This window comes from Cupressus sempervirens, chromosome 9, assembly GCF_028749045.1.
Source record: "Cupressus sempervirens isolate cs-2001-9-10 chromosome 9, ASM2874904v1, whole genome shotgun sequence".
Lineage (NCBI taxonomy): Eukaryota > Viridiplantae > Streptophyta > Pinopsida > Cupressales > Cupressaceae > Cupressus > Cupressus sempervirens.
This window is the reverse complement of record NC_143126.1, coordinates 360,765,179-360,837,267: the sequence shown is the minus strand read 5'-3', so window position 1 is coordinate 360,837,267 and position 72,089 is coordinate 360,765,179.

Below are 72,089 nucleotides of genomic sequence, written 5' to 3'. Positions count from 1 at the left end.
AGCACTAAGCTATACCAAGTATGATGACATCAAAGAATGTGGTACTTCACATCAGATGTGGAAAACATTATCAAACATCTATGGAGGAGATGATAATGTCAAGAGAGCCAAAAGAGAAAGACTAAGAGGAAGGTTTGAATACATGAAAATGGAAGAAGGAGAGAATATTTCTCAATATGGTGCAAGAATGAAAGAAGTGGTAATTGCCATAAGAAGCCTAGAAGGATAGTTATCAGAAGAAATAATATATAGCAAATACTTGAGAACTTTGCTTCCTATCTATGCTATTAGACTATCAGCCATCCAAGAGCTAAGGTGTGTACCAAGCAACACATTTTCATTTGAAGGAATAATTGGAAGACTCACTACCTTTGAGCTATCCAACTTTGACAAATACAAGCCAGAAAACTTTGAATCTGCATTCAAAGCCAAGATGACAATAAAAGACAATAAGGAGGTGCAAATAAAGAAAAAGAGTGGAAAAGGAAAGTATGTATCTAGTGATAGAAGCACTAATGGAGATGATGTAGACCAATTGGAGGCATTACTAGCAAGAAGATTTCACAGAGGAAGAAGCAAATTCAAAGGTAAGCTACCAATCATTTGTTTCAATAATGAAGTTGGTCACATTGCAGCTAGATGCACACAAAAGAAAAATTACAAGGATGGAGGCAACCTCAAGAACAAGAAAGAGGACAACAAGGACTACAAAGGTAAAGGCAAAAGATGCTACATGGTTAAAGAAGACTTTGATGAGAATGATGATGAAGTAGTTTATGCGGCTATGAAAGATGAATCATATGAAGATGAAGCAACTTACCTAGTAACTCACATGAACAAGAATAACAAATAGATCATAGATAGCAGATGCTCTCATCACATAACTAGAGATAAAAGTAAGTTCATTACCTTTATTCAATATGAAGGAAATAGTGTTAGATTTGGTAACAATGCACCATGTCAAATCAAAGGGAAAGGTAGTATCAAGCTTACTAAAAAGATATCATGTGATAATGCATACTATGTTGAAGGCCTGAATTATAACTTGTTAAGTGTCTCATAGTTAGGCAACATAGGATGTAAGGTTGAATTTGAAAATGGAGTTGCCAAGATCTATGATTCTCAAAGAAGTCTAATAGGAAAAGGTGACCAGACTAGGAGTAATTTGTTCTACTTAGACATGGAAGATGCTTCTTGTCTCATTTTTCAAACTGATGATGTATGGTTATGGCACAAGAGGCTATGTTATGTAAATTTTGACAATCTGATAAGCATCAACAAAATGAAGAAAGTCAAAGGTCTACCAAAGTTGAAGAAGCTTGATAACACCATGTGCAAACAATTCCAACTAGGGAAGATGACCAAGTCAACTTTCAAAAGAAAGGCTTATACTTCTAATGAAGTATTAGAGCTAGTCCATACTGACTTCTGTGGTCCTATTGAAGTGCAAAGCTACAAAGGTGATAGGTACATAATGCTATTTGTGGATGACTATTCAAGGATGATGACAGTCATGTTCCTAAAAAAAAAAATTAGATGCGTTCCAAATGTTTAAATGGTACTTGGCCAAAGTTGAGAAAGAGACTAGGAAGGGCCTAAAATATCTCAAATTTGATAGAGGAGGTGAATTCACATCAAGAGAATTTGAAGAATTCTGCAATGAAAGAAGAATCAAAAGGTAGACATCAGCACCCAGGACTCCACCTTAGAATGGTATAGCAAAAAGGAGGAATAGATCAGTTATTGACTATGCCAAAACCTTAATGATGGAGAAAAATGTTGCACTCAAGTACTGGAGAGAAGTTGTAAGTACTACAGTCTACACACTCAACAAAGTTCAAGTCAAGAAAGGTACAAATGCAACACCTTTTGAATTATGGTATGGGCATTCTCCTAATGTAAAACATTTCAAAATATTTAGATGAAAATGCTATATATATAAAGAGTCTAGAAATGGAAAGTTTGATGCAAAGAGTGAGGAAGGCACATTTCTTGGTTATTCTACTAGAAGCAAAGCTTATAAGTACTTGAATGTTAACACTAACAAAGTAGTAGAAAGCACAAATGTGAAATTTTATGAGCTTGCAGAAGTTCAAAGTGTTGAGAACACCAAGAAAGTAGAAGAATAAAAGACCTTTGTATACTTTAATGAAGGTATACCTAATAATGGTGAAGTTGCAACTCAAAATGATAATCAGCAACAAAATCTAGTATCTGTGGAGTCACAAACAGTGAATGTCGAGCAACAGACACATTCAGAAGTCGAGCTGTAGAATACAAAGAATGTTCATTTAGATTCTGAGAACTATCAACATGAAGGAAATGAAGAAATATCTGATGAAAATGCACATGAAGATTTAGATTCTGAAAGAGACAACATGCAAACAAGGAAAGAACCAGTATTGGCAAAGTATGTAAGAAGATATCATCCTGCAGATCAAGTTATTGGAAACAAAGAGGTAGGACCAATGATAAGGAATAGACTCAAAAGTGAGACATGTCTACTCAGAAAAATGGAACCAAAAATAGTAAGTGAAGCCATAAAGGATGATGATTGGTACAATGCTATGAAAGAAGAAATAGAACAAATTGAAAAGAACAAGACATGGACCTTAGTCTCAAGACTAGCTAATAGGAATGCAATTGGAACCAAGTGGGTGTTTAGAAACAAGTTAGATGAGAATGGTGAAATCACAAGGAATAAGGCAAGACTAGTTTGTAAAGGGTATGCACAAGAAGAAGGACTAGACTATGGAGAAACTTTTTCTCTAGTTGCCAGAATGGAAGGAGTAAGGACCTTACTACCATATGCAGCCTTCAAAGGATTTAAATTCTATCAAATGGATGTTAAGTCTGCATTTCTAAATGGTATACTTGAAGAGGAAGTCTACATAGAGCAACCAGAAGGATTTGTTGATGAAAATAACAAAAATAAGCTATGCAAATTGCATAAGGCTCTATATGGATTAAAGCAAGCCCCTAGAGCTTGGTATGAGAGACTCCACAAGTATCTAGTGCGAATAGAATTTGAAAGAACTGATGATAATAGCAACATGTACATCAAATAAAAATAAGGTAAGGATATCCTTGTATCTAAAATCTTTATGGATGACATAATTTTTGGAAGAAAGGAAGCACTTTGCAAAAGTTTTGCTTACAAAATGAAACATGAGTTTGAGATGTCTATGTTTGGAGAAATCAAGTTTTTTGTTGGATTGCAAGTACATCAACTAAAACATGGTATATTCATGACACAATCAAAGTACATCAAAGAGATACTCAAGACATTTCGATTGGAAGATTCCAAACCTTTCAGCACACCAATGGAAACAAGACATAAGCTATCCAAAATGGTGAATCAGCTGGAGTCAATCAAATAATGTATAGATCCATGATTGGAAAACTAAAATATGTTGTATAGTAGACCTAACATAGCATTAGTAGTTGGAATAGTGGCTAGATTCTTTGCTAATCCTAGAGAAAATCATCTCATGGCAGTAAAAAGAATAATGAGGTATCTCAAAGGAACTGATGATTTTGGCCTATACTACAAAAAGAATGAGAAGTTTGAGCTCAATGCATACACAAATATAGATTGGGGAGGCAACATTGATGATAGGAAAAGCACAAGTGGAGGAGCATTATTCTTAGGTAAAAGGCTAGTTACTTGGACTAGTAGGAAAAAAATATGCACATCTCAGTCCACTACAGAAGCAGAATAAGTGGCAGCAACAATCAATTGCACAAACATTGTGTGGCTCAAACATCTATTGAAAGGAATGAAAGAAGAGATAACCAAACCTATGATACTATATTGTGATAATACAAGTGCTATAAACATATCCAAGAATCCAGTAATGCATGCAAAAACCAAGCATATTGCAATCAAGTATCACTATGTCAGAGAATTGGTGGAAGACAAACAAGTGAAGATGGAGTACATTCACACAAAGGAACAAATTGCAGATATCTTCACCAAGCCATTGCCCAAGGATACTTATGAATATCTTAGAGGCAAGTTGGGGGTAAAGACCCTAACTCAAGCAGTCTAAAGCAACAAAGATGCTTCCCTGCATCAATAGGAGTAGATCATTGAAATATTAGAAGAATGGTGTAAACGATGACAACAAGAATAGAAATTTCAGATTAGTCACAAGCATGGTGATAGAGGAAAAAGACATAAGATGCAAAGATTACACCAAGCATACTGAAGATGCTACACCTTTGGCATTTATGTCAAAGAGGGAAATTTATGAGAAACTGATAAATAAAATGTAAGAGGGAGATGTATGAGAATGTATGAGATCAGTAGTAGACCAAAAAAAAAGAGAGAGATGAAAGAGGGAGATTCAGAAGAGATAAGAAATTGATCAGCAAGTAGCAATGTAGGATGAAGAATATATAGTAAGGACGTAGTAGTCAAGAGGGAGAAGTAGAACAAAGGATTTAGTTTGTATTAGCAAAAGAGGGAGACATTATACAAAAAGGAAGATATGAAATGAACATGTAATGACAACAAGTTTTCTGTTTGGTATATAATTTTGGTGGTAACTAAGTTGATTAGCTCAATTAATTGATCAGTTTGGTTTGCCATCAATGCCAAAGAGGGAGATTGTTGGAAATGATTGAAAAGATCATGAATGAAGAATAATAGAACTGGTAAATAATTTTTTCAATCATTTTTTTCATTGATGTCAAAATTGCTACTTGTAGGAATGAAAATTGCTTAAGTGATCCAAATATTGTCAATTGGTTGATTGACAAGGAGGAGGAAATCAATAAGATGTAACTAGAGCACTTAGAGAAAGGTTGAAGTTATGATGTTGTAATGAAGTATAAGGATCAGCTAAGCCATTGATGAAATAGTGTATTGATGACATACTCTAAGACATAGGGAATGGACACACTAAGACACATCAAAGATGTATGGTTTAACTAAGTCATTTGTAGAACCTGACTAAGCTCATTTGTGAGTACCGAGCAAGCTAGTTAAAGCTGAGGAAGTTCAAATTTGACGTGTACCGAGCAATCCTTCAGGTGTCGAGTAACATAGAAGGTGTCGAGCAATCCTTCAAGTTCTGAGTAACACAGAAGGTTCCAAGTAATTCTTTAGATGCCAAGTAACACAGAAGGTGTTGAGCATTAGTAAATGTAGTAGAAGTCGAGTAACACAGAAGATGTCGAGCATCAATAAACCAATGATGTCGAGTTGCTGCATTATTGATAAGATAAAAAGATTTGCTAGATCAGTAATGATAAGTTTGTTACATTGAATTTTTTCAATTAGTTGGATGATAATGATGATGAGTAGATGTCACATAATTTCATGTAAACCATGCAAACTAGTTTTGAGCGAATACTGATGGACTTATCATGAAGTTTCTGGAAGAAAAAAATTGGAGGGAAAACAATATTGTTCTCTCAGATCAAATCAAATTGATGAGTGGGAAGATTTGAGTGGTAAATGAAGAACATAACTTCTTTATAAGGAGTTATAGGTCAGAGATCAAGAGAGTGTGAGGCATTTGGTCATAACTATGGTCATGTAAAGAAGCCAAGAGAAGGCTAGTATGAAGTGTCAAAAGGAGGACATAGTGAGGAGTAAGTACAAAGGATTAAGACTCCGAGTTGATCAAGTGACCATAGAGTGCATTGGCATAATGAGTGGAAGAACTCAAGGAGATAGATCTTGAAGGGTGGACAAGCTATCAGCACTGCAAGGAAGAAAAGCCAAATAAAGAAAAGAATTGAAGAGTGATCTAAATTCTGCAAGATTAGAGTTGAAATCTTTATCATGTCAAAACCTTTCTAATACTTTCTTACCATTGTATTAGACATTGAAATTCTACATTACTAGGTTAGCTTAATAGCTAGGTGGATAAGCCTCAAGAAAAGGATAGAAGATCCCCAGGAGAAGGATAAGAGATCCTTAGGAGAAGGATAGGAGATCCTTAGAGAGGGATAAAAGATTATTTTTAGTAGGTGACTGTAAATCCCATGGACTATGGTTGGCCTAATAATTGTATGTAAATCCTTTAATAGGGTGGCATTCTAAGTTGAATGTTCTTAAGTCCTCTAATAGGCCACACTCCTAACAAGGTGTAGAAATCCTTTAACAAGGTCAAATCTGACAGTGTGTAAAGCCTTTAACAGGTCAGGCCTTTAATAAGGCAAACCATCATATGTGGTTGAAATCTATTGCATAGTAATTTTGTGGGTATCATCACCACCCCAGTTTTACCTTCTTATTCCTAGAGGGTTTCTAGGTCACCAAATTCTTTTGTGTTATGTGGTGATGCATATTTACTTTTCATGATTGTTTAATGTTTAATTGCATGCATGATAATTTCAATTATATGCCATTAAGGATTTGACAAGAAAGTAAAAAGGCTAGAAATAAAAATTTGTATTGGACATTATTGGACCTTGAATAACAAATTCACCCCCCCCCCCTAGTTATTCTAAAAGAATTCTAACATGAGGTTACAGGTTGCCAATTGGTCAAATCTTGACTCTAAATTAGCTAAAATATAATAACAAGAGATCATCAAATCAATCAATCATTCACTCATAATCAACTACAATCTCATAACAAACTATTTTGAGGTTATAGATTGTTGAATCAGTCAACCCTTCACTTAGAATCAACATTAATCTTGTAACAAGCCATTCTTTGGTTCCAAATTATCAAATTGGTCAATATTTCAATTAGAATAAGCCACAATCTCATAACAAGCCATTACGAGGTTCCAAATCATCAAATTGGTCAACCCTTGACTCTAAATTAGCTAGAATCTCATAACAATCCATTCTGAGGTTACAGATCATCAACTCGGTCAACCATTCAATTCAAATCAACATCAATCTCATCACATGACATTCTGAGGTTTTAGATCACCAACTCAGTCAACCTGATGCATGATGCTTGAAGATGAAGATGGATGTATATCTTTCTTTTGGCATCAAAGTGTGGGACACACTTTTCTATCTACCATGGGAGTTTGATGCAGGAGCATCTTGCATGGGAAAATTAAATTATTAGAAAAAATATATATATATTGTGGAGGAGAGAGAAAGTGATGAAAATAGAAATAAAATAATAAAAAATAGAAAAATAGGAAAAAATGAGAAAAGAAGAATAAAAAAAAAAGGAATTTCTATTTTTGAGGTGCATGGGTGGCATAAATAGGAAAATAGTTCTCATTCCATTAATCGATGTGTGTAGGTGGCATTTTAGAAGTTTGTGGAAAGTTCCTTAAATCATGCATTTAATATTTGCTGTGATCCATAAAGAAAATTTAATTTTGTAATTGGGCCACATAGTAGTACTTAGTTGTATGTAGATGGAAATACTAGAAGGTTGTAGATATTGTAGAAGGTTGTGGAAATTCTAGAATGTTGTGGATAACTCATGCCTTCGGTGGTAAGTGCCTATTTAAGGAAGGCTTATGTCCATTTTTAATCAAGCTCTTCAAGTGTAAGCTCTTGTAGTGTAGCTCTTCTAGTATAAGTTCGAGAAATAGAAGTTCTTGAATTGTAAGCTCTTCAAATGTAATCTCTTCTAATGAATTTTCAAGTATTAATGGATGCTTTATGAAGCATTTTGTCATCTCTTTATCTCCATATTGTTGCATTTTTGGTTGTGAGTTGGTATTGGTGGTGGTTGGCTCTTCATTAGTGGTATCAGAGCGTACCTTTGTCAGTGGTAGTAGAGCCTACCTACATCACAACCCTTCACTCAAAATTAGCTACAATCTCATAACAAGTCATTCTAAAGTTACAAATCACTAGATTGGTCAACTCTTCACTCAAAATTAGCATAATAAGCTAAAATGAGATTGTAGATCATCTAATTCATCGTCTATTTAATCAAAGTTAGTCATAATATCATAAAAAGTTAGTTTGAGGTTATAAATCATCGAATCAGTCAACCATTCAATCACACTCAACTACAATCTTATAAGAAACTATTCAGAGGTTATAGATCATTGAATCGATCAACCCTCACTCAAAATTATCTTCCAATGTCATAACAATACATTTCAAGGTTTCACTAGAAAGATAATTCATCCCTCTATCAAGAAATATAAGGTTCATCCCTTAAAACATGCATTAAATAGTTGTACAAATAGCTTCAATATGAATATTTAATAATTCATTCATTGAATTAGTCAACCATTCACTCAAACTAAGCTATAATCTTATAACATGCCACTCTGATGTTACAGATCATCAAATTGGTCAACTCTTCACTTAGAATCAACTACAATGTCATAACAAGCCATTTTGAGGTTAGAGATCATCGAAATGGTCAACCCTTCTCTCAAAATTAGCTACAATCTCATAACATGCCATTTTGATGTTATAAATCGTTGAACCAGTCAACCCTTCACTCAAAAATAGCAACAATCTCATAACAAGTCATTCTGAGGTTAGAAATCACTAAATCAGTCAACCATTCAATTAAAAATGAGCCACAATATCATAACAAGCTAGTCTAAGATTACAAATTGCTAAATCAACCAACACTTCACAATCTCATAATAAGATATTATGAAATTGTAGATCATTAAATTGATCAACCATTCAATTAGGGTTAGCCAAAATCTCATAGCAAGTTATTCTAAAGTTACAAATCACCAAATTGGTCAACCCTTCACTCATAATCAACTACAATCTCATAACAAGCCATTATAAGTTTATGGATCACTGAATCAGTCAAACATTCACTCAAAATTAGCTATAATCTCATAAAAAGGCATTTTGACACTATAAATCATTGAATTGGTCAACTCTTTGCTCAGAATCAACTACAATTTTATAACAAGCCATTTTGAGGTTATAGATCATAGAATAAGTCAATTCTTTACTCTAAATGAACCATAATCTCATAATAAGCCATGATGAGGTTACAGATCATTGAATCATTAAACTATTAAATTAGAAATAACTATAATCTTATAACAACCCATTTTAAGGTTATAGATCACTGAATTAGTCAAACCTTCATTTAGAATCAACTATAATCTCCTAACAAGCTATTATGAGATTATAAATCATCAGATCAATCAAAATCACCCATAATTTCATAAGCCATTCTAAGGTTGTAGACCATTGAATCAGTCAACCCTTTACATAAAATTAGCTATAATCTTATATCAAGCCAATATGAGCTTACAAATCATGAAATTAGTCAACCATTCAATCAGAATCAACCATAATCTCATAATGAGTCATTTTGAGGATGCAAATTGGCAAATTAGTTAGCCCTTCACTCATAATCTACTAAAATCTCATAACAATCCATTTTGAGGTTGTAGATCACTGAATCGATCAACCCCTCACACAAAATAAGCTATAATCTCATAATAAGCTATTTTTAGATTGTAAATCACTTAATCGATCAACCATTCAATCAGAGTCATCCATATCTCATACCATGTCATTCTAATGTTACATATCACCAAATCAATCAACCATTCACTAAGACTAAACTACAATATTATAACAAGCCATTCTAAGGTTACAAGTCATCAATTGGTCAACCCTTCACTCAAAATTAGTTAAAATGTTATTACAAGCCATTTTGAGGTTACAAGTTACCAAATCAATCAGACCTTGACTCTAAATCAACTTCAATCTCATAAAAAGTCATTCTAAGGTCGTAAATCATTGAATCGGTCAACTATTCAATCAGAATCAGCTACAATCTTATAACAAACCATTCTAAGGCTACATATTATTGAATAAGTCAACCCTACACTCAGAACTAACTAGATTTTTATAACAAGCCATTCCAAGGATAGAAAGAAAACATAGCCTTATATTTTACCATTCCATATAGACTTATAAATAGAGACTCAATTTTTTTGAACCAAACCTTGTTTCTTAAATATAACTATCACAAAAACATACCCACATTATAGGGCCCATTTTCCTATGACTCCATTGAAGAGGGTTAAAAACTAGTTTTCCCAAAAGTTGTTGCAACTTTTACAATATTTTTTTTCAAAAGGAACCAAACTAATTGCATTAGAAAGATAATTTATCCTTCTTTCCTAAAATATAAGGTCCATCCCTTAAAACATGTGTTGAATAATGATACATATAGCTTCAATATGTCTATTTAACAAGCCATTCACTAAATCAATCAACCATTCACTCAAACTAATCTATAATCTTATAACAAGCCATCCCTAAGGTTACATATCATCAAACTGGTCAACCCTTCACTATGAATTAGTTGCAATGTCATAACAAGCCATTCTAAGGTTACAAATCATCAAATAAGTCTAGAATCTCATGACAAGGCATTATAAGGTTATAGATCACTGAATTGATCAACCCTTCACAGTAGCTACAATCTCATAACTTATCATTCTAAAGCTATAAATAGTTGAATAAGTTAACCTTCACTCAAAAAATCTTTAATCTCATAACAAGTCATTTTAAGGTTACAGATCACCGAATTGGTTAATCATTCGATCAAAATGAGTCACAATCTCATATATAAGCCATTCTAAGATTATCGATTGTCAAATTGATCAAATCTTTACTCAAAATTAACTACAATATCATAGTAAGCTATTCTAAGATTATAGATCATTGAATTGATCAAATATAGCCAAAATTTCACAGCAAATCATTTTGAGGTTACATATCACTATATTTGTCAATGCTTCACTCAGAATAAGCTGCAATCTCATTACAAGCTACTCTAAGTTTACAGATCACCAAATCAGTCAACACTTCACTCATAATCAAATATATTTGAATAACAAGAAATTTTGAGGTTACAAATCATTGAATAATTCAATCACTCAATCAAAATCAACTATAATCTTATAACAACCCATTCTAAGGTTACAAATCACTAAAATAATCTAAACTAAAATCAAAATAAGCTATAATATCATAACAAGTCATTCTAAGGTTACAAATCACCAAATCCATCAACCTTTCAATCAAAATTGGCCACAATTTCATAACAAGCCATTTTGAGGTTGTAGATCATTGAATAGGTTAACCCTTTACATAAAATCAACCACAATCTTATAATGAGCCATCTTGTGGTTGTAGATTGCCAAATCAGCCAACCCTTCACTTAGATTTAACTAAAATCTCATAACAATCCATTCTAAGCTTGTAGATCACTAAAGTGGTCAACTCTTTACTCAGGATAAGTTTTAATCTCACAATAAGATATTTTTAGGTTGTAAATCACCAAATTGATCAACCATTCAATCAAAGTCATCCATATCTCATAACAAGTGTAAACTAAATTAGGAATTCAGATTACAATACCTTGTGTAGAACTTGCAATATTGTGACTTAATTGAGAGCAATTAAAATGCAATAGTAGATGTTTCTTGCAAGCCAAAAAGTAATCCGTTCATTTCAAAAATGCCTTGGGGGTCTCTAAAAATGCAAAATACTAGAACATAGAAAAAACTGAAAAAATAAATTTCGGCACTTTCCCATTTTTTCTTATTAAAGTCCTCAACAACTTTCTAGACTATGTTTTGATCATTCCTTCCTTCTTGAGAGGAAATGTGCCCCATTTCATGTTTGCATCAAATGTGGAAAATGAAGCTAGATTTATTCACGTGTAAGCCACTTTCCTTGTTGAACAAATTATCCTCCTTTTGCCGCACAATACAAATAAATTTTTTAGTTCCTCAAATTCTTCATGAAAACCTCCATAATTTGACAACTTTGAAGTGGATTAATAAATACTGTATTCAACTCTACATGACTAATTTCTTCAGTAACATCTACATTATCTAGTAAAGGAAGGAAATATGGCTTTAATAGTTCTACATTGAAGACTAGGTGAACACCCAAAAATGGAGGCACATTGAGTTCAAATGCATTTTCATCAACTTTATTTATAATCTTATAGGGACTATAGTGAAGAGGACAAAACTTCTTATGAGAGCCTTGCAATTCTTCCTTCTAGAAATGCAACCATACCTTATCCCCAACCTAAAAATTATAAGGAGTTTGATGGTCATCATTCCTCTATTTATACTTCTTAGTGGTCTACTCCAAAATTTCATGAACATACTACCACAAATGATGAATTTTGTCAATTAACTTCATTGCTTTGTCCTTCTCCTTATCCAAGCATGGTACTAGGTTAGGTTTCATAACTAGAATAGAAATATTTATTTGTGGTAAGGGCTAATATATGAGACAAACTTCAAATGGGATATGGCTAATTGAACTATTTATTGCCCTATTGTAGCTATGTTGTACATAGGGAAGGCTCTCATCCCATGTATGAGGATGTTTGGAGTGATACATACTCTGTTGAAAACAAGATTGTTTGTATAGAATCTAGAATAACCATTATATTGGAAATGATGTCAAACTTGCAACTTTCTGGTGAGACAATTGCTTGTTGGGTCTGAATGCTATCATTTGTTTGATTGATGAAGAGGATTTGATAAGGTATGATAACAAGAGTACCTATAGGAAAGGTTGAGTTATTTGGTGTATAAAAGGAGTACTAAGACCAAGTAAGAGATGGACATTATGATTTATTGTTTATCTACTTAAAGCTGAAGTTGATGGATACACTAGCTAAGTGTAGAAGAACAAAGAAATCAAAATGATTCTACTAAGCTTGACCGAGTGATCAATAGGAGCTGAGCAATGTTAGTTTAAACTGAGCAAAAAATTAGTTAGTGCTAAGCAAAGTCTTCAAAGATACAATGTATGTCAAGTGAATTTAGTATGTGCCAAGTCAATTCTAGTGTGTGTTGAGTGATAATAAAAGTTATTATGTGCCGAGTAAATTCTAGTGTGTGCCAAGTGACAGTAAAAAGATAGTATGAGCCAAGTGAATTTGAGTGGATGTCGAGCAACACAATGTGTACCAAGCATTAGGGTTTAGTTGTTGCTGAGTGACATCAATTGGATTTTAATCATTGATTCACTAAATCTGAGTTGACAAAGTTGATTTCTCAAATTCTATGAAGCATGTGGAAGATAAGCTCGATGAGCTAGTGGTACATAATTCAAGATAAACCATTTTGAGGAAAATTCGAAGAGGATTGTAAAAGAAGTTTCTAGAGGGAATAGAATGGAAAAGAGGGAGGATTTGATGAATCTGACCTAACCCTAAAATGGATGATTGTAGTTGAGTAGAAAAAGACCTAAATTATCTTTATAAGGGGATTACAAGGCATGGAGCAATAGTTGTTATGTGTGAGAAACCAAAGAAGAAAAGGAGGCTAGGGTGTTGTTTCATATGGTGGCTAAATAAGACAGTTTGCAATTGGCATGCAAAATAAGAAGGCCTAAGAGGATGAATGCTTGAAAAAGTGAAAAAGCTATCAAAAGTGAAGTTTGGAAGCCAAGAAGAATGGAGGATTGAAATAAAGATTTGTAATCTACAAGTGAGTTGTGATTTGTTATCAGATTAAGTCCTACTATTACTTTCTAACCATTGTATCAGTTTAGAATACATCCTTTGGATTAAGTTTGACCTAATAGTCATTTGTAAATCCTTTAACTGGGTGACATTATAATGTAATGTTATAAATTTCTCTAATAAGGTTCACTCCTAATAGGGTGATTGTAATCCTTTAACTAGGTCACACTTAACAATGTGTATTGTAACCTTTAATAGGGTTGACCTTTCATAGGGCATCACTTCATAAGAGTAAGATTTAGTAGCATGTTACTGGTGGTTTTTCCCAAATTGGGTTTCCACATATAATCCTTGTGTCAAAATGTTTGAATGATTTTGTAGTGTTAAATGTTTACATTTTTGTAAAGTGATTCTGACCTAGGAGAATGACCTACTAAGTTATGGAATTTTTAGATGCATGTAAGATACATGATAAGGATGTGTGTGTGTGTGTGTGTGTGTGTGTGTGTGTGTGTGTGTGTGCGTGTGTGCGTGCATGCATGCATGAGTTTTGTTAAGTGCTAAAAGGTTTTATTAAGACATTTGGACCTTGGATAACTAATCCACCCCCCTTCTTAGTTATATTCAAATAGTTGGTATCAGAGCATTAGTTTCTTGTGAGGAATAGTTTGAAGGTACTATAAGCTAAAGATCAAAATTCCCAAAAGAGAGATACCTAAGCTTAACAAGGTGAACTTTCCTGCATGGAAAAGTTTGATGAAGCTACATCTATGAGGACTTGGAGACTAGGCATAATCTACCATTTCTATTGAGCATGTTGACTGTGCTAGAGTCCCTACTGCTATAGATTTGAAAAATAAGAAAGAGCACAATCAAACAATATTGGAGATTGCATCTGCCCTAAGCTACACTAAGTTTGATGACATAAAAGGATGTGAATCTACTAAAAATATGTGAGATTCCATAGAAAATATCTCTAGAGGAGACAAAAATGTGCTGAGAGCCAAATCTAAAAGTCTCAAAGGTAAGTTTGATGATATGAGAGTGCAAGAAGGTTAGAATATAGTTCAATATTGTGCCAAAGTAAAATAAATTGTAAATGCTATCAAAGGAGCAACTAGTAAGATTGAAGATGAGACTATAATTAGCAAAGTATTGAGAATATTGTTGCATATCTATGTTATTAGAGTGTCTTCCATATAAGAGCTAAGCTGCACACCTGGTGATGATCTAACCTTTGAAGGATTGATCAATAGAATCACTAACTTTGAACTCTCTAATTTTGATAATTTTAGAAATAAAAATATTGAATCTACTTTGAAAGCTAAATTGTCACTAAAAGAGCCTAAGGAAAAGACAAAGAAAAAGAGAAAACATGTTTCTAGTGATAGTGATACAGATGAAGATGATGTTGAAGAGCTTGAAGCATTACTGGCTAGGAGATTTCATAGAGGCAAAGGAAAATACAAATGTAAATTACCTATCATATGTTTTAATTGTAATGAAGTTGGTCATATTGCTACAAGGTGTCCTGAGAAGAAGAACAATAGATGTGGAGACAAATTTAGAAGCAAAAGAGATGAGAACAATAAAGATTATAAAGAAAAAGGAAAGAAATCCTGCTACATTGTTGAAGAGGAATCTAATGAAGATTTTGATGATCATGACGATGAAGTTTTTTATGCTGCAATGAAGGATGATTCTGATGAAGATGAGGCAACTACACTGGTGTCTTATGTGAATAAGAGTGACAGATGGATTATTGATAGTGGTTGTTCTAATCACATGACTGAAGATAAAAGCAAGTTCAATTCCCTCATGTACTATGATGATAATAGTGTTAGGTTTGGAAATGATGCACCATGTTTGATCAAAGGAAAAAAATCAATAAAATTGATAGATAAGATCATATGTGACAGTGCTTATTATGTATAATATAATCTATTAAGTGTGTCATGATTGAATAGTGCTGGATGTAAGGTTGAATTTAGAAACAAAAATCCAAGATCTATGATGCTGATGAGAATTAATTGGTAATGGTGATCAAACTAGAGGTAATCTATTCTACCTTGACATGAATGATGCTACTTGTCTTGTTGTACAATTTGATGATGTTTTCTTATGGCACAAAAGACTATGTCATGTAAATTTTGATAATTTGGTTAGTATCAGCAAGATGAAGAGAGTTAGAGGCTTTCAAAAACTGAAGAAACTAGACAATGTAATTTGTAAACAATGTCAATTAGGAAAGAACATAGTATGTAGGTTACATAAAGATTTATATAGCTTAAAGCAAGCTCCCAGAGCATGGTACGAGAGACTTCATAATTATCTTATGAAGATTGGTTTTGAGAAGACTGATGACAATAATAATCTGTAGTTGAAGACTGAAGGTGGTAAAATTATTTCACTAGCTAAAATTTTTGTTGATAATATCATATTTGGAGGACAAAATGCATTGTGCAAGACATTTTTTGATGAGATGATGAAAGAATTTGAGATGCCCATGCTTGGAGATATTAAATTCTTTGTTGGCCTACAAGTGTATCAAATGAAGTATGGTATTTACATTACCTAGTTGAAGTATGTGAAGGAAATATTGAAAACTTTTGGTATGAAGGATTCAAAACCTATTAGTACACCAATGGTCATAAGACACAAAATATCAAAGACTGATGATTTTGCTGAAGTGAATCAAATAGGTCTATGATTTAGCTAACCTGATATTGCATTACCTATTGGGATTGTTGCAAGATTTTCTATAAATTCTAAGGAGAATCATTTGATGGTAGTCAAAATGATTATGAGATATCTGAAAGCAACAAAAGATTATGGTCTATACTACAAGAAAAATAATAAGTTTGAATTGAGGTCCTATACAAATGTCAATTGGGTTGGAAATGTTGATGACAGAAAGAGTACAAGTGGTGGAGCATTTTTCTTAGGAAAGAGACTATTTTTATGGATTAGTAAGAAACAAAATTGTAAATTATAATCTACTGCTAAAGCTGAATATGTGGCTACTATAGTGAATTGTACAAATGTGGTATGGATCAAACAGCTACTCAAAGGAATGAAGGAGGAAATTAATGAACCTATGATACTCTATTGTGATAACATGAGTGCTATAAACATATCTAAGAACCTTGTGATGCATACAAAGACAAAACACATTGCAATCAAGTATCATTATTTGAGAGATTTGGTTCAAGACAAAGAAGTGAAGATGGAATATGTGAATACAAAAGAACATATAGCTGATATATTCACAAAAGCTTTACTTAAGGATTCTCATGAGTATCTAAGAGGTAAAATAGGGATGATACTCCTATCCAAATTTTTTTAAGAAGCAAAAGTAGTACCTTGCATCAATAGAGTTGAATGTCATATTTTACATATTGATGCAGTGGATCTTACTTTAGGAGCTGCCTAAAGTAATCAAGAAGCTAGAACAAAAGATCACTCACAAGTAAGGTCGTAGAGGGGAACCTAAATTGTTAACATCTACATGTTGAGATGACAAGTATTTGACATTGTTTTCAAAGATGGAGATATACATTGAAAGAGGGAGAATATCTAAAAGAGGGAGAAATACTTAATAAAGAGGGAGAGTTACCCTAGAGGGAGAGACACTTAAGGGAGATATGCATTAAGAGAGAAAGATGGAGATATAGTTAGAGAGATACATGTCAGAGATATAACCTACAAAGGGAGAAAGTCAATAAGTTAGAAAGTTAGAGGGAGACAGTAAAGGAGAGATCAAAGATACACTATGAGGGAGATATGAAAGGAAGAAGTTACACAGAAGGAGATTGACATTACCCTACACAAAGGAAAGACACATACATATAGAGGGAGAGATTCTAATACATTGTCTTAATTTTCTTTTTGGTATTGTTGTTGGTTTTAGTTGCCATCAATGCCAAAGAGGGAGATTGTTTGTATGGAATTTGGAACAATCATTATATTGTCAATGATTTCAAACCTACTACTTGCTAGTGAGATAATTTCTTGTTTGGTCTAAATGCTATCATGTATTTGATTGATGAAGAGAATTTGATAAGATATGATAACAAGAGTACATAGAGGAAAGGTTGAGTTATTTGGTGTATAAAAGAAATACTAAGACCAAGTAAGACATGGATGTTATGATGTATTATTTATCTAGTTAAAGCTAAAGTTGATGGATACACTGGCTAATTCTAGAAGAAAAAAGAAATCAAAATGAGTCTATTAAGCTTGACTAAGTGATTAGTAGGAGCTCAGTGATGTTAGTTCAAGCTAAGCAAAAAATTAATTAGTCCTGAGAAAAGTGAAGATACAATGTATGTCGAGTGAATTTAGTACATGATGAGTAAATTCTAGTGTGTGCCAAGTGATAATAAAAGTTAGTATGTGTCGAGTAAATTCTAGTGTGTGTTCAGTAATAGTATAAAGATAGTATGAGCTAAGTGCCTTTTAGTGGATGCTAAGCAACACAATGTGTGCCAAGCATTAGAAGCTAGTTGTTGCTATGTGACATCAATTGGAGTTTAATCATGGATTCACTAAATCTGAGCTAACAAAATTAATTTCTTGGATTGTGTGAAGCATGTGGAAGATAATCTTGATGAGATAGAGGCACAAAATTCAAGATAAACCATTTTGTGGAAAATTCAAAGAGGATTGTAGAAGAAGTTTCTAGAGGGAAAAAATGGAAAAGAGGGAGGATTCAATGAATCTAACCTAACCCTAAAATGGACGATTGTAGTTGAGCAAGAAAAGACCTAAATTCTCTTTATAAGGGGATAAAAGGCTTTGAGCAACATTTGGCATGTGCAAGAACCTAAAGAAAAAAAGGAGTCTAGGGTGTTGTTTCATATGGTGGCCAAACACAAGAGTCTACAATTGGCATGCAAAGAAAGAAGGCTTCATAGGATGAATGCTTGAAAGAGTGAATAAGCTATTAGAGGTGAAGTATGCAAGCCAAGAAGAATGCAGGACTAAAATAGAGATCTATAATATGCAAGTGAGTTGTGATTTGATATCATATAAAGTCCTATTGTTACTTTCTAATCATTGTATTAGTTTAGGATAAATCCTTTGGATTAAGGTTGACCTAACTATCATTGTAAATCCTTTAATTAGGTGACATTTTAATGGAATATTCTTAAGTCCTTTAACAAGGCTCACTCCTAATAGGGTGATTGAAATCCTTTAACTAGGTCACACTTAATAGTGTGTATTGTAATGTTTAATAGGGTTGGCCTTTCAAATGGCATCACTTTAGAAGAGTGAGATTTAGTAGCATGTTACTAGTGGTTTTTCTCAAATTGAGTTTCCACATAAAATCCTTGTGTCAAAATGTGTGAATGATTTTATAGTGTTTAATGTTTACAATTCTGCAAAGTGATTCTGAAGTAGGACAATGACCTACTAAATTATGGAATTTTTAGATGCATGCAAGATACATGGTAAGTATATATATGTATATGAGTTTTGTTAAGCACTAAAAATTTTTATTTGGACATTTGGCCCTTGGTTAACACAATCACCCCCCCTCTCATTTATTCTAAAGTATTCCAAAATACTTAGGATTTGAATAATCATTTAATTAACAACCTCTATCTGACCATTTGTTTGAGGATGGAATGCAGTAGAATTTGCTAGTTTTGTGTCCATTGTTTCCCATAATGAAGATAAAACTTTACTAAGAAAATAATTATCCCTATCTAAAACAATACTTTTTGGTAGCCCAAAATGAACCCAAACATGCTCAAAAAAGAGTTTTACAGTTTTCTTTGCAGCAATTACTTTTCTACAAGCCACTGAGATTTCCATTTTTGAAAATCTATCGAGTACAACATATACACAATCATGTCCATGTTTAATGGTAGGAATACCATAAATAAAATCTATTGAAATTAAATGCCAAGATGTATCTTAAATAGGAAGTGGTAAATATAAACCCAACTTATGATTTGCAGGCCTTGTAATGGCACTTGTTGTACATGCTTGAATGTATTCTATCACATCATTTTTCTATTTTGGCTAGTAAAAATATATTTGTAGTATAGCAGATTCTTACCTATTCCAAAATGACCAACAACCTTACTATAGTGAGCTTCCCATATTAACTTCTTACATTCTTCCTTAGGAACAAAAAATTTTGCCAAAGTGGAAAAGCATTACATCATACAAGTAATAATCATTCACATGTTTAATTTCTGCAAGTTGAGTATAAACATCAAAAAAATTATTATAATGTCAATACAAGTGGACCCAATCTTATGTTTGATGACCACATAATTCTAATACCACGCTTGATAAGAGCAATTTTTGTCCTAGATTATGTCATATTTTACCCTTCATGTTCATTTTAATGTTCCATTTTTTTCCTTCTATGATGCATATGATCTAATTTTTATGAGTAATATTTAATATAGTTATTAGATAAAATATGTGAATAAATAGATGAAATTGTATTTATCTAACAAGTTGATAATATTCTATGGCTCTTCCTATCACCCGCTATGTATCTTCATGTAGCTCTTTCATCAATATAAAACTCCATCAACTTTTAAATAAGATACATTTACTGTAGCCTATGTAAATATGTGGAAAGGGCCTCTCACATAATACATGAGGCTGATATGCTTTTATAGGACTGTGTAACTCCATCTCCACCAACTATTCTATTTTGGTATTGTAAACAATATTATCAAGCCAACCACATGTCTTAATGGCCGAATCTCCACATATAATATTTTTACAGTGGTTAAAACAATATCAAGTGGAGTAATATGTGAGAGGATAGAAATTAACATCCAAACATAGATCATTTGCTATTGCTATTGATAACGTGATTGAGAAATGTTAAGTTTCATTTCTCACGTGGACAAGGAGCTCATTAGTCACCTCTTTCCTATATATATTAGCCATTTCAAACCATGGCTCCAGATTTATAGGTGGACATAATGTTATTTTGATAACAATAAGTTACCTATTTTTGGCATACAACAAATTTATGTTCTATTGCCACATATTTCTTATTGTACATATTATCAGAATAGTTCTAAACTTGTTATAAGCTTTTCATATAAAAGCAACATAACATATAGGAGAGGCAGATTTGAATATATATTTTTAGTAGTAAGAAATTTTTGTACATAGTTTGAGACTACATTATTTTCAAGTAAATAAAACATCAGTTGTTGGATGGTCACATCAGTGTAGATCTTGTTTCTGTATGCATCATATAAACTAAGGAGTTTGGGCCCACTCTTTAGCAAAGCATGATGGTATTTTTGTTTAGTGTTTTTTTTTTAATATGTTAGTTAAGCATTCAATCTCATGATTAGTGTATTTGATAAATTAGATGTTTACATTTTTATCTATTTATTGATTTCTTAGATTAGTTATTTTATATCTGAATGTATTATTTATGTAACTAGTAATGTTATTTTTATTCTAAAGATTAATGTTTATTTATGTTTTTGAAGTTCCTGCCACTAGGAAGTGACAATTCTTGTCACTTGGATTTACTTGGTTTTTCATAGATTGAATTTTGTATGTTGTAAATGCATTCATAAACCCTCATCTCACAACTATCATCCCTTAATGGCATACTACTCGAACACCTTTCACAAGTTTATACTCTTGAATTAACATGTATAGACCAGCTGAACTTCATCATAAAATTGTTAATTATTTTGTTATTATTTGTCCCAACGTTGACCTATCAATACTTATTCCTACAATTGGAGGCATACTCAGACAATCTTCTACCTTATTGTTGCTTCCTTTCTTATGATGAATATTGAGATGAAATTATTGAAGATAAGTTGACCATCTCTAGTGCCTATCATTTTGTAATTTTTCTTGTGTTTGCAAAAATTGAAGCACTTTGTGATATGTGTGGATGATAGTCTCCTTTCCCAATATATAATGTTTCCATCTCTTGCAAGCTTGAATAATAGCATATAATTCTTTACCATTGGTGGAATATTTATGCACTGTTGTTGGTAAATAGATTTGTTCTTTCAAGTTATTCTCTTTAATACCCAATTTAGAACAATATCTAATCACAAATAGTTGGAAAGGTCCTTATGGATGTTTTAGCTTTGCTCTAAATTGGTAGGTATAGCTCCCTGAACTAGATTTGCAATGAATTTTGTTTTCTTCCTAAACTACTTTGGGGTATGTTCTTAACCCGAGAATAATAGAGGGATAACCAAGCTAGACCTAAATAAAATCAAACTTAGGTAGATAAAAACTTCTTAATACTGAAATAGATTTATGCATCCACACATCTTATGAATCCATAAATTCCATCCACATAATTAACTGATGTTAAACTAAGCTAATTCAAATCTAAACTAAGACTAATAAATTGGGAATGTTAGAAAAATTTCCTCTTCAAATGAGCTATAATAATACTTATCACATTAATTTATTGCCTCAAAATAGGGGAGGTAAAGCTCTATTTTTCCCTTGTTTCAATTTAAATAAAAGAGAAAATATGAACTAAATGCAATACCAATTGGAACAAAAAATGATTGACATAAAATACTATTTGATTGTCTCTACAACAAAAAGTACCTCACACCAAAAAATTTGCTGACCTTTCATTAATCTTTTCAATTTATACATATAGATTTTTTGAGATGACTGTTACAATGGAAGTTTAATCGGTTCATCTTCTGAGTGTGATAATGGCAAGGTGCCAATTTGTCAAATTACAAAATTACAAAATAAAACAAAAAGGAAGCATAATATGAGTCACTTAGACTTCTTCCCCTATTTAGTTTTCACCCTATATGCCTTAGCAACAACCATTATTGGGATTAGTTCTTCATGGTTGGGCATGTGTATATTAGTGAATCTAAAAAGCCATTTTGCATGTTCCCTTGCCAACTCTTTTACAACATTCAATTGATCTAGAAACTCCTTTGTGGCTGATCTGGAAACTCCTCCATGGCCACATGTATCCATCCACTAAGTGCTTAGAGTTTTGCAATTTTGTTCTAGCTATTGGAAGCGACTACGGATAGATTATCTAAAAAAGTAGAGCAGTTAATTTTCATCACTTCCACTCTAATGAGATCCTTTCCTTGACCACTGGTTTGAGAGTCAGTGTTTAGCCCTCTCATTAGCTCAAATCTTCTATCTTGAGTTTTCTTTATTTTACCCTCTATCTCCTTGAGCCCCTTCTTAGCTTCCTAAATAATTTCTAGCTTAAACTACATACTTTGGAACCATTCGAACAGAGGTTCATTCCCATTGTCAAGTGCCCTATTTTTGGATCTTGCCCTAGTATTGACAAAGTCTTATGCTTCTTGACTTTTGCCAATGCAGTCCTAGAACGAATTGCGAGGGATATAGTTTATTTCAAAGAAAAACTTTCATCCTTCCTCTTTATTTTCCTTTCCAAAGTATCTTCTAACCAAGAGTCAGTCCTTATCACTTTGGAAGCTATTCCAAGTGATTTAATGCTAAAGATTTTCTTCTTCATTAGAGTCATGGTTACAACAGTTGAAGGGAAAGGATTCTTTGAATCTTTAGAGATGAGTCTAGAAGAAGCTTGGCCCTTCTCCATCTCTAAAGTCTTCTTAGTCTCTTCATCTAATTTAGTTGACTCACTACTACTACTTTTTCCATCTCCTAGGTCTACTATCTGTATAGGGGAACCACATGGCCTTAAAAGTGAAGCACTTGCTGATGGCACAGGGCTATGATGAGGAGAATGGGACTAGAGTGGTATGCAGAGAAGGAATAGGGGTAGTGTGAGGAGATGGAATGAGAGTAGGATGTGGGGAAAGTACTGGAGTAGGAGCATTTTCCTTTGGTTCTTCCACTTTCTTCTCTTCAGTACCAGTTTGGGTTCCTATAACTGGCAAGGAACCATCATGACATGTTTGGGCTATAGGGATATTCTTGTCTAGGGGTTGATCACCTCCACCTATAGGTTGAGCTAGTCCTTGGGTGGAAGCTATGGTCACACCCACTGTAGCACTTTGAGATGAAGTAGGCATTGTAGCTGTTGGAGAAGCTTGAGTGGTTGCACAATTACTCTAACTCTTTCTAGTTGTCCACTCAACCCATTTCCTAGTTCTCTTGATTATTCTAGCCATCATGATATCAAGATTCTCTTCTACATCCACATAAGGCTTGAAACTAATAGGAATTCCCCTTAATTTAGTCAAATATGTATTGCTATACATATTTTGACCATCATCCTCCAATCCTTCTACATTGAGATCAATGTCATATGTCTTTATTTTTTTCACCATGAGCCTAGTGAAAGCATGATCTTGGCTCTCCAACTCATCCTTGCAATCTAACCAATAATCCTCCAGAGTGGTGACATGCTTGATCACACTCTTGATTTGAAGCACCTCTCTTGCATATCCATTTGGGTCGAACATGGGCCTCACAACCTCATATTCCTCTAATTTGTACTTATTCTCAAATGCCTTGAGCATGTTTTTGGCATCAAACCAAGAATCAAAACTGTAAGCCCTGACCTTCATGGGGAACTCATATCCTTTCTTCCTTAGACTAGCACTCAACACATTCACTTGGATAGCTTGTCTCATGATCTCTACAAGCATGATCATGTCACTTGGGTATTTGGGCAGCTTTAGGGGAAATCTGTTAAAAGCTGTAAGACACAAATATGAGAAGGATGAGAATTGAATGAAGTAGCTATCAAATTGGCTGATGGCCTCCATTACTTCTAGGCTAAACCTCCTCTTTTGGCATCCTTGTAGCTCCCTGCAAATCCTCATTGTAAAAGAGTTATTAACCCTAACATACTCTACATAACTATTATGTAACTACAAGCATGGATAAAGTTCATAACTTTTTACATCATCAAGAAAATCCTCTATTCTAGGAAGGCCTAGCCACAATTGTAAAGAAGCCAACATATGAATTAGGAAAGAAAACATGTAGAAGGTATTGTAGAACTTTGTAGCACTAAGAGCTCTAGATAGATATTCACTCACCTCGTACGTCCAATCAAGATAATGTGTGTTTGAATAGATGAATTGAACTAAAAAGAAATATTGTTCTATGAAATTGAGTGCTTCTACCTCACCTTTCAACCGATGCAAAAGAACCAAGATGTCCACGATTTTGGGCTTGAGATTAGTGCCAAAAAGGGTCTTAGGAACCTTACTCTTAGGTTCCCATGGCTTTTGAAACCAAGACCTCATGATTTCCTTCTACCACACCATCTTCTTCAAGTAGAACTCATACATGGCTCCTCCCATGGTCAATTCAAAAAATTCTTCCCACTCTAGAATTTAGAGGCAATTGACTATGGTTTGTTGGTCAATTGAGATCAAAACTGTATGATCCAACAACAAAAAAATTTTAGTGTCTGAATTGTAATGGTTAATACATTCCACAATTAGCTCGGGGGCTTGAATTGCCATTGGAAACCTGACTGCTTCCACTAGCCCACTTCCTCAGAGTTTCTCTATTATTGGGTGAATTGGCTCTGCCCTCAACCTTCTTTGAAAATCTTGCATGTCAAAGAAATGGAGTGAGGTATCTATAACATTATACAATTTTGACTTAATCCCATTCAGTTCATCAAATCTAGCAAATCTTATTACCATCTTAACTGAGATAGCGATGAATTGAAAACCTTAAAACTAAAAATAACATAGAGAGTAGAGCTATGAAACTGTGAGAATTCTAAAATCACTATTCAATTCAATAGCATAATATTTCAAATAAGAAAGTGGTAGTTGTAAAATCCGTTATGTTCATCTCTATATAGAAATTCCAATCCACTTGTTAATTTTCAAGATCCATTGAATTAAAGGATAAATCCATTAGATTAGTAAATGTGGGGGTTTCAAATGGATTTTTCCATGTCTTTTCACTATTCTTATTGGCCCAATGATAACTTTCTTTTATTATAGACTTACTTTCCTATTTTTCACCAAGCTGCAAAAAAATAAAAATGGAGTGCTCTGTGGGGAAAAATTTGCCCAGCAAGATTTTTCTCAAGATACCTTCCCAAATGTGGTTCACTAGCTTCTATTATTCCTTTTAAGTATCCTACGATTGATCTATGGGCTCAGCATGCTTGCAATAGTGATTTATCAATAGATGTGGAAGACCTCTTTCCAAGGTTGAAAACCTACTGAGGAGAAGGCAACTTCTATTTTTCTGGCCTTGTCTTTATTTTCACTTAACTCTCTAAGTAGGTCTTCTTCTAAACTTCAAAGTATCTAAACAGGGCTACAAAAATGAAAATGAACCCACTTACTTATTTTTCTCACTTGCAAATATCTTTCTCATAAAACTGACTTTGCAAGTCAAAAATTCGTCGTGGAGAAGCTACTTCACAATTTTTCACCAACCACTATTTTGATCATTATGATGAATTCTGAGTGACTCCCAAGGTGGAATATTGCAATGTAAGGAAAATTTATTCACAAAACCACTCATTTCTTCCTTGTTTTAGCCTGTAAACCTCATTTGTTCGCCTCTATGAAAAATCACCTTCAAAGTGTGAAACACCACCAAGGAGAAGCCGATGCTAGGTTTTCCTTAGACTTCATTTTCTTTATATGCAAACTATAATGAGTTGTAGGAAAGTTCATTCTTGGAAATGACTTTTTGAAGATCATGATATGACACAAGAATCTCCATCAAAAAGGATCCTAGACTACCCAAAAAACTCATGACAACAAGGGAAACCCACCCAGTTATGTAATGCAAGAGAAGGAGGAATATGAAAACCTGATGGAGAGACTTTTCACTTGGGGAAAAGAAATAAACTTAGACATACCTAAAACTAATTGAGACACAAGATCATTCTCTACTTTGCATAATGGGTACAGGATGAAAAGTGGGGCAACAACTAGCTTTGATTGGGGACTTAGGTTGAGCATACCCAAGCAAGGAACTCAAAATCTCTGGTTTTGCAAAAGAAGGTAAAAAAAGGTGGCAACATGGAAAACAAAAATAAGGCAAGAAATAGGAGAACAAAGCAAATGAAAAAAAATACTAAATAGGAAACGCAAAAGGATACTAAACCTAACTATAATACAAATACAAGGGTTACCTACTTTTAGTTAGCAATCTGATAAAGCTTTAGATCTTGACCCTTATAGGTCAGGGGTAGTACTTTTCCATCTTCATATGCCAATTTGAAGGAATTATTTTCAAATACCTAATGAATTATGAATGGTCCTTTCCATAAAGTATCAAATTTCTTGTGCATTCCTTTCAGAGCACTTCGCTTGCCCCAAAGTAGCACACTATCTCCCACCATGAATTTTTGTGGCCTTGTTCTCTTATCAAATAGGTCCTTCACTCACATCTGGTGTTGTGTGATGTGGTCTATGATTTCCTTCCTTTCATCTTTAAGTTTTCTCAAGTATAGGATCCTCTTTTCTAAACCATCTTTAAAAATGTCATCTTTGATCACCATTCTTAGTTTATTTGTGGCTAATTCTAGAGGTAAGGGAAGATTAGCTTAGGTTCCATAAACCAATTCAAAAGGAGATATGCCAATCGCTCTTTTAGGTGTCACTCTATCTGCCCACAATGCCTCATGAATCTTTTTGTGCCAAATCTTTTGATTATTTGAAACCAATTTCTTAACAATATTCATCAAATTCTTATTACTTGACTCAGCTTGACCATTTCCTTGAGGAAAATAATTAGATGAATGATTCATGGTAATCCCATACTCAAAGTAGAAATTAGTAAATTTCAATTGAAGAAAAATGAAATGCATTATCCATCACTAGTTTAGTGGAAACACCAAATCTGACCAATATGTTCTCCTTTATAAATTTGCACACCACTTCAGAAGTAGTCTTCTTAGTAGCTTTAACTTCTACCCACTTAGTGAAGTAGTAAGTTGCAGTGATCACATATTGGTGACTGATACTAGATGCAAGACTAATTGGACCAATGAAGTGGAGACCTCATTGTTGAAAAGGTCCTTTGATGACAACAAGCCTTAATGGCAGAGCAACTAGTTGAGGGCGTCTAGAGAACATCTTGCACTTCTCACATTTTGCTACCCATGCATAGGCATCCTTAAATATCCAGGCTAGTAATAACACTACCTTAATATTTTAAAGGATATGATTGAAGATGATAAATGTCCTCCTCAAGCTTCATCATGAAATGTTCTCAACAACTTTTCCTATTGTTGTTTGTCTACACACCTAAGGAAAGTGCCATCAATGGCTTTTTTGAATAGCTTACCATCCCAAACCACATACTTAGTAGATAAGAAATATTTTCAAACCATGAATCATAGAGGCCTATAGCTAACACCAACTACTTCTCTCCCAATTCTCTTGATCCTTTAGTTACCTTGTTTTCTGCAATCACCTTGCACATAACATTTCCCCTTACTAGCTTGGTGGGTTTTATTTCTATATCATACTCCTATATATTTTCCACCCATGCTCCTCTAATAATACAACCCACATCTTGTTGTGTCAATACACTCTTTACTGCTACATCTAGGATAAAGACCACAAAATGTGAATGCAGGATATAAAATCAAAATTTTTTTGAGGGCTTTAACCACTATAAAAGTGTGTTTTTCAATCTGTAAATATTTTAGTTCATGATTCTTCAAAGATATGCTCATGAAGGCTACTGGGGCTTGTATGTCTTCATCATTTTCTTGCATAAGTATCATTGATAGAGTATGTTCAGAAGCGTAACAATAAATGATAAAATCTCATTTATAATTTGGATGACATAAAACTAGGGCATTGGCAATAGCTATCTTTATATCTTGAAAGGCTTGCTTTCTCACCTCATTCCATTTTAAATTTGAATTCCCTTTCATCATATCCACTATATGTTTAGTGGTTTCCACAAAATCAGGCGCAAACCTTTTGAGGAAATTCACTTGCCCAAAGAAAGATTTGACTCCCATTTTATTTGAAGGAAAGCTCAATCTTTGAATGGCTTCCACCCATTCAGGATCGATTCTAAAGCCTTCTTGGGACACTATATGACCTAGGAGTTTCCCTTCTGTTACACAAAAAATCAACTTCTTGGGATTGAGAGAAATCCCATGCTCTCTACATCATTGCAAAACCTTCCTTAAATCTTCCATATGACCTTTCCTTTTTCTTAAGAACATAGTGAGGTCATCTAGGTATATGACTATGATTCGATCTTTTAGATCAGTGAATGTCTTACTCATGCATCTTTGGAATGTAGCACAAGCATTGATAAGTCCAAAGGGCATTCTATGATATGCAAATGTACCCCAAGGAGTGGTGAATGTTTTCTTATGTTGATCTTTCTCCTCTACTTCAACAGATTTATAACCTAAGAAACCATTGAGCATTGACATCATTTCAGATCCCACCACCATTTCTAATAGGTAATCCATGTTAGGAAGAGAAAAGTTATCTTTAAGAGATGCTTGATTCAAATTGTGAAAATTGACACAAATCCTGATCTCCCCATTCTTCTTTCTGATGGGTACTATATTGGCTATCCATGTGGAATGATGAATGGGATAGATGATCTTTGCTTTCAACATTTTATCTACCTCTTAGAAGATAGCATTTGTGACTTTAGGATTATAATTCCTTTATTTTTGCAGGAAAGAAATTCCATCAGGTTTCAATGGAATTTGATGTTTGACCTTCCCATGTCTATAACTTTTCAAATCTTCATAGCTCCACACAAAAACATCTCTATATTCCATGAATAGATTTATTGTGGCTTCTTTTTCTTTAGGTGAACAACACTTCCCAATGTTAATCATTTTGGGGTTATGAATATCTCCAATATTTATTCCCTCATACTCACCCATAGTAGGCCAATTTTCTACTCTTTTCTGCTTTATGTAGGCATCATGTCTATTAAAGAGTTTTTCTAAAGCCACAAAATATGGGGGGATAATGTTACCTTTCAGCTAGACTTCTCCATTTTGATTCTATTCCTCATTTGCACCAGAGTTTTCATGACCACTTCCATTGGATTCGTGATCAAAACTAGACTTGTCATTTTCAAGGAACATTTGCAAACTCTTATCATCATTGAAGACTTGCCATGATTCTGTGTTATCTAGAACAGTCGATCAATACACAATTTTGATTTGATACTTTTTATCTTTGAAATCAAGGTGAGGAAGTAATAGGGAGGCAGAGACTACAAAGGAATTAGCCTTGGTATTCATCTCTCTTGGAACCACTTTAATAGAGAAAGCATCTAAGCCTTCTATCTCATCCCAGACTCTATTTTTGTAATTCTTCAGCTTGTGATTTTTTACAAAATATTGCCTTATTACCTACTTCACAATAAGCTCCACATCAACTTAAGCTTTTAAAATATTTATCCCTCTTTCTTTCACTATTATTATCCCTAGTAATAAGGCTTCATATTCCACAGTGTTATTTGTATTCCCAATTTCTAATTTGAGAGCCATAGGTTCAAGTTCTCCTTCCAGGGATATCAATACTACACCTACTCCAAATCCTTAGGTAGCACAACTTCCATCAAATTCAAGTTTCCATATACTTGATGCATCTTTATTTCTATTAGAAACTTTCTTTCTTTGACCCTCATCTATTTGTTCATCTAAGCCTTCTTCAGTAAACAACATATAGTTGCCAAATTCTAGCTCTTGGTAGAGAATCTGAGCTTTAGGTCATCTGATTTGAAGACTGTGAGCTTGGCCTTTTCTTTAGGTTTTAATTTGACTTTCTTATTCCCAATAGGTATCATTTCTTGAGACCAATCTAGCTTTATTTCTCCTCCTAAGTCTCGAAAAAAACTTCTACTTAAAAGAAGTCCATAGCTTGTTGGAATGTCAACTACTAGAATAGTCAATAGGAGCTTCTTTTCTGAATGTGAAGCTAAGGCTACCTGAGCATCTTTAATCTACCTAGGTAAGGGAACTCCTTTAGTATCCATTCAGTAGCACCTTCCATGTACTTTAGTGAGATTGAGACCCAAGGATTTGGCTACAGAATAAGGAATAACATTATCTGATGCACCTGAATCTATTATACAATTACTAAGTTTACATCCATTAATATACAATAAAATATAAAAAAGGCTCAAGTTTTTTCCTTGGGGATGTTGCTAAGATTGAAGAGTCTTCTTGGTTAAACAAATGAGATGTCAAGGTTTCATCCTCTTTCTCAACCACTACATTACAATTAACATCTAATGTATTTCCTTTACACTGGTTTACTAGTCTTTTTAACTCGAAAGGATGTGACTTTAAATAATCAATAGTGGAAATTTGAATTTTTGATTCTTTACAAAATTAAATGAAATCAAAGGATGTCTTGTCCTTTCCTGCCTATGAAGTAGTTGCTCCTTGATCAGCATGTGTATTACTTGTTAAAGGACTGGAGTCATTTTTGTGAGTGTGACTAGAGGATTGATTTTTCAACCTTTGCCCATGGGCAAGCACTGTGTATGAAGTTCCATTGATGGTTGTGTAACACTCACCTTTTGATTTAGAATCTAATTTCTATTCCAAAAATAAATTTTTGGAGTCACCATTTGGATAGGAATCGAGCTCTAAACAAGGAATCACAATGTTTAATTTGGTAGTAGATAACAATTGCATCATGCAAGCAGTCTCCAAACAACTATCACTATCATGATCTATGGTCAAATGAAAGACATACATATTTCCTTCTTTTGGAATCACCTTAATTTACAACCTAGGTTGTGAACTTGTAAGTTGCGGAAACCTACTTTCGTTGCTTCTTCCTGATGAATTTTGATAATTCCACTAATAGGAACTATTGAATCTAGGTAACTGCTTCTTCATTGCTACTAGCTCATTTGAAAATTTTTGAATCATCTCCTTAGATGATGTGGTATTACTGGAACTTCCCTTAGTCTATATTTCTCATTTCTACTTTCTCGTGGAAATCAAATCATCCTCACACTCAATTTCCTTCTTTTATGTGTCAGCTAGATCCATGGGATGTGCTCTCCTTAAATCATAATTGACATCTAGAGGCATTGCACTAATAAAGAAGGTTTTCAAATTACTAGGTGTGGGTCTATCAACAACTAGAATTCTACTGATAATCTTATTGAATTTGGCAACAAAATCCCTCATGCTCATAGTTGCTTACTTCTTAATTGAAGTCAGTAATGTTAGCATGGCATGTTCATCTTGCATGGTCTTAAATCTTGTCTCAAAGGTTGTCCTCAATGTATCCCAATTATTTATTGAGCCATCAGCAAGATGGTAAAACTAGTCCACTATATTATCTATGAGAGTCTCTATGAACAACCTTACAGCAGCATCTTTATGTCCCACTCCTAAGATATGAGTGGCTGCAAAGAAAACTTTAATGTGTTCATCTATAGTGACTTCCCCATCTCCTGAGAATTTAGGGAAATTCTTCCTTGAACCAATTAGAAGTGGATGATAAGAATTTAATGCTAATGGTCCTATTGTCATAGCCCATGGAGTAGCCATGATTGTCCTGGCAATATATAGTGGGAAATTAACAACTAGAGGGGCAGTAACTCTGTGAAGTGCTAACACCTAACAAGTGGAATGCAAAGTGTTGGCATCTTGATTTCTAACAAGGGAAGGGGGTCTACTCTACTTTTTACCTTCACTTTTCTGCTTCAAGACATCTAAAATAGGAAAGTTGAGCTCTGCAAGCTTATCAAGATAGGGTCTTGCCCACCCTGTTCCTTGGTACTTCTGAGGAACCTAAATTGTTCTAGGATGCTGGGTCTAGTTTATCTCTAAGCTTCTTGTCTCAACTGTCTTTTTTCTCTCTGGATATCTCTCCTTTGAATAGCTCTCTCCAAGACTTTAGCTCTTCTTTCTTCTTCCTCTAATACCTAGTTAACATTCCTATAATGTTTAGTGTTCCTTCTATGTCTTGAAATGAATGTGTTAAGGGATGAAATTATGTCCTCTTGGTCATCTTGGAAAAAAAGGGTTAGGTTGGAGCACTAAAATTATGTTTTCAAAAGGTAGTACCATTTTCCCTCATGACATAGGCTTTTTGATCAAGTGACTGTTCATCTCCCCAGTAGACTCCCCAAAAATCTATTGGTAAATAGATTTTTTTCTTTTAGATTATTACTCTGTAATACCCAATTCAGAACAATATCTAATCACAAATAGTTGGAAAGCTCCATATGGATGTTTTAGCTTTCCTCTGAATTGGTAGGTACAGCTCCCTGAAATAGATTTGCAATGAATTATATTTTCTTCCTAAACTACTTTGGACTTAGAACAATATCTAATCACAAACAGTTGGAAAGCTCCATATGGATGTTTTAGCTTTCCTCTGAATTGGTAGGTATAGCTCCTTGAAATAGATTTGCAATGAATTATATTTTCTTCCTAAACTACTTTGGGTATGTTCTTAACTCGAGAACAATAGAGGGATAACCGAGCTAGACCTAAATAAAATCCAACTTAGCTAGATAAAAACTTCTTAATATTGAAAAAGATTTATGTATCTACACATCTTATGAATCCATAAATTCCATCCACATAATTAACTGATGTTGAACTAAGCTAGTTCAAATCTGAACTAAGACTAATAAATTGTGAATGTTAGAAAGATTTCCTCTTCAAATGAACTATAATAATACTTATCACATTCATTCATTGCCTAAAAATAGGGGAGGTAAAGCTCTTTTTTCCCCTTGTTTCAATTCAAATAAAAGAGAAAATATGAACTAAATGCAATACCAACTGGAATAGAAAATGATTGACATAAAATACCATTCAATTGTCTTTGCAATCAAAAGTACTTTACACCAAAAAATTTGTCGACCTTTCATTAATCTTTTCAATTCATACATATAGATATTTTGAGATGACCATTACAATGGACGTTTAATCGGTTCATCTTCTAAGTGTGACAAATGGCAAGGTGTTAGTTTATCGAATTACAAAAATACAAAATAAAACAAAAAGGGAGCATAATATGAGTCACTTAGACTTCTTCCCCTTTTCAATTTTTTCCCTATATGCCTTAGCAACAACCATTATTGGGATTAGCTCTTCATGGTTGGGCACATGTATAATAGTGAATCTTAAAAGCCATTTTGCATGTTCCCTTACCAACTCTTTTATGACAATCAACTAATCTGGCAACTCCTCTATGGCTACATGTATCCATTCACTAAGCACCTAGAGTTCTACATTTTTACTCTAGCTACTAGATGCCACTATAGATAGATTATCCAAAAAAATAGAGAAGTTACTTTTCATCACTTCCACTCTAATGAGGTCCTTTCCTTCACCACTAGTTTGAGAGTCAATCTGTAGACCTCTCATCAGCTCAAATCCTCTATCTTGAGTTTTGTTTATTTTACCCTCTATCTCCTTGAGCCCCTTCTCAACTTCTTGAATCATTTCTAGCTTGAACTACATACTTTGGAACCATTCAAACAAAGGTTCATTTGCATTGTCAAGTGCCCTATTTATGGATCTTTCCCTAGTATTGACAAAGTCTTCTACTTCTTGACTTTGGCCAATGCAGTCCCAAAATGAATTGTGAGGGATACAGTGTCTTTTGTAGAAACACTTTCATCCTTCCTCTTTCTTTTCCTTTCCAAAGTATCTTCTAACCAAGAGTCAGTCCCTATTACTTTGGAAGCTATTCCAAGTGATTCAATGTTGAACATTTTCTTCTTCACTGGAGTCATGGTTACAACAATTGAAGAGAGAGGATTCTTTGAATCTTTAGAGATGATTCTGGAAGAATCTTGGCCCTACTCCATCTCTAAAGTCTTCTTAGTTTCTTCATCCGATTCAGTGGACTCACTATTGCTACTTTTTCCATCTCCTAGGTCTACTATCTGTATAGGGGAACCACCTAGCCTCAAAAGTGAAGCACTTGCTGATGACACGGGGCTACGATGGGGAGATGGGATTGGATTGGTATGTAAAGAAGGAACAGTGGTAGTGTGAGGAGATGGAATGGGAGTAGCATGTGGGGAAGGTACTAGAGTAGGAGCACTGTCCTTTGGTTCTTTTGCTTTCTTCTCTTCAATACTAGTTTGGGTTCCTATAACTGGCAAGGAACCATCATGACATGTCTGGGCTATAGGGATATTCTTGTATGGGGATTAATCATCTCCATTGTAGGTTGACCTATTCCTTGGGTGGAAGCTATGGTCACACCCACTATAGCACTCTGAGATGAAGTAGGCATTGCAGCTACTAGAGAAGCTTGAGTGGTTTCACCCTTACTCTTGCTCTTTCTGGTTGTCCACTCGACCCATTTCCCAATTCTCTTGATTATCCTAGCCATCATGATATCAAGATTCTCTTCCACATCCACATATGGCTCAAAATTGATAGGAATTCCCCTTAATTTAGTCAAATATGTATTGCTATACATATTTTGACCATCATCCTCCAATCCTTCTACATTGAGATCAATGCCATATGTCTTTATTTATTTCACCATGAGCCTAGTGAAAGCACAATCTCGACTCTCCAAATCATCCCTGCAATCTGCCCAATAATCCTCTAGAGTGGTGACATGCTTGATCACACTCCCACTTTGAAGCACCTCTCTTGCATATCCATTTGGGTCAAACATGGGCCTCACAACCTCATATTCCTCCAATTTTTACTTATTCTTGAATGCCTTGGGCATGTTTTTGGCATTAGATTGAGAATCACAATTGTAAGCCTCAACCTTCATGGGGAACTCATATCCCTTCTTCCTTAGACTAGCACTCAAAATAGTCACTTAGATAGCTTGTCTCATGATCTCTACGAGCACAATCATGTCATCGGGGTATCTAGGAAGCTTCAGGGGAAATCCATTGAAAGCTACAAGATGTAAATATGAGAAGGATGAGAATTGAATGAAGTAGCTACCAAATTGACTGATGGCTGCCATCACTTCTAGGCTAAACCTCGTCTCTAGGAATCCTTGTAGCTCCTTGCAAATCCTCATTGTAAAAGAGTCATTAACCCTAACATACTCTACATAACTATTCTATAAGTACAAGTGTGGATAAAATTCATAACTTTTTACATCATTAAGAAAATCTTCTATTGTGGGAAGGCTTGACCACAATTGTAAAGAAGCCAACATATAAATCAGGAAAGAAGACATGTAGAAGGTATTGTAGAACTTTTTAGCACTAAAAGCTCTGGACAGATGTTCACTCACCTCAAACACCCAATCAACATAATGTGTGTCTGAATAGATGATTTGCACTAAAAAGAAATATTGTTCTATGAAATTGAGTGCTTCTACCTCACCTTTCAATCTATGCAAAAGGACTAGGATGTCCACAATTTCGGGCTTGAGATCAGTTCCAAAAAGGGTTTTAGGAACCTTACTCTAAGGTCCCCATGGCTTAGGGAACCAAGACCTCATGAGTTCCTTTTGCCACACCATCTTCTTCAAGGAGAATTCTTGCATGGCTCCTCCCATGTTCAATTCAAAAAATTCTTCCTGCTCTGGAATTTGAAGGCAATTAACTATGGTTTTTTGATCAATTGAGAACAAAATTGTATGATCCAGCAACAAATTTTTTTAGTGTCTAGATTGTAATGGTTAATACATTCGACGATCAACTTGGGGGGCTTGAATTGCCACTAGAAACTCGGCTACTTCCACTAGCCTACTTCCTTAAAGTTTCTCTTATATTGGGTGAATTGACTCCATCCTCAACCTTCTATTGAAATCTCACATGTGGAAGAAACAAAGTGAGGTATCTTTAACATTATACAATGTCAACTTAATCCAATTCAATCCATTGAATCTAGTGAATCTTTTTGCCATCTTAATTGAGATAGTGATGAATTGAAAACTTTAAAACTAAAAATAGCATAAAGAGTAGAGTTGTGCAACTATGAAAATTCTGAAATCACTATTTAATTCAATAGCATAATAGTTCAAATAAGAAAGTAGTAGTTTGACAATCTATTATATTCATCTCTATATATTAATTCCAATCCACCCATTAATTTTGAAGATCCTTGCCACACGAGTGAATTCAAGGATAGATCTGTTAGATTAGTAAATGTAAGGGTTTCCACTAGATTTTTCCATGTCTTTTCATTTTTCCTATTGGCCCAACGATAACTTTCTTTTATTACAAACTTACTTTTCCATTTTTCACCAAGCTGTGGAAAATTAAAAACAGAGTACTCTATGGGGAAAAATCTGCTCAACCAGATTTTGCTCAAGATACCTTCCCAAATGTGGTTCACTGGCTTCTATTATTCTTTTTAAGTATCTTGTGATTGATCTATGGGCTCAACATGCTTGCAGTAGTGATTTTTCAATAGATGTGGAAGATCTCTTTCTAAGGTTAAAAACCCACTGAGGAGAAAGCAACTTCTATTTTTCCACCCTTGTCTTTATTTTCACTTAACTCTCTAAGTAGGTGTGCTTCTAAAATTTGGAGAATCTAAAAAGCGCTGCAGAAATGAAAAGGAACCCACTTATTTTTCCCTCTCGCAAATATATTTGTTAGAAAATCAACTTCGTAGGTCAAAAATTCACTATGGAGAAGCTACTTCAGAGTTTTTTGCCAACCGCTATTCTAATCATTATGATGAATTTTGAGTAACTCCCAAGGTGGAATATTGGAATGTAAGGAAAATCTATCCACAAAACCACTTGTTTCTTTCTTTTTTTAGCTTGTAAACCTCATTTGTTGGCCTTTGCAAAAAATCACCTTCACAGTGTGAAACTCTTCCAAGGAGAGGCTGATGCTAGGTTTTTCGTAGACTTCATTTTATTTATATAATGAGTTGTGGGAAATTTTATTCTTGGAAATGACTTTGTGAAGATCATGATATAAACCAAGAATCTCCACTAGAAAGGATCCTAGACTACCCACAAAACTCACGACAACAAGGGAAACCCACTCGATTATGTAATGCGAGAGAAGGAGGAAGATGAAAACCTGATGGAGAGACTTTTCACTTGGGGAAAAGAAATAGACTTAGACATACCTTATCCTAATTGAGACACAAGATCATTCTCCACTTTGCATAATGGGTACAAGATGAAAAGTGGGGCAACAATTGTATCAGAAAAAGTCTCACTATGGTAGGCAACTAAATGTCCATGTTGCATGAGGACTACTCCCAAGGCATATTTTGATGCATTGGTTTATATTTCAAAAGACTATTTAGGAAGAGATGAAATTGGTGCATAACATAACCTTTATTTTAACTCCTCAAATACTTGTTGTTGAGCACTTGTCCACTGAAATTTTTCTTTCACACCTCCTCGTAATGACTAATTCAAATGCCAAGAAAAATGTAAAAATCCAAACACAAATTTGCGATAAAAGTTAGCTAGCCCCAAGAAGCTAAAAAACTCTATGAGATTCCTTGGAGTAGGCCAATCTTTAATTACCTAGATCTTTTCATGATCAACATGAACACCCTTACTATCAATAACTTATCCCAAGTACTTAATACTTTGCATACCAAAATAATTTTTTTCCTTATTTGCATAGAGTCCATGGTCTGGTAATGTGGAAAATATATGTTCCACATGTTGAAGAGATTCTTCCCAAGTTTTACTAAAAATTAGAATATCATATAGATCTAAACTACAAATGAGTTAGTGAATAACCTAAGATTGTCATCATTCATCATCCTTATAAATGTGGTTGGGGCATTTGTGAGACCAAAAGGAACCACCAACCATTCAAATAGTCCCTCTTTATATTTGAAAGCAATCTTCCATGCATTTATTGGATCAATTGGTACTTGATGGTATCCAAATTTCAAGTCAATTTTAGTGAAGAATTTTTCCCCTCTAAACTGGTCTAAGAGATCATCTATCTAAGGAATTGGGTATCTACTTTTTACAATGATCTTTTTCATTGATCTATAATAAATATAAAGCCTCCAAGTACCATCCTTTTTCTTTTCAAAAATAGTTGGGCTACTATAGGGAGATGCACTTGGGCAGATATGTCCTTTTTGAATCAATTCTTGTATCTTCATTTTTATCTCATCATTTCCTAGAACTAACCTCCTATATATTAGCTCATTAGGAAATGGGCTTCTTGGTATCAAATTAATAGAGTGTCTAACTTGGCAATGTAAGGGTACCCCTATTGGTAACTCAAACACATTTTGATATTTTGCTAAAATTTGATCCACTAATATTTGTTGTTTTGTTGTGATGGACACCATGAGATGGGAACTACACATATTTTTCTTGTGTTCCTCAGGATAGATCATTAATAACACAAATGTACCAATTTGAACCATTAACCTTCTACATTATTTTGCAGTAATCAAAGATGTAGAGTATGTAGGACCTACCTCTAGAATCCAATACTTTTTTCCACCTAATTTGATTATTGCACTTCATGGCCTTGACTTATACACTTCATGAAATTGATAATGTATGGCTGCCCCAACAAAATATCACACAAATCAAGAGGAGTGACATCACATATCACATCATCTTTGAATGGTTTTATGGAATATGAAAGATGGCATTGCTTCTTTACTTGAATATCTCACCCTTGGTTCACCCACCCCATAGAATATGGTTAGAGGCGTGTTGTTGTCTTCAAATTCAATCTTTTTCTAGTCTTAGAAGATATAAAATTCTTTTGACTACCACTATCAACAATAAAATGCAAAGCTTTTCCTCCTACTCAAATTTGTCAATGCAATAATCTCTCTTTATCATCACGAGAAAATACATTTTCAGTGGCCATTGTGGCATATGAGTTAGCCTCAATGATTTTTTCATCCTCCTTTTATTTTTCAAAATCTATAACCTCAGGTTTAATAGCTTCTTCATGGATTTTCATCATTAAAATATTTATAGTTCTACAATATTTAGTGTTATGAGGGGGACTTTTAGGGACTCCACACCACATACTTGGTTCTTGCCATATTTTCTTTACCCCCATGTCTTCTTTGCTAGTGAATTTGGAGATGGTTCCTTAGATATTTTTTTTCCCATTGTCATATTACCTTCACCTTTCCATTTGTTGTTTATTGGATTTTCCCTCCTCCCCTTTTGTTTGAACTTCTCCTCAAAAATTTATGCATATTTGAAAGAACTACATTTAATGTTTCTAAATTCAAGAAATCCATTTCAGTCTAAATGTATCTATAAAGACCACTCTTATACTTTAGAAAATGATGTTTTTCTGAGTCTTTGATGCCAAGCCAAGAGGGAATGAAATATGTTGGTGTGCACATGAACTAATTGGTCTTTCTTCCATTGGAGTAATTCTCATTGTATATATTTATGTTCATAAGTATCTTGAGGGAAATATTATTATTTTATATGCTCTACAAATTCTTCCCATGTGAGTTTTCCATCAAATAGAATAGAAAATTCATGTCCATCATGAGCTTCCTCAGTTTCTTTAGTTGTTAAGTGTACCTCCCATGCCAACCTTACCTGATTATCAAATTTGAGGAGGGTGAAAGTTATCTTTTCAATATCTTAAAATTATTAACACAATAATACCTCTCCAATTTGGATAACCAGTCATCAACAACATCTGCATCAATTTTCCCTTGAAAAGTTAGAATATCAAAATTTAACAACACCTTGATGGGCTTCGTGAGAAAAATTTTGAATTGCTTGTACTGGCTTGTAACTCCCATTTTTCAAGCATCCATGAAAATTGTTGCATCATTTTTTCATGACATTTATTTAATTCATCTTCCACTAGTATTTCAAAGGATTCATCCATCCCCTCAGGTGGTTGTTTTTCCATTTGCAACCATGTGCATCTCAAAGGAAGATAATTTGAGAGATCTCTCATGGGTAATCCCAACCTTTGATAAGATGACCACATATGATGGGATATATAGGAGTGAACAAGCTCTAATACCAGTGATTTGAATTAGGAATTCAAATTACAATATCTAGTGTAGAACCTGTGGTATTGTGACTTAATTGAAATCAACTAAAATGCAATAGTAGATGTTTTAAGCATAACTACAACTTAGCATCAGTGAAGCCCTAAAATTCCTTAAAGGCCTTTGAAAATTAAAAATACTAGAACATAGAAAATACCAAAAAAAAAATTTGGTATTTTTCTATTTTTTCTTATTAAAACATCCTTAGCATCTTCATGGACTATGTTTTGATCAAAGTCATTCTAAGGTTACAGATCATTGACTTAGTCGACCATTCAGTTAGACTCAACTACAATCTAAATGTTGACTTTGGGTGCTATTTATTAGTCTCTAAAAACATACACAACTTAGAAAAATCCAATGGCAAAATCTAAAGTTATGTTCTCTATTTGAGACCCATTTTTCTTTGACTCCATTGAAGAGGGTTAAAAACTAGTTTTCACAATTTTTTTTGTAACTTTTCAAATTGTTTTTAAAAAAAGGAACCAGAAATATAAGGTTCATCCCTTAAAACATGCATTAAATAATTGTACATATAGCTTCAATATTCCTATTTAACAAGCCATTCACCAATCAGTCAACCATTCACTCAAACTGGTCTATAATCTTATAACAAGCCATTGTTGAGGTTACAAATCATTAAATTGGTCAACCGTTCACTCAAAATCTGTTAAAATGTCATAACAAGCCATTTTGAGGTTACAGATCACCGAATAAGTTTAGAATCTCATAACAAGCCATTCTAAGGTTATAGATCATTGAATCGATCAACCCTTCACTCAAAATTAGCTACAATCTCATAATATGTCATTCTGAGGTAAAAAATTATTGAATTGGTCAATCATTCCATCAAAATGAGCCACAATCTCATAACAAGCCATTCTAAGATTACATATTGCCAAATCGATCAACTCTTCACTAAAAATTAGCTAAAATCTTATAGTAAGCTATTTTGAGATTGTAAATTGCTAAATTGATGAACCACAACTATAATCTCATACCAAATCATTTTAAGGTTATAGATCACCAAATTGGTCAACATTTCACTTAGAATAAGATACAATCTCATAACAAGTCATTTTGAATTTATAGATCACAAATTTGATCAACCCTTCACTCAAAATTAGCTACAATCCATAACAAGGCATTCTAATGCTATAAATTATTGAATTTGTCAACCCTTCACTCACAATCAACTATATTCTCATAACAAGCTATTATGAGGTTATAGATCATTGAATCATTCAACCATTCAATTGGGATCCACTACAATATGAACAACCCATTCTAAGGTTATAGATTAGTTAAATAGTCCAACCTTCACTCATAATCATCTATATTCTGGTAACAAGTCATCCTGAGGTTACAAATCATTGAATCAATTAATCTTTCAATCAAAATCAACCACAATTTCATAACAAACCATTCTAAGGCTGTAGATCACCAAATAAGTCAAACCTTCATGCAAAATCAACTACAATCTTATATTAATCCATTCTAAGCTAACAAATTGCCAAATCGGTCAACCATTCAATCAAAATCAACCACAATCTCATAACAAGCCATTTTGAGGGTGCAGATTGCTAAATGTGCCAACCCTTCACTTAAAATCAACTTAAATATCATAACAAGCCATTCTAAGGTTGTAGATCACCAAATTGCTCAACCATTTACTAAGAATAAGCTACATTCTCATAATAAGCTATACTGAGGTTGTAGATCGCCGAATCGATCAATCATTCAATTAGAGTCACCCATATCTCATAAAAAGTCATTCTAAGGTTATATATTACCAAATTGGTCAACCATTCACTTACACTTAGCTATAATCTAATTATTTATTTTGGGCATAATTTGGCCCCAAACAACATACCCAAAACTTAGAAAAATCCAACAGAAAAATCAAAAGTTATGGTTTTTACTTGAGACCCATTTTTTTGAGACTCCACTAAAGAGGGTTAAACACTAGTTTTCACAAAACTTGTCGTAACTTTTACAATTTTTTTAAAATATGAGAACAAACTAATTGCATTAGAAATATAATTCATCCCTCTTTCCAGAAATATAAGGTTCATCCCTTAAAATATGCATTAAATAATCATACTTATAGCTTCAATATGACTATTTAACAAGTCATTCATTGAGTTAGTCAACCATTTACTCAAACTCAGTTATAATCTTATAACAAGCCACTTTGAGGTTATAGATCCTCAAATTAGTCAACCCTTCTCAAAGAGTCAAGTACAATGTCATAATAGGCCAATTTGAGGTTACAAATCACCAAATAAGTCTATAAACTCATAACATGCCATTTTGAGTTTACAAATCACCAAATCGATTAACCCTTCACTTAGAATTAGCTATAATCTTGTAACAAGACATTTTGATGTTATAAATCATTGAATTGATCAAATCTTCACTCAGAATCAACTATAGTTCAATAACAAGCCATTTTGAGGTTATAGATTGCTGGATAAGTTAACCGTTCACTCAAAATCAACTAATATCTCATAAAAATCCATTTTGAGGTTACATATCATTGAATCATTCAACCATTCAATCATAATCATCTACAATCTTATAAGAAGCCATTCTGAGGTTACATATCATTGGATCATTCAACCATTCAATCAATATCAACCACAAATTCATAACAAGCTATTTGAGGTTATAGATTACCAAATAAGTCAATCCTCCATGCAAAATTTGCTACAATCTTATATCAAGCCATTTCGAGCTTACAAATCACCAAATCAGTCAACCATTCAATTAGAATTAGCTACAATCTTAGAATGAGGTATTTTGAGGGTGAAATTTACCAAAGAAGTCAATCTTTCACTCATAATCAACTAAAATCTCATAACAAGTCATTCTAAGGTTGTAGATTACTAAATTGGTGAACCCTTCACTCAGAAGGAGCTATAATCTCATAATAAGCTATTCTTAGGCTGCATATCACATATCTCATAATAATAAGCTATAACATTAGAATAAGCTATATCTCATAATGAGCTATAATTAGTCACCCATTCAATAAGAGTCATCTATATCTCATAACAAGTCATTCTAAGATTACATATCACCAAATTAGTCAACCATTCAACCAAACTTAGCTACAATCATCTAACAAGATATTTAGAGGTTACAATTCATCAAATTTGTGAACCCTTCACTCAGAATCAACTAAATTATTATTACAAGCCATTATAAGATTACAAGTTGTCAAATTGGTCAAACCTTGACTTTAATGTGCTACAATCTTATAACAAATCATTCAAAGGTTACAAATCATCGTATCAGTCAACCGTTCAATCAAAATTAGATACAATCTTATAATAAACTATTCTAAGGTTACAAATCATTGAATAAGTAAATCCTTCACTCAAAATAAGCTCAAATTTCATAATATGTCATTCTAAAGTTACAAATTGTTGAATTAGTCAACCCTACACTCAAAACTAACTAGAATCTCATCATAGGACATTCTAAGGTTAGAAAGAAAATATAGTCTTAAATTCTACCATTTTAGATAGACTTGTACATAGAGACTAAAAACTTTTGAACCAAAACTTATTTCTTAAATCTAGCCATTGATTTTGGGCACAAAATTTTCCCCAACAACATACCCAAGACTTAGGAAACTCTAATGGTGAAATCCAAAGTTATGGTCTCTACACTGAGACCCAATTTTTTTTGACTCCATTGAATAGGATTAAAAAAGAATTTCACTAAAATTGATGACTTTTACAAAAAAATTTAAAAATGGAATCAAACTAATTGCATTAGAAAGAAAATTCATCCCTCTTTCTTGAAATATAAGACTCGTCCCTTAAAACATGTATTAAAAAATCATACATATAGATTCAATATGGCTATTTAACAAGCCATTCACCAAATCAGTCAACTATTGACTCAGACTTAGGTACAATCTTATAACAAGCCATTGTGAGGTTATTGACCACCAAATAAGTCTACAATCTCATAATAAGTCATTATGAGGTTACAAATTAACGAATCAGCCAACCCTTCTATAATTTTATATCATGCCATTTTGATTCTATAAATTGTTGAAATGGTCAACCCTTCACTCAAAAATAGATAAAATCTTATAACAAGTTATTCTGAGGTTACAGATCATTGAATTGATCAACCATTCAATCAAAATGATCCAAAAATTCATAACAAGCCATTCTAAGATTAGAGATCACCAAATTGGTCAACCTGTCACTCAAAATTAGCTACAATCTCATAATAAGCTATTATAATATTGTAAAGCACTAAATTGATCAAGCATTCAATTAGAGTCAACCAAAATTTCATAGCAAGTCATTTTGAGGTTATAGGTCACCAAATTGGTTAGACCTTCACTCAAAATCATCTTTAATCTCATAATAAGAAATTATGAGTGTATAGATCACTGAATTGGTCAACCCTTCATTTAGAATTAGCTACAATCTCATAATAAGGCATTATGACACTATAAATCATTGAATTAGTCAACTATTCACTCAAGATTAGCTACAATTTCATAATAGGCCATATTGAGGATATAGATCACTGAATAAGTCAACCCTTCACTCAAAATCAACTATCATCTCATAACAAGCCATTCTGAGTTTGTAGATCATTGAATCATTCAACCATTTGGTTAGAATCAGTTAAAATCTTATAGTAGCCCATTCTAACCTTACACATCACTAAATCAGTCAAATCTTTGCTCAAAACTAGCTCTAATATCATAACAAGCTATTCTTAGGTTACAAATCACCAAATCGATCAACCATTCAATCAAAATTAGTCACAATTTCATAACAAGCCATTCTGAGGTTGTAAATCACTAAATAAGTCAACCTTTCATGTAAAATCATCTACAATTTTATATCAAGCCATTTAGAGCTTACAAATTGGCAAATCAATCAACCATTTAATCATAATCAATCACCATCTTATAATGAAACATTTTGAGGGTGCAGATTGTTGAATCGGTTAACCCTTCACTCAAAATCAACTAAAATCTCATAACAAGCTATTTTGAGATTGTAAATCATAAAATTGGTCAACCCTTCACTCAAAATAAGCTATAATCTCATAATAAGCTATTCTTAGGGTGTAGATCACCATATTGATCAACCTTTCAATCAAATTCATCCATATCTCATAACAAGTTATTCTAATGTTACATATCACTGAATTAGTTAACCATTCACTTAGACTCAGCTACAATCTTATAACAAGCCATTTTGAGGTCACATATTATCAAATTGATAAACCTTTCACTCAGAATCAACTAAAATTTTATTACAAGTCATTCTATGGTTACAACTTGCTAAATCGGTCAAACGTTAACTTTGAATCAACTACTATCTCATAACAAGTCATTTTCATGTTACATATCATTGAATTGGTCAACCATTCAGTCAAAATTAGCTATAATCTTATAACAATTCATTCTAAGGATATAGATCACCAAATAAGTCAACCCTTCACTTAGAAATAGCTTAAACCTCATAATAAGTCATTCTAAATTTACAAATTGGTGAATCTGTGAAACCTATCTCATAACAAGCCATTCTAAGGTTAGAAAGAAAATAGAATCTTAAATTAATGCCAATCTAGATAGACTTGTATAAGACTCAAAACTTTGAACCATAACTTGTTTTTGATTAGTAAAAAAAAAAATTTATAGGGTTCCTAAAACCCACTAGTTAACAACAAAATAATACTAAAACTCCAAAGCTAGCAACAAAACAACAAAAAATAACATGCCATACTAGGCCACTAGAACTAAACAAAATTAAAACAACCAAAAGACAAGGAACAAACAAAAAACTAGGAGCACTAGTCAGGGCACCATTTCTTTGACCATCTCTGTGTTCTTGAGCTCTAGCTCTCACATTGTCTCTTCCTTGTCAGTCTTTAAATGACTATCATCTAGAGATACCTCCTCTTCCCTCTTCCTCTTGTTCAATCTCCATTTTCTCAAGCTCTCAACCTACAAGAAGTCATCTTCATTAGCAACCCTGGTTTCCTCTTTTTCCTTTTCCTCCTCCCCTTACTGCTTTCCTAAATCATCGAGTACAACTGAATGATATTGTCATTTAGCCCTTTGATTATGTTGAGGCTCTGGTTAGCCAAGCGATGGAGAGAGATCTCCATCCTTTCCACTCTTTTTCAATATTAGTAACCCTCAAACACAACTTACTAATTTTGACACTTCTATCCCCCCCCCGGTCCTATCCTACCCCTGTATCCTAAACTTAATCACTTCTATTTAATGGAAAATCTATTTAATGGACCATAAATTGTTTTCCATACATTTATGGGCATTACTTAGGAGGTCCATCCCCATTTCCCTTGCATTATCACTTAGAATCACCAAAGCTGGGTCAATGAGTTTCTCCAAATAAATTTTTCCATCCCTTCCCTCCAAAACCTCTAGGTGGATATGCTCTCTAACCAAACCCATTTTCACAGTGCTAGAATGAAAGTTCTTCCATGCAGTTTTCCTGCCCTTAGTGCCAAGAGCAATAGTGGTTTTGCCAAACCATATTCCTCTTTATTCTCTTCCTGAGCTTTGAGAATGGTCTCCTTATCCTTACCATGGGCCTTCTTTGCTTCCTTCTCTCCACCCCTCTTCCTTTTGGTTTCTTAAATATAACCATTGATTTTGGGTGCAATTTGGCCTCTAATAACATACCAAAAACTTAGGAAAATCCAATGGTAGAATCTAAAGTTCTCTACAATGAGTGTTGGAAACTAAAATTTGAATAATTTTTATGTTGTCCTTGATGTCAAACATTATTGTCAAGATAGTTTTCTATATAATTTGAGTGTCATATCTAGGTGATTGATGAAGAGGATTTGAGAAGTTGGTCATAACAAAAGTACCTAAAAGGTTGAATTATGAGAAGAGAATAAAATGGACACTTGATTAGTTAGACTTTGACAAGATAGAGTGATTATTTAATCATGTTACAAGTGAAGAAGAAAATTATACTAAAGCATTGAAGAAGTGATTTAGATTGACCAAATGCATAGGCTTGACTGAGCAACAAAGTAAAAGATTAAGGAACTTGAAGTTTGTGTCAAGAGATTCTAGTGTCGACTGAGTGCTAGTACAAGCCAAGAAAAAGTGGTATTGACCAAGCATTAGTATTGACTGACTAACAATATATGTGCCAGGGAAGAAATTTAGTAGTAAATGAGTAACCTAGTGATGAGCAAGTGTCAGAACATAGTGTTGGCCGAGGGACAACATTTTGACAATTTATGAGAAATCATAATTTCTAGCCAATAGAGTTGATTTCTTGGAATATGTAAAGTGTGTTGAAGATAAGAATGGATGACTTGGAACATTTAAATCAAGGGAAACCATGTTTTCATGTTTCTATGCAATAATTCAAGAAGTTTGGAGAAGTTTGTAGAATAGAAAAGAAGAGATGAAATATTGGAAGGATTTGACAAATCTAACCTAACCCTAAGATCTACGATGGTGTTTAAGTAACAAAATATCATAATTACCTATTTAAAGAAGTACAAGGGCTAACCTAATAAGGTTTAAGAATTTTTTGATGCTATTGATTGGAAAACTTAAGTAGAAGGATGAGAAGAGTTGAAAAGAGGTCAAGTGTTAGTGCTTGAAGGGGTACCAAGAAAATTTGAGACTAAAATGACAATGAAGACTAGTCAATGGATCAACATTTGATCCAAACTAAGATTTGTATTTGAAAAGTGAGTTGTATTTACTAGATCAAAACTTGCTATTACTTTCTAACCATTTTATCAATTTGAAATCCTTTGATCAAGGTTGACCTAACAATCATATATAAATCCTTTAATCAAGGTGACATTCTAATGGAATGTTCTAAAGTCCTCTAACAAGGCCACTCCGAATAGGGTGATTAAATCCTTTAACAAGGTCACATTAAATAGTGTTTTTTGTAACCTTTAATAGGGTTGGCTCCTAACATAACTCACTTTAGAAGAGTGAAATATTGGTGACATGTTGCTGGTGGTTTTTACCAAATTGGATTTCCACGTTAAATCCTAGTGTCAAACTTGTGTGAATGTTATTTTTGATGATTTAATATTAATGTTTACATTCTCTAAGTCTATTATATTTAGGAAAATTGACTTCTAGTTTATTTTACTGAAAGTTTACTATAGAGGCTGAGCTAATGGATGCTAAGATCTAAAGTTGTTTAAGTGTTTATTTTTCAATTGGTACATATCGACCTTGGATAAAGGATTCACCCCCCTTCTCAGTTATTGTAAAAATTCTAGCAATTGGTATCAAAGCATTAGTTTTTTTAGAGAAAAGTTTGAAGGTACTTAAAGCTAAAGATCAAGATGTATAAAAAGGAGGCATCAAGGTTTAATAGAGAGAATTTCCCTATATGAAAATTTTTGATGAGGCTACATCTAGTAGGAATTGGAGAAGGTACAATACATTTTGTGGATAATTCATATGTGGAGATAACAAATTTCCTCTGACAACTAAACAAATAAAGGAGAAGCAAGAACACAACCAAGCTATGTTGAGTTTGATGATATGAAATGAGAATGGTATAAGTTGAGAATATAGTCTAGTATTGTGGAAGACTCAAAGAGGTTATAAATGTTGTAAGAGGAGCCAATAAAAAGATTGATGATGAAATTGTGCATAGAAAAGTATTGAGAACTATACTTTCTATTTATTCTATTAAGGTTTTTGCAATACAAGAACTGAGATGTACTCTAGGTAATGACCTAACTCTAGGTGTGATTGGTAGGCTTAATACTTTTGAGATGTCAAATTTTGATAATTTCACTTGTACCATTGTTGAATCTACTTTTTAGTCATAATTGGTTCATAGCAAGAAAGGAAAAGGAAAATATGTAAAAGGTGAAAAGGATACTTCTGATGATGAGTTTGATTATCTTGAAGCATAGATGGCTAGAAGACTTCCAAGAGGCAAAGGGAAATAAAAAGGTAAACTTCCTATAATATATTTTTCATGTAAACAAGTTGGTCATATTGCTGCAAGATGTCTTGATAGAGAAGACACAAATGAAAAGAGGGAAAGAAAGTACATAGGAAGAAGAGATGACTAAGACAACAAGAGAAACAAGGACTACAAAGACAAAAGGTAAGAAATATTGTTACATTGTTGAAGAAGAAACTGATAACAAATTAAAAAATAATGATGAAGAAGTTGTCTATGTTGTTATGAAAGAAGATTTAATGAACATGAGAAAAATGCATTAACCTCGTATGTGAGTAAAAGTGATAGGTGGATAATTGATAGTGGTTGTTCAAATTGTACACTTGATTTGTGTCACACTCTAAACCATTCTATCCAAATGATTCCATGAGTTTGGAATGTTCGAATGCCGGCTTAGAGCTCCCTATCCACGAAGTGCAAGAGAGTATATTTCAAGAATAAGAAGGCTCTCAGATGAGCCTTAGAGATACTCTTCTTGCTAGTAAACCATGCAATGGGAGATTCCAAAGACAAGATGCAAGAATGCAAATGTCCCAAGGAGTTCCTCAAGAATGCAATGCAACTAAAGATTAAACTAGAATGAATATGAAAAGTGCAGCTATTCTAAGCATGGATGAGAGTGTTACAATCCAAATATTAAGCTATGTGAGATTAAGCTACATGTAAAAATGAAAGCTAAGCTAAGCTAAAATTCCATGATGCCATGGATGAGAGAATATAGACAAGAAATAGAAGTTCTCCGCAAAGCTCCAAAGAAACTTGTTAGAAAACCTGCAGAATAACAATATTCAAAATGAGGATGGATTTGAGGGGGAAAGCTCTCTCCCTTTTAAAGATGTATGGATGGTAGAGATCAAGATGAAGATGGTGGATGATCAACGGTGGAATTGAAAAGAGGAGTGATCCATGTGCACACACAAGTCAACCAATAGAATATAAGTTGACTTGTCATATAAGACAAAAGTCACAAAGCCTTTTCTTTTAATTGCAAAATAGAAAAAGGACTTTATGTGTGCACTTTAAGTGGGTTAGAAGAATGGGGTCTTTTATTTAATTAAAAGGGGACATGTTCTTTTAATCAAATAATGAACTTAGGATAGCATAGTCAAACTATAGGTTATAATCAAATAAATTGATTATTAGCAATTTGGCCTAGGTAAGTGATTAAATTAAATTATCCAAAATGCTGAGAAGGGGGCTAATAGTCTAGATGACCATTTTTAGCTGATTACATTTGCCCCTCTTTGACTAATGCGTGATCGATCTGAGAACACATTATGTCAAAGAAAATCGAAGCCAAGTAGGCGATAATAGATATAGTTGTCTGATTTCAAAGAATGAAATGCAGAAATAGATAGCAAGTCCTAAATGTACAGCCTGATAGTGGTAGTACTGAACACTAGGAAAAGATGATGTCAGAATTCAAGAAGAATACTAACACCTAGCAAAGTAGATAGATCAAGAGCAAGTGAAAAGATCAAACAAGTGCTCCAAAGAAGTAGATAGTTGTAGCAAGTATTGATAGACTATTTTTGCCCCCTCAGGATCGAAATTGAAATGAGGTAAGGGGATGCAAAAACTGGCTAGACATGAGAAAAATAGAATATAGCAATGTCCAAGATGACAGATAGATGATTAGAACCCAAGAATGACTATAAGAAACTGATGAAATGCCCCAGTTTGACTAGAGTTGACCTTGAAGGATATAGCATAAAAATAAGGTCAAAATCAGTAGAAAGGTGATTTTAGACATGAAATAGTGAATTTAAGTAGATCTAAAGTATGGAAATGATGAAGACATGAAGAAATGAAGATGCCCTAGTGATGATCTCTTCATGGAGGCATCTTCTTAACTCAAACCCACAACCACACAGTCTTGGTGCAAACTACCTCACTGTTGGCGCTCTATCTACACACTCAGAAAAATTAGCTCTGATACCACTTGATGGGGACACAACCCAAGCACATAATGGACACAACAAGAAAGGGAAAATTTTATTCACTATTTAAATATGCTAATACATTTAGTATACAGAAAATAGACTTCAAAACATGCCCTAAGGGCTTATAATATCATAAATCTAGGGATAAATTCTTCTCCCAGTACCTTCTCTCAAACTCCACTCTGAACTACCTTTTTACAATGCCAGAAATATTCTTAAATAGACCCCAGAGGGTTAAGGATTAGGAATACATTCTAGAAAGTGCTAGTAGGCATCCACCGACCAAATAGAAGGCTCTAGAAGTCACATTAGAAGTCAGCACAAAATTAGAAGAATCCAAAAATGGTAACCAAACTTCTGGGAGGCATAACTTTTGAACCGTAGCTTCGATTGATGAACCGTTTACATTTCTAGAAAGATCTCAAAGTGCTCTATAGCCCTATGGACAAGCTTCTCTTCTCCCCCATTTTTGGCCCTTTTTAAGGTCATTTAATGCCCCTAACCTGACTTTGAAGCATTCTTAGGATGTCTCCATAAATCAAAAAATTGCGATAACTTTCAAATCGTGTGGCCTTTTGACCTGATTCTTTTTCTGGAATGCTCTAAATTACAATTACATTCATTTGGCCAATTTACACCTTCTTGTTCATCAAAATGATGGCTCAATTACATATTTCTATTTTTTTGGCATTTACACATATCTCAAGGTTTTCAAATACTCTATCTTAGAACACTGATGTACACTCAAAAGTGTCCCACTCTAAACCCTTCTATCCAAACAATTCCATGAGTTGGAATGTTCGGATGGCGGCTTAGAGCTCCCTATCCACAGAGTGCAAGAGAGTATATTTCAAGAATAAAAAGGCTCTCAAATGAGCCTTAGAGATACTCTTCTTGCTAGTAAACCATGCAATGGGAGGTTCCAAAGACAAGATGCAAGAATGCAAATGTCCCAAAGAGTTCCTCAAGAATGCAATGCAACTAAAGATTAAACTAGAATGAATATGAAAAGTGCAGCTATTCTAAGCATGTATGAGAATGTTACAATACCATTATTAAGCTATGTGAGATTAAGCTACATGTAAAAAAAAAAGCTAAGCTAAGCTAAAATTCCATGATGCCATGGATGAGAGAATGTAGACAAGAAATAGAAGTTCTCCACAACGCTTCAAAGAAACCTATTAGAAAACCTGCAGCATAACAATATTCAAAATGAGGATTGATTTTGAGGGGGAAAGCTCTCTCCCTTTTAAAGATGTATGGACGGTGGAGATCAAGATGAAGATGGTGGATGATCAACGGTGGAATTCAAAAAGAGGAGTGATCCATGTGCACACACAAGTCAACCAATAGAATATAAGTTGACTTGTCATATAAGACAAAAGTCTCACAAGCCTTTTCTTTTAATTGTAAAATAGAAAAAGGACTTTATTTGTGCACTTTAAGTGGGTTAGAAGAATGGGGTGTTTTATTTAATTAAAAGGGGACATGTTCTTTTAATCAAATAATGAACTTAGGATAGCATAGTCAAACTATAGGTTATAATCAAATAAATTGATTACTAGCAATTTGGTCTAGGTAAATGATTAAATTAATTTAGCCAAAATGTTGAAAAGGGGGCTAATAGTCTAGATGACCATTTTAAGTTAATTACATTTGCCCCTCTTTGACTAATGTGTGATCGATCTAGGAACACATTATGTCAAAAAAAATAGAAAGCCAAGTAGGCGGTGATAGATATAGACGTCTGATTCCAAAGAATGAAATGCAGAAATAGATAGCAAGTCCTAAATGCATAGCTTGATAGCGGTAGTACTGAACATTAGGAAGATGATGTTAGGATCCAAAAAGAATTTTAACACCTACCAAAGCTAATAGATCGAGATCAAGTGATAAGGTCAAACAAATGCTCCTAAGAAATAGATAGTTGTAACAATCAGCAATAGAGTATTTCTGCCCCCTCGGGATCGAAATTTAAATGAGGTAAGGGGATGCAAAAATTGGCTAGACATGAGAAAATTAGAATATAGCAATGTCCAAGATGACAGATATATGATAAGAACCCAAGAATGACTATAAGAAACTGATAAAATGCCCCAGTTTGACTAGAGTTGACCTTGAAGGATATAACATAAAAATTAGGTCGAAATGAGCAGAAAGGTGATTTTAGACATGAAACGGTGACTTGAAGTAGATATGAAGTATGGAAATGATGAAGACATGGAGAAATGAAGATGCCCCAATGATGATTCAGAGATTAGACTTCAAAAGGTCAGCTAACTGCTTAGAAGAAGGTAAAATTTTAAAAAGACAATTTTGACCATCAAGATGAACTCGAATTTGGATTTCGATCCCGAAAATGAATCTAGGACATTGAAATTATTTAAGAGGTCAAAAATTTATATAATGTGATGATAAGATAGAAAAGAGATGAAGTGAAAGATTAAGAAGGTAAAGGACATGAACAAGAAGAAAGTAAAGAAATATATGAAAGGAGTTAGCCGATATGTCCATGAAAAGATGAAGAGAGAGCTCTCCCCATATGCAAGAATGCAAGACTAAGCTAGAAAATGAACTTAAAATGCAAGCTAATATGAAAAGTGGTTTACCAGTAAGAAGTGCATAACATTTAGACTCTTAATTTCATCATTGAGCATTTATTAGGGACATCATGAGATCATACAACCATCACTAGTATAACTATGGGGATATGAATATGATCGATATTAGATAGGTATGTGGAAATCCAATCTAAGCATCAGAGACATGTAAGTCAGGATAACTACGCGATTAGATTCCCTAAGTTTAATTTAGCAAGATTAACCTGTATCAAGGCATAAGTGCCAAGATAACCCCTGAGTGTGGTCTTGCAAAATAGTCAAGGATGATACATTTGTAAGTCAACATGTTGGATAGGACAAGCATAAATGCTTACAACACTATAGACAAACAAAGTATACCCACAAGAAGAAATCAAGAAAGTATGTCCCATGCCCCCAGTCTTCTAGTCAACAACACCCTCAAAAGACTATTAGGGAGGGAACACATGGCAAAGAAATCATCATAAATAGCACACAAAGTAGATAAAGATCAGCATAGCTTAGTTTTTTAAGTGTTAAAGTGCGTGTGTGTAAGTCACTTGGCCATTTCTTCAAGACTTGATTCTGATAGTGAGAAATATTGTGACATCGAAGACCGTAGGTAAACTATCTAAAAAGTGTTGAAAAACACTTGATGTCAAGGTGGGGGAAGTGTTGAGAAACACTATTTTGTGAGTTGTCAAAGAAACCCAAATGCACAAGAATACCTCAAAAAGGCTAAGTAGCTATGCCCTTGAGATGAGGACAAGAAACAATTCCAAGCTAGGAAATGTGTAGCGAAGTGGATGATTGAGACTGATAGACATAGGTGCGATGGTTTCAAGTAGCGCCTGTTTCCAGATTTTCACCACTTGACATATTTTTAATTTTAATTTTTTTTTTTGTGATACATCAAAGCGCCTATTGCTAGGTTTTCACTAAGATGATTTTTTTTTAGAACATTTTTCTAATTTTTAGGATTTTTTTTCAGGATCATATATGATTTTTTTTTGAATTTTTAGAATAATTTAGAGATCACTATTTCTCAAGCAAGATCACTTCATTTTCTCCCAATGTCGAGCAAGGTATAGGACATGATGGAGAAACAAGCCGACGGATAAGAAAAGATGCATAAGAAAAGAATGTGAAGCAAGTGAAAGTGATCCTCGAGAATTGACTCCTTAAGAGTACCCAAGCTAGGGAAAGAAGTGAAATAGTCATATGAAGCATGTTTTGGATAAGCAATGGAAGTAATGAGAAAGATAGCATGTAGGATAAGCGGTGAAGCCAACAAGTGTGATAGCATATAAGATAAGCGATGGAAGCCAATGAGTAAGATAGCATGTAGGATAAGCAGTGGAAGCCAATGAGAGAGATAGCATAAAAGCGTGCAATCCAAGAGAGCAGACATGTCAAGAGGCCTATGAGAACCATGTTTGATTTATTATTATCAAGACCAAGGGGTCAACTAGATAGGATAGCAATGGTATAGAGCAATAAAAATAAAGCTCAAGATGGAGGCTATGAGGGAATGAGAAAGCACAAATAGAGAATCTCATGGATAAGATAGTCAATATGCAAAGATAGCTCAACATTGTCAAGATCAAAGAGAGAAGAGGGGATAGATGGATGGTGGAAGAATTATGCATGATGCCTGTTTGCCAAGTTTTCATCATGGTACTTATCCAAGGTGCCACAAGAAGTAGTTTTCACCGTAGGATAAATTTATTTCTCTTTACTTTTGCTACCAAGGTGCCACAAGAAGTGGTTTTCACTAAGGCACATTTTCATTTTTTTCATTTTTTTTTTTTTTTTTGAATTTTTAAAAAGAGCTCAAGCTTTTTGAATTTAGATAGTGCTCCCATAGGAAAGATAAGCCATGATAAGCCAAGACCATAGAAAGGTATGCTCAAAGATGTTGATAGGGTGATGAAAGGGAAATGGTAGTAGGAAGAATATATGGAGGATAAGAGTTCATGTATAGAAAGGAGGTGTAAGCTTTAGAGGATTTCATGAGGGTAGCTGAAATATTGGACAAGATCAACATTGACACACACCTTTAAGGGTATTGAAACGATGGAGGAATAATGGATGAAATAGCTTGAGTTTTAGATGCATGAGGTGGTAGAAGAGATTTGGAAAAAAGTGGAGTGGAAGGCTTTGGAATGTTTTTAGGAAGATTTTTGGAAGAAGATGGAATGGAAGCCTTTGGAAGCTCGAATGTCAACTTTGAAGTATTTTCAATATTCAAGTCTTTCAAAAGAGACTTGGAAATCCATATAGCTTTAGATTTTCCTTTGGATACTTCAAAACACATTTCTTCAATAATGGGTTTAGGTACCCATATTTTCTTTGATTTATCTTTTTTAATAGTGGACCTTTGTGGTCTCTTTTGTGCATTTTCCTTCTTAGCATTCACATGTCGATTAGATGGGACATAGTGATCTTCATTTTTCAATGGATTCTTATGTTTATTCTCACTTCCAAAGGACTTAGGATTTGTGGATGAATAAGGCTTATATGATTGGTTTAGATGTATAGATGGGTGAAAAGTCATCAAGGATGAGTGTCTTTGTTGATCTTGAGGTATTATAGGAGAGCTAGGGAATGAGCTAGGAGTGAATGTAGGAGATGGAGGAACATAAGGCCCCAATATGGATGGAAGGTTTGAATGCTTTAGCTTAGATGGATAAGGACCAAGGATAGATTTAGAAGATGCAAAGGGATAGTGGGAAGGGATATCAACATCTTTAGAGTGAGCAACATGATCAAAATCATCAATAGACTCGTGAGTACCTTTCATAGGAACAACATTTTTAATAGAAGCACTTAAAGCTTGAGCACAATTTTGAAGTGGATGTGGAGAAGTAGAACATGAGGGGATGCTTTGATCTTGACAAGTAGCTTTGGATAGCATATGAAGAGAACTTTTCTCATAATTTTCAGTAAGCTCAAGGGAGATAATGGAAGTGGTATCCTCATCATACTTAGAAGGTGGACAAGATATAGGATATGGAGGGGGGAAATCTTGAAAGAGATGAAAAGGTGCTTGATCTTGATCTTTCTTTAAATTTATAGCTTTTCCTTTTCGTGAGTCCTCTTGACATGGAGCCACTTCTAAGGACAAGGGAGAATGAAGAGTGAATGGAGTAGTGTTTGGATTAGGCATAGTAGTGCATGAAGGTTGAGGATGTTTAGGATTAGTAGCATGGAAAAGGTTTGCAACCAAGTGAAGGTTAGCTTGAGTTTCTTTTAGAGATAGCCCTTGAGGATACACATAGTCAATGTGGAAAGCATTAGGTTATTTATTTGATGGAGGCATGTTGGAAAGCTTTGAAATGTTGGGAGATGCACGAGTGTTGGAAGAAGTGGAAGATGTAATAGAGCTGCTACTAGACATAGGTTCATTAATGTAATCTTGCTCAAGAGAAGTATCTTCACCACATGAATCATTAAAGGTATCAATAATTGCATTATCAATAAGATCTTGGATTTTATGTTTTAGCTCAATGCAATATGAAGTACCATGCTCATTATTTTGATGATAAGCACAATAGATATCCAAGAATGGGTTTCTATAAGAGCTAGACTTAGGTAACATGATGATCTTATTACCAAGAAGTTTTTTCAAAGTGTCATCATAAGAATCTTCCAAGGGAGAAAAAGTTCTATTAGAAGTATGTCTAGAGTCCTTTTGTTGTTTCTCAAGTGAATAGCATGTGTCCATGTCTTCATCATATTGGTCAAAGATAGGTTTTTCATGAAAACTTGGCATAGGATCAAAGGAGGTATCACTTTCTTGTCCTCTAAAGAGATCTTTAGATCTAGAAGATGAAGACATTTGATGTCTTGAAGTAGAGCATGTAGACCTAGAAGAAGAGGATGACCTCAAAGAAGGTGACTCACATGCATGTAAAGACCTTGAGGAAGATTCATGTAATGATACAATCTTCTCCTCTAACCTTTTATGAAGTTTAGACTTCATTTCTATCATGCGCTTAGAGAGATGAAGGTAAGAAAGATTATTTGTCTCTTCTAGTTCTTTATATTGCACATATAGATCTTGAAACTCTTTAGTGATATGGAGGATATCATGATCATCTAGATTTGGTTGAGGTTTGGTAGCACAAGATTTGAATTCCATAGTGGTAGATGCAAAGCCAAGCATAAAAGATAACTTGATGTTGAAACTATAGGAGGTAGAGTGTTTACTTGCCAAGATAGTAGAGAGAGATTAAAGTGACTTGTCAAACAATATGTCCAAGAAACTTACGACATGAATGACTCAAGTCAATAGCTAGGCAAGATTCCCAAATAGCCAAATAGATAGAGCAAGCAGGGTGACAAGTGAACAACTCTCCAACCCAAGAGTGTAGTCAAAAAATCAAGGCAACTATTGCAGAAAAAATATAACTAGCAAGTGGACATAGACCATAAAGATAGAAAGACCAAGAGCACCAAGACCAAATAGTCACTTTAAGCATGTTTAAGAACTAGAGACATAAAAAATAAAAATCAAATGATGAGACTCCCCTGAGAAAGCAACACAAGAAAATGTTTGCATTTGATGTTTTGACTTGGTTGACAAAGTTTGACAATAGTTGATAGCATAGCAAGTTTGATGTTTAAAAGAAATTTCTTTCCAAGCAAGATAGTGACACATGGAGTAGTCTTCAAACAATCAAGCAAGGGAAAAAGAAACCTTGCATGATACAAGCATATGTGAGGTCTTAAAAGAAAGCCGCATAACTATCATCATGTGTATGTTCCAAAGATTTCCACACATCTAGCACATTCGAGAACACATCAAGCAATATCTACCTAAAGGACATGGTTCATTACTCAACAACTTGGCCCATGCTTGATGCTCCTTCACTTCACACCAAGTGGTTTCCCACAAGAAATATTGGCTTTGTCATGAAAATTCTATAAGCATAACCAAGGGAACACATATGGTGAGTGTAAATCTTGGGGTGATCCGGGTAGTCCACTAGGATCAATCCTTGCACCAAGAAGTTGAGCGGCTAAAAAGGGTAGTTACTAACTTAGAATGTTTAGATAGGGCTTCCGTTCATAGTCTTTCTCTTGCTCCCAATTACGGGATACCTCACCTTGCGATGAGTAACCGATCTCGCGACCACAAGAGTACCTTAAGCATTTTTGCCTAGTGATCTCCCTATGGTCGAAATCTCATAAGCGATCACACTAAGCGAAGACAAACACTATGTCTACCAAAGTTTTGTGTCCTTGGTAGCCTTGCGTTTATAGTGAGTTGGAAGAGCCAGGTAATCGGCTTGTCCCCACTTGGGTCATTCCTCTCAGGTTGTCCGAGAGTAGGCCCTCTAAAGGATTCTAACTACACAAAGTGGATCAACTTTTGGAAATCAAGATTTCTGGTTCACCATAAGGGTGAGGAGCATACTCTCCTATTCCAATCATTTTCTCACAAACACACCAAGAAGATTCAGTTACCCCTTGCTTTTGAAACCAAATGGCAAGTCAAGATTTCTGATTCACCACAAGGGTGAAGAGCATACTCTCCTATTACCAAAAGACTCCAATAACAAGTTTTATGTGCCTATGAAAAATGAACAATTAGTCAATGCCACACATGAGAACAAAAAAGCAAGAAATTTTGGATTTTTATGCTTTGGGCAGCCCTGTAAACAATGTTAGTAGCCCTTGCGCATTTGAAGCTTTGACATGCGTTCTTTTTATGCAATGTTTCAATTTTTTTTCATAAGGATGGCAACCTTTAATCACAACTTGTTAGCACCAAAAGTTAGTGTGAAATAACATAAAAATATGCAATAAAAAGTGGTGAGTTGCCTCAAAAATCCAATTTATCTTCCAACCAAGTGCATGCAAAGAAAGTACAAGTTAATCACAAATGCTCTCATTTTTACTCTTTGATTTTGACCTAGTCAACAAGATTGGACTTGTTTGCTATGATTTCATATCCAAAAATAAAAATGAAAAGAAAAGACCCCTATTAAAAATCAGAGAGATTTCCAAAAATATAAGAAATTTAAAAAAATCTCTTCATTTGCGTTCTAGAGATCAATTTTGTCAAAACAGGCCAAATTTATCAAATCAAGTTTTTGATCCCTAATACGACCTCAAAAGTCAAAACACAAAGAGAGTACCCCTCTTAGAATTCAAAAATCTTTCTGAAAATGTAAGTTTTTCTGAAAAATGCACTAATTTGTGATAAAAAATGGCTTTTTATGAAAAACAAAGAAAAAATCATAACTCCCGAAAATCAGGTCAAAATGCTCTTAAAATAGGATTGAAACATTTTGAACACGTAATTAACTTGAAAAGGAAATTTCAAAACCAAAATCCAAGTGGTTTAAAAGATATGATCAAATCTTTAAACCAACTAGATTTTTGGCCTTCAAACCAATCTACTTATGGGTTGGCCTTAAAACCAAAGTGATAATTCTACAAAAGCACTTGATTAGATTCAATATGCTACTATAAAAAAACTAGAGATAAGAAATGAAAGCAAATGGAGCTAGAAACTTGATTCATGCCCCATGGTGGGCGCCAAAAATGTACACTCGAAAGTGTCCCACTCTAAACCCTTCTATCCAAACGATTCCATGAGTTGGAATGTTTGGATGCCATCTTAGAGCTCCCTATCCATAGAGTGCAAGAGAGTATATTTCAAGAATAAAAAGGCTCTCAGATGAGCCTTAGAGATACTCTTCTTGCTAGTAAACCATGCAATGGGAGGTTCCAAAGACAAGATGCAAGAATGCAAATGTCCCAAAGAGTTCCTCAAGAATGCAATGCAACTAAAGATTAAACTAGAATGAATATGAAAAGTGTAGCTATTCTAAGCATGTATGAAAATGTTACAATACCATTATTAAGCTATGTGAGATTAAGCTACATGTAAAAATGAAAGCTAAGCTAAGCTAAAATGCCATGATGCCATGGATGAGAGAATGTAGACAAGAAATAGAAGTTCTCCATAAAGCTCCAAAGAAACCTGTTAGAAAACCTGCAGCATAACAATATTCAAAATGAGGATTGATTTTGAGGGGGAAAGCTCTCTCCCTTTTAAAGATGTACAGAGGTGGAGATCAAGATGAAGATGGTGGATGATCAACGGTGGAATTCAAAAAGAGGAGTGATCCATGTGCACACACAAGTCAACCAATAGAATATAAGTTGACTTGTCATTTAAGACAAAAGTCTCACAAGCCTTTTCTTTTAATTGTAAAATAGAAAAAGGACTTTATGTGTGCACTTTAAGTGGGTTAGAAGAATGGGGTGTTTTATTTAATTAAAAGAGGACATGTTCTTTTAATCAAATAATGAACTTAGGATAGCATAGTCAAACTATAGGTTATAATCAGATAAATTGATTACTAGCAATTTGGTCTAGGTAAATGATTAAATTAATTTAGCCAAAATGTTGAAAAGGGGGCTAATAGTCTAGATGACCATTTTTAAGTGATTACAACTGATAGTTCAACTGTGAGAGTTGGAACCTTTATTTGACCCAAATGGGTATCCAGAAATGAAAACACATGAAATAGAAACTAAGTCTAAGTACATTTTTTTGGTTGACACAGGATTGCCCTTATACCTCTAGATGCTCCTGCATCATTATGATCCTTGTATAGCTTTTAGTTTTATCTAAATGCATTTTAATGTCACCATTTTCTTAATATGTTTTGATTTCAAGATGTCTTTGAAGCTTTGGTTCTTCACTTTCTCAAGAGGATGGAAGATATTTCCTTGTTTTTGTTCTCTTTGTAATACAACATTTAGGTAAATAAACTATGTGTCATTTTCTATTCATTTTCCTTTTAGTCCCTTAGTTTTTTCACATCTATGTCGTGTTTACATATAGATGTTTGTAAACCTTTTGTGTTTTCTTTTTAAAAGCATCTGTATTTGTATTTTTGTGAATTCATTATAGATTATACATTGGGAGTTGTACCCAGATATATTTAGATGGCACTTACACTTTTCAATAGCAAAGTGACCCAACTATTAGTGCATATTCAATCTTCCTATCTGGGCTTTTAGGGTTAATTTGTATTTATTTCTTGGGAAGACAATCCATTCACTAACACTATTAAATCAAAATGAGCCATAATCTCATAACAAGCTATTGTAAGACTACATATTACCAAATTAGTCAACTTTTCACTCAAAATTATCTATAATCTCATAATAAGCTATTATGAGATCTTTGAATTAGTCAACTCTTCACTTAAAATCAACTATAATTTCATAACAAGCCATTCTAAGGTTACAAATCATTATATCATTCAACTGTTTAATCAAAATTAGTTATAATCATATAACAACTTATTCCTAGGTTACATATCATCGAGTGAGTCAAACCTTCACATAGAATTAACTATAGTCTCATAACAAACCATTTTGAGATTACAAATCACTAAATTGATCAACAATTCAATTAAAACTTTGCATAATCTCATAACAAGCCATTATGAGGTTTTAGATCACCAAATAAGTCAATCATTCATGCAAAATTAACTACAATCTTACATCAAGCCATTATAAGCTTATAAATCAACAAAACATTAAATCAAAATGAACCATAACCTCATAATGAGCCATTTCAAGGGTGTAGATTGCCGAATTAGTCAATGTTGTACTCAAAATTAGCTAAAATCTCATAACAAGACATTACAAGCCCTTCACTCAAAATTGGCTACAATCTCATAAAAAGCTATTCTAAAATCATCGAATAAGTCAACCTTTCACTTAGAATCATCTATAATCTCATAACTAGCCATTCTAAGGTTACAAATCATTGCATCATTCAATCATTTAATCAAAATCAGTTATAATCTTATAACAACCCATTCCTAGGTTGCATATCACCAAACAAGTCAAACCTTCGCATAGAATCAACTATAATCTCATAACAAGCTATTTTGAGGTTAAGAATCACCAAATTGATCAACTATTAAATAAAAATTGGCCACAATCTCATAACAACCCATTCTGCAATTTTAGATATCATTAAATTAATCAAACCTTCACTTAGAATAAGCTATAATCTTATAATAAGCCATTCTTAGGTTGTAGATTGCCGAATCAATCAACCATTCAATTAGAGTCATCCATATATCATTATAAGTCATTCTAAGATTATAGATCACCAAATTAGTCAACCATTCACTCAGACTGAACTACAATCTTAAATAAGTGATTATGAGGTTACAGATCATTGAATTGGTCAACTCTTCACTTAGAATCAACTAAAATGTTATTATAAGACATTCAAAGGTTATAGGTTGCCAAATTGCTCAAACCTTGACATTGAATTAGCTAAAATATAATAAAAAGTTATTCTAAGGTTACAAATCATTGAATCAATCATCCGTTCAATTAAAAATAGCTACAATCTTATTACAGACCATTTTGAAGTTATAGATCACTAAATCAATCAACCCTTATCTCAAAATTAGCTCAAATCTTATAACAAGTCATTCTAAAGGTTAGAAATAAAACAATCTTGAATTTTATTCAAAAAAAGAAACCAAACTAATTGCATTAGAAAGATAATTTATCCATCTTTCTAGAAATATAAGGTTTATCCCATAAAATATGCATTAAATAATCATACACATAGCTTCAATATGGTTGTTTAACAAGCCATTCACTGAATTGGTCAACCATTCACTCATAATGAACTATAATATTATAACAAGCTATTATGAGGTTATAAATCATCCAATCGATCAGCCCTTCACTTAAAGTCAACTATAATATCATAACAAGCCATTATGAGGTTACAGATCACCAAATAAGTCTATAATCTTATAACAAGTCATTATGAGGTTACAAATTATCGAATCGGTCAACCCTTCACTCAAAAATTGCTACAATTTTATAACAAAGTATTCTAAGGTTACAGATCATTAAATTGATCAACCATTCAATCTAAATGAGAAATAATCTCATAACAAGCCATTCTAAGATTATAGATAGCCAAATTGGTTATCCCTTCACTCAAAATTAGCTACAATCTCATAATAATGTATTTTGAGTTTGTAGATCATTGAATTGATCAACCATTCAATTGGTATCAACCAAAATCTCATAGCAAATGATTCAAAGGTTACAAATCACTAAATTGGTCAACCCTTCACTCAAAATCAATTACAATCTCATAACAAGTTATTATGAGTTTACAGATCACCGAATTAGTTAACCCTTCACTCAAAATTAGCTACAATCACATAACAAGGCATTCAAATGCTATAAATCATTGAATCAATCAACTCTTCACTTAATATAAGCTACAATTTCATAATAAGTCATTTTGAGGTTATAGATCATCAAATAAGACAACCCTTCACTCAAAATCAACTATAATATCATAGAAAGAAATTTAGAGGTAACATATTATTGAAATGGTCAACCATTCAATCAAATTCAGCTAAAATATTATAAAAACCCATTCTGAGGTTACAAATTACTAAATCACAATCAACTATAATATCATAACAAGCCATTCTAAGGTTGTAGATCACTAAATAAGTTAACCATGTCAACCATTCAATCAAAATCAACCATAATTTCATAACAAGCCATTCAAAGGTTGTAGATCACTAAATAAGTCAACTCTTGACACAAAATAAGTTGCAATATTATATTAAGCCATTTTGAGCTTAAAAATCACCAAATCCACTAAATATTCAATAAGAATAAACCATTGGCTCATAATGAGCCATTTTGAGGGTGCAGATTACTGAATCAGTCAACCCTTCACTTAGAATCAACTAAAATCTCATAACAAGCCATTATGAGGTTGTAGATTGTTGAATTGGTCAACCTTTCATTTAGAATAAGTTGTAATCTCATAATAAGCTATTTTGATATTGTAGATCACTGAATTGGTCAATGCTTCACTTTGAATAAGTTATAATCTCATAAGAGGTCATTCTAAGGTTGTAGATAACCAAATTGGTTAACCCTTCACTCAAAGTAAACTAAAATGTTATTACAAGTCATTCTACGGTTACTGGTTGCCAAACTGGTCAAACTTTGACTCTGAATCAACTACAATCTCATAACAAGTCATTCTAAGGTTACAAATTGTTAAATCGATCAACTATTCAATGAAAATTAGCTACAATATTATAACAAACCATTTTGAGGTTACAAATCATTGAATAAGTCATCACTCAAAATTAGATAAAATCTCATAACAAGTCATTCTGAAGTTACAAATCATTGAATAAGTCAACACCTAGAACCAACTAGAATCTCATAACAAGCCATTCTATGGTTAGAAAGAGTACATAGTCTTAAATTTTTCCATTCTAGATAGTTTTGTACATAGAGACTCAAAACTTTTGAACCAAAAATTATTTCTTAAACATAACTATTAATTTTGGGCACAATTCAGTATGCAAAACTTAGGAAAATCCAACGATAGAATCAAAATTATGGCCTCTACACTAAGACCCATTTTTTTGTGACTCAATTGAAGAGGGTTAAAAATTAGTTTTCACTAAAATTATCATAAATTTTACAAATATTTTTAAAAAACGAACCAAAAATAATTGTACTAGAAAGATAATTGATCCCTCTTTCTAGAAATACAAGTTTCATCCCTTAAAGCATGCATTAAATAATCCTACATATAGCTTCACTATAATTGTTTAACAAGCCATTCATTGAATCGGTCAACTATTCACTCAGAGTAAACTACAACCTTAGAACAATCTATTATGAAGTTAGAGATCTTCAAATTGGTTAACCCTTCACTCAAAATTAGCTACAATTTCATAACAATCCATTTTGAGGTTACAAATCATCGAATAAGTCTAAAATCTCATAACAAGCCATTCTGAGGTTACAGATTGTCGAATTGACCAACTCTTCACTCAAAATTACCTACAATCACATGCCATTATGCTATTATAAATTTTTGAATTGGTCAAACCTACACTCAAAAGTAGCTATAATCTCATAACAAGTCATTTTAAGGTTACATACAGATAACTAAATCAGTCAACCATTTAGTCAAAATGACCCACGATCTCATAACAAACAATTCTAAGGTTACATATCTCTAAATTAGTCAACCCTTCACTCAAAATTAGCTACAATTTCATAATAATCTATAATGAGATTGTAGATTAGTGAATTGATCAACTATTCAATTAGAGTGAGCCAAAATCTCATAGTAAGTCATTTTAACATTACAAATCATTGATTTGGTCAACCCTTCACTAAGAATCAACTAAATTCTCATAATAAGACATTTTGAGTTTATAGATCACTAATTTAGTCAACCCTTCACTCATAATTAGCTACAATCTCATAACAATGCATTCTAACACTATAAATCATTGAATCTATCAACTCTTTACTCATGATTAACTGTAGTTTTATAACAAGCCATTTTGAGGTTATAGATCACCAAATAAGTCAAGCCTTCATTCATAATCTCATAACAAGTCATTATGAGGTTACAAATCATTGAATCTTTCAACCATTTAATCAAAATCAACTACAATCTTATAACAACCTATTCTTGGGTTACAAATCATTGAATTAGTAAATGCTTCACTTAGAATAAACTATAACCCTATAACAAGCCATTCAGTGGTTACAAATCACTGAATCAATCAACCATTCAATCAAAATCACCCATTGATCAACAAATAAGTCAACCTATCATGTAAAATTAGCTAAATATTATATCAAACTAAATTAATTTTGAGGGTACAAATTTCCAAATCAATCAACCCTTCCCTAAGAATCAACTAAAATCTCATTAAAATCCATTCTAAGGTTGTAGATCATTGAATTGGTCAACCCTTCACTCAAAATATGCTATAATCTCATAATAAGCTATTCTTAGGTTGTAGATCACTGAATTGATCAACAATTTAATCGAAGTCATCTATATCTCATAACAAGTCATTCTAAGGTTATATAGATCACCAAATTAGTCAACCATCCACTCAAACTCAGCTACAATATTAGAAAATGTCATTCTGAGGTTACAAATCATCGAATCGGTCAACCCTTCACTCAAAATCAACTAAAATTTTATTACAAGCCATTCTAAGGTTACAAGTTGTCAAATTGGTCAAATTTTGACTCTGAATCAACTATAATCTCATAATGAGCCATTTTGAGAGTGTTGATTGCCGAATCAGTTAACCCTTCGCTCAAAATTAGCTAAAATCTCATAACAAGCTATTCTTAGGTTGTAGATCACCAAATTGGTTAAGCCTTCACTTAGAATAAACTATAATCTCATAATAAGCTATTCTAAGGTTGCAGATCGCCAAATTGATCAAGCCTTACATAGAATAAACAATAATCTCATACTAAGCTATTCCTAGGTTGTAGATCACAAAATCAATCAAAAATTCAATTGAAGTCATCTATATATCATAATAAGTCATTATAAGGCTATATAGATCACCAAATCAATAAACCATTCACTTAGCTACAATCTTATAACAAGCCATTTTGAGGTTATAGATCATTGATTTGGTCAACCCATCACTCAAAATTAGTTAAAATGTTATTAAAAGCCATTTGAGGTTACAACTTACCAAATTGGTCAAACCTTGACTCTAAATCAGCTAAAATATCATAAAATATATTTTTGAGGTTATCGATCATCGAATTGGTAAATTGTTCAATTAAAATTAGTTACAATCTTATAACAAAACATTCAAAGGTTATAGATCACTGAACAAGTCAACCCTTCACCTGGAATTAGCTAAAATCTCATATCAAGTCATTCTAAATTCATAAATCATTGAATTAGTCAAATCTATAGTCAAATTTGATTAAAATATCATAACAAGCCAATCTAAGGTTAGAAAGAAAACATAGTTTTAAATTCTACCGTTCTAGATAGACTTGAACATAGAGATTCAAAAAATTTGAACTAGAACTTGTTTCTTAAATCTAACCATTAATTTTGGGCACAACTTGGCTAGTAACAAAATACCCAAAACTTAGCAAAATCCAACAATGGAATTGAAAGTCAGGGGCTCTACACTAAGACCCATTATCTATGACTCCATTGAAGAGAGTTAAAAACTAATTTTCACTAAAATTATTGTAACTTGCACAATTTTTTTTATAAAAATGAACCAAACTAATTGCATTAGAAATATGATTTATCCTTCTTTCTATAAATATAAGGTTCATCACTTAAAACATTCATTAAATAATAGTACATTTAGCTTCAATATGACTATTTAACAAGCCTTTCACCAAATTAGTCAACCATTCACTAGACTTAATTAATATCTTATAATAAGCTATTATGATGTTACTAATCATCAAATCAATCAAACCTTCACTTAAACTTAGCTACATTGTTATAACAAGCCATTCTGAGGTTACAGATCACTAAATAAGTCTACAATATCATAACAAGCGATTTTGAGGTTACAAATCATCAAATTAGTCAACCCTTTACTCATAAAGAGATACAAGCTCATAACATGCTATTTTGATGCTATAAATTTCTAAATCGAACAATGCTTCACTCAAAAATAGCTGCAATCTCATAACAAGTCATTATGAGGTTACAAATCACTGAATCAGTCAACCATTCAATTTAAATGAGTCAGAATCTCATAACAAACCATTGTAAGATAAGAGATCATCAAATTGGTCAACCCTTCAGTCAAAATTAGCTACAATCTCATAATAACCTATTCTAAGATTATAGATTACTAAATTGATCAACCACAATAAAAATCTTATAGGAGGTCATCCCAAGGTTACAGATCACCAAATTGGTTAACCCTTCACTCAAACTTAGCTACAATCTCATAATAAGGAATTATGATGCTATAAATCACCTAGTCGGTCAACTCATCACTCAGAATCAACTATAGTTTCATAACAAATTATTTTGAGATTATAAGTCAACCCTTCTTTCAGAATCAACTATCATCTCAAAACAAGCCATTCTGAGGTTACATAACATTGAATTATTCAATTGTTCAATAAAGATCAACCAATTCTAAGGATATAGATCACAAAAATAATGAAACCTTCACATAGAATCAACTATAATATCATAACAAACCATTCTAATATTACAAATCACCAAATTGATCAACCATTCAATCAAAATCAAGTACAATTTCATAACAAGCCATTCTGATGTTGTAGATCACTGACTAAGTCAATGATTCATGCAAAATCAGCTACAATTTTATATCATGCCATTCTAAGCTTACAAATTGCCAAATCTATCAACCATTCAATCATAATCAATCACAATCTCATACTAAGCCATTTTGAGAGTGCAAATTGTTGAATAAGTCAACCCTTCACTTAGAAATCAACTAAATTATCATAACAAGTCATTATGAGGTTGTAGATCACTAAATTGGTCAACCTTTCACTTAGAATCAATTAAAATGTTATTATAAGCCACTCTATGGTTATACATTGCCAAATTGGTCAAACCTTGACTCTAAACAACTACAATCTCATAACAAGTCATTTAGAGGTTACAGATTATCCAATAGGTCAACCATTCAATTAGAATTAGCTATAATCTTATTAAAATAATTGAGGTTACAAATCACCTAATAAGTCAACCCTTCACTTAGAATTAGCTCAAATCTCATAACAAGTCATTCTAAAGTTACAAATCACTCGATCAGTCAACCCTTCACTCAAAACCAACTAGAATCTCATAACAAGTCATTCTAAGATTAGACATGAAACATAGTCTTAAATAATGTAATTATAAATAGATCTATACACAGAGACTCAAAACTTGTGAACCAAAACTTGTTTCTTAAATCTAATAATTTATTTTGGGAACAATTTGACCCCTAACAACATATCAAAAACTTATAACAAGTCATTATATGATTACATATCATTGAATTAGTCAGCCATTCACTCAAACTTGGTTAGAATATTATAACAAGCCAATATGAGGTTACGAATCATCTGTCATGCCCAAACTACAAGGCAAAAACACACAATTTTTTTTTATTTTTTTAAAAATTAATAATTAGAATACTCTAAGTTTGATAAGTTTGTGTCCAAAGTTATAGTATAGGTTCTCTACATTGTTAAATTAATACTCTCGTTATTAAGTTGATATCGACAAAGGTTATGTTATTATATTAACTTACAACAATATGTAAAAATTATTTAAATAACAATGTAAATGAATTCGAGTTTAGATTAATTGAAAAATCTAATCAAATAAAATCTACAATTAAACTTACCTTAAATAGCCAATTAACCTTTAAATTAAAACTAATTAATATTCAAAAAACTAAATTAACATTAATATTAAAACTAACTAAATCTAAACTTAATTAAATTTAAACTGACTAACTAACTATTAATAACAAAACTACTTACAAATATTAATAAATAATAAAAAGTAACAAAATTAACATAACTAATTAATACTAAACTAAAAACTATCTTAATACTACTCATTTATTAAATTAACTAAATGAAAAAACTATAAAAAAATTATAAAAGAAAAAGACATACTAAAAACTTTAATTTTAAAAACTATTACTAAACTAAACTAAACTAACCTAACATCACATAACAAATATTAAACTAACATTCATATAATACTAACCTACTTTATAACACCTAACACTACCCTATACTAACCCTATTACTAACTCCCCTGCCCCCCAAGCTCCCTCTACACCCCACCTACACATGGGCAAGCGCTTCCCAAGCGTTGGCCATGGGTACAGTGTTCTGCCCAAGGCCAAGACTATGCAGCCCATCCCAAAAAGGTGGCAACCAAGGGATTTGGGGGTGGGGAGAAAAGCAAATTAAATATGTTTGCAAACTTTGTTTTAAAACAACTTTATTGCTTTCCCATCCAAGTGAGCGCCCAGATTTAAAAAGGAGAAGGGGGATGGGATGTGTAGATAGGTGATGTCACCCTCCCATCATGGCAATTGACATTGATTAAAACAAAAATACTTCTTTTTAAAATTGGATCTCTAAACTGACGTCCTGTTGGAGGAGATGGGTATGTATTAAAGACATAAAGTTTCTTAGGTAAGAAAGATATTGTTTCATTTTATTTATATACATATTTTGTTCCTTATTCTTTTTAAATTAAAATAGAACATATATTAGTTATTAAAGATATTTTAAGGAATCTTTTAAAGATTCTCTATTGCCAAGAGGGGATTTAAATTGTCTCCCCATACAAAAACCAAAGAGTTTTTTACTCTCTTGGAACATTTTTTTTTTTTGTCAAAATTTTTTTCTAAGTATAAATTGACAAAGCAATGTATTTTTTTTTTCAAGGTGTATATTTTTGAATGGATTTAAAACATAGATTCAATAGTTTGTGTCACATTAATACCAGATTTATTTGATCTCCTAAACAAACTTGAATTGAAATATATCAACCATATCCATTTTTCTTTTCTTAACATAATTTTTTCATTTTTAACATATAAGGAAACTTGAAAATTTTTCTTAACTAAACCATCATCATTTCATCCTATTTTTGATGTGCATCCATATAATTGAAAATTATTATTAAATCTCATGATAAGCAATATTACTCAATCACCATTTTATTGGCAAACCTGATTGAAAGGCTCAGCCAGAAAAGAACCAGGAAGAAAACCTGGCATTGTTGCCATTACAACAAGGTTTTGAAATACAAATTTCATAGGATTCCAATCCCAAAATTACAACAATTTAATTGAATTTCCTTCATGACCCTCATCAAGGGTTTTACATCGATTCCTACAACACATTTCTATGAACCGTGGAGAGAACATAATCTGATCAGGTGTCAACAAGCATGACCAAGAGTCAAATCAAACATGCATATTCATACAAGGTTTTCACAATAGGATTCACAATGAATCAAAACTAGGGAAAGGTGGATTCTTCCAATAGGAGAAGTCAAACACAACACCAAAATAGATGCCTAATCGGAGCTATAAACCAAGAACTTTCGTTCTTCCATTTTAACATATCAAACTCATACGAGGTTTGTGTTGACAGGTAGGGGCTCATAACACCCTACCCTCTCTCCCTCTTCTCATCCTGAGAAGAGACTCTACACTTGTTGGAGTCCAACTAAAAAGACCTTTCCCAAAATTGGTCACTTCTGCCCTATCCAAGGGTGAGTAATACCAAAACACCCATACAAAAAAATATCAAAATCCAAACATAAACATGAAAGGAAAACATTAAAAAAAAAGCATGGTTGCAATCCTTCCCAACATACCCAACATACATACAAGCATCCAAACAACAACACCATAGCATAAGCATGAAACAAGCATGAAAATCTAAACAAAGGAGATGAAAACTCCTACCTTCACAAAGAGGTAATGGAAAATGAACAAATTT